This window comes from Lotus japonicus, chromosome 1, assembly GCF_012489685.1.
Source record: "Lotus japonicus ecotype B-129 chromosome 1, LjGifu_v1.2".
Lineage (NCBI taxonomy): Eukaryota > Viridiplantae > Streptophyta > Magnoliopsida > Fabales > Fabaceae > Lotus > Lotus japonicus.
The window spans coordinates 16772095-16844183 of NC_080041.1; the positions used below are offsets into that span (position 1 = coordinate 16772095).

The 72089-nt window shown below is 38.2% G+C and overlaps 5 protein-coding genes across 9 annotated transcripts; 4 read left to right on the forward strand and 1 right to left on the reverse strand.

Annotated features, from left to right (window-relative positions):
• Positions 1-2504: 2504 nt before the first annotated feature.
• On the forward strand, positions 2505-3244 carry LOC130733885 (uncharacterized). Its single transcript, XM_057586165.1, has 2 exons — positions 2505-2791; positions 2945-3244. The coding sequence occupies exons 1-2, from the start codon at positions 2615-2617 to the stop codon at positions 3062-3064; spliced, it is 297 nt and encodes a 98-aa protein (XP_057442148.1). The 5' UTR covers positions 2505-2614; the 3' UTR covers positions 3065-3244.
• Positions 3245-9271: 6027 nt separating this feature from the next.
• On the reverse strand, positions 9272-12045 carry LOC130733886 (CBL-interacting serine/threonine-protein kinase 10-like). Of its 4 annotated transcripts, none has more exons than XM_057586169.1 (2): positions 11914-12045; positions 9272-11205 (listed from the first exon to the last, which is right to left on the reverse strand). In XM_057586169.1, the coding sequence occupies exon 2, from the start codon at positions 10854-10856 to the stop codon at positions 9465-9467; it is 1392 nt and encodes a 463-aa protein (XP_057442152.1). In that variant the 5' UTR covers positions 10857-11205; positions 11914-12045; the 3' UTR covers positions 9272-9464. The 4 variants fall into 4 exon arrangements, with proteins under 4 accessions (XP_057442152.1, XP_057442149.1, XP_057442150.1 ...); XM_057586166.1 differs by lacking the exon at positions 11914-12045 and adding an exon at positions 11769-11907; XM_057586167.1 differs by lacking the exon at positions 11914-12045 and adding an exon at positions 11769-11890 and having other exon boundaries at positions 9272-11479.
• Positions 12046-23709: 11664 nt separating this feature from the next.
• LOC130731656 (uncharacterized) lies at positions 23710-24641 on the forward strand. Its single transcript, XM_057583920.1, has one exon. The coding sequence runs from the start codon at positions 23864-23866 to the stop codon at positions 24497-24499; it is 636 nt and encodes a 211-aa protein (XP_057439903.1). The 5' UTR covers positions 23710-23863; the 3' UTR covers positions 24500-24641.
• Positions 24642-28935: 4294 nt separating this feature from the next.
• Positions 28936-33027, forward strand: LOC130733887 (uncharacterized). 2 transcript variants are annotated; one of them, XM_057586171.1, is made up of 2 exons: positions 28936-31165; positions 31334-33027. In XM_057586171.1, exon 1 carries the CDS (start codon positions 30280-30282, stop codon positions 31114-31116), a length of 837 nt encoding a protein of 278 aa, XP_057442154.1. In that variant the 5' UTR covers positions 28936-30279; the 3' UTR covers positions 31117-31165; positions 31334-33027. The 2 variants fall into 2 exon arrangements, with proteins under 2 accessions (XP_057442154.1, XP_057442153.1); XM_057586170.1 differs by having other exon boundaries at positions 28936-29263; positions 29386-33027.
• LOC130728340 (exocyst complex component EXO70B1-like) lies at positions 31384-32355 on the forward strand. Its single transcript, XM_057579797.1, has one exon. It carries the CDS (start codon positions 31384-31386, stop codon positions 32353-32355), a length of 972 nt encoding a protein of 323 aa, XP_057435780.1.
• Positions 33028-72089: the final 39062 nt, after the last annotated feature.

Sequence of the window (72089 nt, forward strand, 5' to 3'; positions counted from 1 at the left end):
CTTAGTATGTGATCCATCCCAACATCAACCACGACAACAATCAAAACATCCACAAGAAAGCAGTATTGACAGAAACCAGTAAACGGCCGAAGCCTCTCAGAAAACGGAGACACACGTCTCATTAAGTTCACTCGGCCGAAGCCTCTAGAAAACATTTGGCACAAGCCTTAGAAACATTCAACATAAGCAAACATACAACATTGCAAAACATGCCAATATTTCAATCAATTGCCAATCAAATTAAACACCTTCATCTCAAACGCATGCAGTGCGATAAAAGCAGGCAAGACTCAAAGACACGCTAAAACTGAGTTACCCTTACCTTCGTGAGTAGAAGTTGTGCGTGGAAGTTGCGAACCTAGAACAAGAAAACACAATCATCAACACAAGCCTTACTAGGAGCAACACGATCTAATAATACTAATTCGAAATCGTAAAGAAAGCTTTTAACGCTTCAGAGTTCACATTTGGGCACGAATGGACAACGGAGACTTCGTTCGCTAAAACGAGCATAACTCGAGCTACAGAACTCGGAATGACAAGAAACCGAAGCCAAAATTTCGACAATCGAAAGAGCTACGCAATGGCTTAGGTCATACAGACCCAAAAATTATTTTTGGACACGGTACCCTAACAAACAGGTTTCGGCCACTTTAGAAAATAGGGTTTCCGAACTTTTTCTTCGATCTAATTTAATTCCTAGGTATTCTTAGGCGATATCTAGGCCAGAGAAACTCTCAGAAAAATTATCGGATCGAAAACTAGAACAGGGGTATTTTGGACAGTATTTTGGTCATTATTTTAGCTCGGAAATTCAAAATTGGAATTTTTAAAAACAAATTTGATAAGCTTGATCCTAACAACATTTATAACAACTAATCTGACTGACGTTAAGCTCAGTCGAGAGTTTTTGATCCAAAAAGAGAAGCTTTTACCCAAAAATGGGTATTTTCAGAAAATTGGACCTCTGCGACGATTCGGCGAGATTCAGCGAGAAGCAACTGGATATTCATGCTCTTGGGCACGTAGGGAATAAGTTTAGACAGAGAAATCAAGTTATTTGGATACTTTTACAAAAAGCTCAAAACTTTGAGCATATAAAGACATAGAGAAAAGCGACAGAATTTACGATCAAAGGTAAGGAATAACATCAGTACCTCGAGGTCTACGCGTAACAACGAACGGCACGACGATCGGGCAAGAAATGGAATTTTCCTCTCCTCCTCTCCTTCTCCCTCAAAGTCACGGCCAAATGGGTGCAGAGGGTAAAGAAATATCAAATTTTGGCTATTTATTAGGTTGGTCAAAAACGCGGCAAAACAAATATTTCCCGTTTCCGATTTTTCTTGTGCAATACTCCGTGAATGCTGAGTGGGTTTCCGAGGTCAAGTTTCCAGAACTTGAATCAAGGTTTTGGAATAAATGAAACGATCCAAAAAGCGGTATGAAATAATTCAACCCGAAAAACTACTTTTTGCAGCGAATAATTATTTCTAACAATAATCTAATCTAATTAAATAAGAAAAGAATGGTTATTCTAACAATAATCTAAATAAAGAAAGAAGAATTATTCCTTGAAAGAGTAATTATTCCTAATAATAATCTAATTATTTCTTACATATATAAATGTAAGAAAGAGATTAAGAGACATGATAGGTGATATGATGTGGAAAAAAAGAAAAATAAAGAAAAATGAAGTAAAAATAAGATGAAAGGAAAAATTAAGTGTGAATATATTAAAGTAAATTATTTTTTTCAATTGAAAATTAAAAATAATTCCACTTCTATCAAACGGAAGTTTAGTAATTTATAAATGAACATTGTTTTTTTTTCAAAAAAAAAAAACTAGCCAAACCCAAATATACAAATTAAATCTTAATATTTAAATTGTTTAACTCAATGATTGGTTCATGTCTCATTTTAACATTGAATATATGGAAAACACCTTTGGTTCAAGTGATCCAAATAATAGAAGTTCTTAAGGTATATACATTATTTGGTGGTACATGTATATCATATTCTTAGAATGTGTTTAATTTGTGTTAAACTCAAAGTGAATCCATATTTGAGCCAAAATGTATTAAAATTAAATTATGTTTCCACGATCAACATTAAAGTTAACATGACAAATTTTTAATTTTCTATTAATATACCAAAATACGTGAAATCACGTTAACATGAACTATAACGTCAAACATACTCAAACTTCATTTTATCTTGCATATCATTTTCATTTATTTTCTTTCCCTCACTACAATTTCTATGACATCATCTATCATATAATTCACTTATCTCTAATTTCTTCATGTTTTAAGTAGATGGAAGTAGAAATGATATGTAAACATAACTTTTTTTTATTCACCTATCTTGAAGAAAAGAATACGACAAAACTTGATATACACACAATAAGCCGCCACCAACTACAGGCTTTTCCCCATTGTCCAGGTCCACTCCCACTCCCAACATGTCATTAAATTAAATAACAACTACATTTCACCCACTTCACACTCCAATTATCCATTCATTACCTATAGTCAAACTCACATCACACCCTTGATTAAATTTCTCTGACACGAATCACCCCAAAACAGAAAGTGAAAGAGAGATCCAGGAAATGTGTCCCCTGAGGTTTATTCTCATATTCCTCTCTGCTACCCTCGCCGGTTTCTTTGTCCTCAGAAACCTCAGATCTCAACCTCACCCCACTGATCTAGACCAAAACGATGAAGACAACACCGAATCCTCAGATTCTGCTAACTCTTCCTCAATAACCGCAACTTCAAAATCCAAGGTTTTTTTTTTTTTTCTTCTTTCCTTTTTCACCCTTTTACAATTCTGTTTCTGGATCTTGATAAAATTGTAAACTTTTTCTCATTCTGTTTCTGGGTCTTGAAATAAATGTAAACTTTTTTTTTCATATGCGGTTTCTGGGTTGATTTATCAGGTTCGGGTTGCATTAGAATCTGGGTTCTGGACCTTGGTTGACATGGCTAGCGGTCGTTATCTTTGGAGGCAGTTGGTCCCTTCTTCTTCAAAGCGCTCCACACATGAACATGATGGTTGACTAGTATGTTCTGCTTTGTGATCTTTACAAGGCCCAGAGAGACTCATTGAATATGTTGTCTCTGATAGTAGTAATTTGGAAAGTGAATTCTAATTATTGTTCATAAAGGTTGATTAAATGGTGATCATAGAACATATATTTCATAACTGCTATAATACTATATACTATCTGCTTTTAAAATGTGGTATAGTATATTATTAGTACAGGGTATAGACCATAGATCAGTTTGCCTTCTACCTTCTGTGCTCTCAATTGCTATGTGTTTTATGTCAATTTTGGTGATTTGGTCTATGCAAATTCCTTTCATCATTTTGATCACTTCAAATTATTAAATACCTAGAATTATTTGTCCCTCGTAAATGGGATGATGATGTTATAATTTGAAGTATTTAACTAATGTGAAAGGATCAAATTTGTTGAAATTTTTTGCTGACCAAAATTGATACGACTTATATTATCAGGACTATAAACATATACTAACTAGCTTACAAATCTGTTAAGCCTTAACTAATCACACAATTAACCCCTTGAACATTGGGATTAACTACTTAACACCCCCCCTTTAATTCCAACTGTTCAACAGACAAACAGAAATCAAATTGCTGAAAAAGTAAACAAAAAAACAGCAAATTCAGTAGCAAAAACACATCAAATTCTGCAGCTCTTCAAATGCTGCAATACTTCCGGAACATCAAGCTGCAGACTCTGCAGTCTTCATCAAAAGCTAACAACATTCAGCATAGCTCTCATGTTCCTGAACCTCTCAGTTTTCAAACCCTTAGTCATAATATCTGCCACTTGCAAATCAGTTCCACAGTGCTTCAAGCTGATCTTTCCTTTTGTTACTTGATCACGTAGGAAATGGTATTTAGTCTCAATGTGTTTACTACGTCCATGGGAAACTGGATTCTTAGCCAAGTCAATAGCAGATTTATTATCCACTTGCAATTCCACAACTTCACCAATATCCACATTCAATTCACTCAACAGTGAGGATAGCCACAGTGCTTGACAGGCTGCACTACAAGCAGCTATGTACTCAGCTTCACAGGTTGAAAAAGCAACCACAGATTGCTTCCTTGAGCTCCAGGAAATAGGGGCACTGGACAAGAGAAAGACATACCCTGATGTACTTCTTCTATCCACCTTATCTCCACACCAATCTGAGTCTGAAAATGCTACAAGTTGTAGCTTAACCTTCCCTTCTTGATGTGGAAATAAAATGCCATAGGTCAATGTCCCTTTCAAGTATCTCAAAATCCTTTTTGCAGCAGCTAAGTGTGATTGCTTTGGCTGAGCCATGAATCTACTAACAAGCCCTACTCCATAAGAAATTTCTGGCCTGCTATGACAAATGAATCTTAGACAACCCACAAGCTGTCTAAACAAAGTAGCATCAACTGAAGCTTCATTCTCTGAAAACTCCAGTTTCAAGTTACCTTCAACTGGCACTGTGACTGGATTACAATCAATCATGTTGAACCTCTTTAGAATTTCAGAAACATACTTCTTTTGATGCATAACTACTCCTTTCTTGTTTTGAAGAAACTCAATACCAAGAAAATATGCTAATTCACCCAGATCAGACATCTCAAATTCTGATTTCAGATTCAGTTTCAACTTCTCTATCTCAGTTTCATTACTTCCAGTGATTACCAAATCATCAACATATAAACACAGTAGTAAGACATCAGAGTTACTAATTACCTTGATGTAAACACCATGCTCTACTGTGCACTTCCTGAAGCCAGTTTGAGTGAGGAAAGAATCAATCCTTTTGTTCCATGCCCTTGGAGCTTGCTTTAAGCCATAAAGGGCTTTCCTCAATCTCAAAGCCTTTCCATCGCTATCAGCAACCTCAAAACCAGGAGGTTGAGAAACATAGACCTCTTCTTCAAGAGGACCATTTAAAAACGCTGATTTCACATCTAACTGCCAAAGTTTCCATCCATGCCAACTAGCCAAAGACACAATTAATCTTACTGTTTCAAATCTGGCAACTGGAGCAAATACTTCACTGTAATCGAACCCTTCTCTTTGCATGAAACCCTTGGCAACTAGCCTTGCTTTATGCTTGGCTATACTTCCATCTGGTTTCAGTTTAATTCTAAAAACCCATTTTACAGCAATTGGAACTTTCCCTTGAGGCAGAGGTACTAGCTCCCATGTTTTGTTCCTTTCAATTGCTCCAAGTTCTTCTTTCATGGCTTCACACCAAGTGTTATCCTTTATTGCTTCATGGAAAGTCACAGGCTCAGCTTCAGCTGAAAGAGCCAAGTGAATCAATTCTCCATCATCAGTGATTGCACTATCTGGAAAAACATCATAATCATTGAGTCTTGAAGGCATGCTTCTATTCCTTGTTGACCTTCTTTCAGCTGCAACTGGAACTGAATTGTCAGCAGTTACATGCTCATTTACTTGCTGTGTTGTAGTGTTATCTGAATCAAGAAGCAGCTTGAGGACTGGCTCACTTTCTTTGTTGAAATTCTTCCAAGTGCTGGCCTCATCAAAGTAGACATCCCTGCTGTAGACTACTTGCTTGGTTTCAGGATTCAAGAGTTTGTAGGAACCTGTTGGATGATATCCAACAAAAACCAACTGCTCACTCTTGTCGTCAAGCTTTCTCCTCCGTTGATCAGGCACATGTCGGTAACAAACTGAACCAAACACTCTCAAGTGTTTCACTGAAGGTCTCCTTCCAGTCCATGCTTCTTCTGGTACTTTTCCTTCAAGCTTGAGTGTAGGACATCTATTCAGCACATAGGTGGCAGTAACAACAGCCTCTCCCCAGAAATTGTTTGGCAACCCCTTACTTTTTAGCATACTTCTCACCATATTCATTATGGTCCTGTTTCTTCTTTCCACAACACCATTGTGTTGAGGTGTATAGGGAGCCGTCACCTCATGAGCTATTCCATTCTCAGTACAAAATCTTTCAAATTCAGTGGAAGTAAATTCACCACCTCCATCAGTTCTAAGCAGTTTAAGCTGGTAATTTGGAAAGTGAATCATAATTATTGTTCATAAAGTTGGTTTAAATGGTGATCATAGAACATATATTTCATAACTGCTATAAAATACTATATATCTGCTTCTAAAATGTGGTATAGATAGAGTTTGCCTTCTACCTTCTGTGCTCTCAATTGCTATGTGTTTTATGTCAATTTTGGTCTATGCAAATTCCTTTCATCATTTTGATCACTTCAAATTATTAAATACATAGAATAATTAGTCCCTCGTAAATGGGATGATGATGTAATAATTTTAAGTTTTAACTAATGTGAAAGGATCAAATTTGTTGAAATTTTTTGCTGACCAAAATTGATACGACTTATATTATCAGGACTAAATATATTTAACCGGTTTTTTAATCTTATGTTGTGAATGCAATATGGGTTTTTTTGTCCATGGGAAACTTAATTGGTTTCTTCTTAATTCATGCGGAACAAGGTTTTTCTTGGTGATTCTCTGGTGGCTTAATCAAATTCAGGATCCACTTGGGGGAAGCGTTTTCTTAGTGTGATTTTAGCTTCTTTTATACCTTGCTGTCACTGGAGTTCTGGTGGTATTTTCTCATTGAGCCAAGTGAATGAGGTTAAGGCATGCGTTAACTTTGAATTAATTTCGGAAGAATATAATCCATATAGTAAATAATAGCTTCATCTGAAAAAAATTGTCATAAAAGTGAGGCGAGTTATTTATGTTGGTTGTTTATGAAAATCACTATTCCAAACTGATTAAGAAGAAATCACGAGTCATGACTTCAAAATATTATGTTTAGTGCAATTATGTTTGATCATTAACATAGTTACTCTAGTATCATGAGCAGGGAGTTTTTATTTGATGTCCTCTTCTATGTTTCATCGATACAAGTCATTTAAAAACTACTTATGTATGAAATCAAAAAAAAAAAACTACTTATGTAAGGTTAAAGAGAGATAGACGACAAAGGTTCTGGCAAAGAATGAGGGACGGTAGGATTGTACTTTTTATTGGGGGAACTGTGTTGGATAAGTTTGATTTTGAAAAATTCACAAGGGTTGTTAGAAGAGGTGGGTTTGATGGAAGGTGGTGGTTCTGCCATTAGTGTTGAACCATAATAGAGGAAGATCTAGATGGTGCATGTGAAGAATAAAGTCGCACCCTAGGTCCTTCATGTCACATCTTGAGAGCTTGGTCCAAGACATGTCGAAAGATGGTGGTGTTGCGATTAATAGCCTCTGATTCCCCGACCAACGGGTTGGTGGCACTTGCACCACAGAATGGGCTGGTGGAGGTATTCAGAGACTAATCAGGTTGAGGTTTCGCATGCCGGTCGTGGTGGTTGGAATCGATGAGATGATTATTGTGTTGGCATGGAAGGGAGGATCAAGGAATGAATTGAACGGGGAACATGGGCTTTGCGACGGTTGGTCGTGGTGGCTAAAGGAGAGCACATCGCTGGTTAAAGGAGAGCACATCGTCATTAATCAGAGACTCTCATGATAGAAGAAGGTTGGAGAAGAAGACATGAAGTGTGAGTGAGTGGGTGGGCTGTAAATTCAAGTAGTTAGATTAGCTTTAACTGGAAAAACCTATGATAGTTAGTGATATAAGATGGTGCACGGGTGGCCGATGGGCCACTTTCCCTATATATAATGAATTCTCTTTTTAATTAACATGACACAATTTTACTGATAGGATATTGATAGAGACGCCACATTGGGACTATATTAGAGCTCATAACTTGCTCTTAATATAGTCCAATTTTCCAACATTTACTCTCTTCATTTTTATTTTTATTTTCCAGATGGGATAGGGGATTTAGTTCAAACATGGAACACTGACATCTAGTAATTACTCCTCAAGGATTTGGTGTCACTCTTTTTGAACTAAAAAGTCTAGCGCAATTGGTAAATAGTTGCGCTCCTTAATCATCTAGTCGCATCTAGTCCAGGGTTCTACCGCTAGGTGGTACATATGAAAAATAATTTGTTGAAAGATGCCTAACAACTTAATAACATCTCGAAACCTCGAGGGGATTAATCTTTCCGATTATTTTCATTACCTTCATGAGTCAGGATAAGAGTCAGGATAAGGTTCTGAAGTAGAAGTTTCACCTTTGGGTATATAGGTGTAGCAATGAATCGCTTATAAAAAAAAAATGTCTGCAATCAAGCATTTCAGTCTTCCAAGATATCAAGGCACACTTTCTTTGAGAAATAGCAATTCTTGTTTTTGATAGAGGTACTTCAATTCCTTTTTGGAATTGTTTGAACAAATATTGCTCTGGATTCGTAATGTTTTCTTGATCATCATTTTAATGGCAATATCGCTCTCATACACAATAAGGAAAAATATTTAATAACAATATAAAGAATAATGAGCGAGCCGCCATGTCCTTTTTACAACTCATCACGAAAACATCAATTCACCAACAAATGCAATTATAATTAATTTTATATTGAAAAATGTAGTCCTTTTTTAATCTTAATTTATAAAGAAACCTTAACCAATTGTAGTCTTTTAAAAGTTTTCGTGATGAGTTCTACAAGTGTACTGGTTAAAAAGATATTAAATAATTTAATAGTTTTTAATAATATTGATAACTTACATTGTTTTATTTTCGATCAATACTTTATATATTTATCAGTTTATAAAAAGTGCATTATCATGACTATTTTTTTTTTGAAAGCACATTATCATGACTAGCTAACATTTTTTTTTTTAAAATAGACTAGTTAACATTTAATAAGGAGAAACGAACTGAAAGTCTAGAATTTATATTTCCTTGAAGGTTGATTGACTTACAAATGAAATATGCACCCCGGCCCCTTATTGATGAACCAGCACGAAGATACCAAGTATGTGAGTTCTACCGATTCCTAAATTTAGAAATACTTAATTGAGCAAATTCGTGTTAGCCGCACGTCGTGCCATATAGCACCACTCTTCTCGAAAATTGAGAGAAGTGAATATGCAGCCTAATATTAGATGTGACGTCCAAATTTTTTTTATTTTGATTTATAATAATTTTGAGGTTCTTATTAAAAAGGAAGAAATGACTATCAAAGTAGAATAGGAGGGAAACTACGAAAAACTGTTAGCCAGAGAAAATTAACAGAAATTAATCTACTTATTATATGGTTCTTTTTGGCCAGCATGCCTCTTGAGTCTTGACTACTCAGTCTTCATGTATTTAAAACATGGCAAGCAACTAGAAACTGTTGTTAACCATAAAACTATACATTAAAGTTCAACCTAACCATCTACATCCAGATTTGAGACACAAGATATGCTACCTCATTGCATTGGTGCACCTGAAAGATATGCCAGAAACAGCAACATTTTGAAAAATTGGCATACCATGAAATGTATTAACAAAAAGCATGAGATATCCAAAACTGAGAGTCTGCCATCACTGTGATTGATGTTGCTGCTCTTCATGTATCTGCTGCTGCAATGAATGTTGATATTGCTCTTGTTGATGATCACCTTGCCAAACCCAAACAATGTCTTTGAGAGCAGGCCTTACCTCCTCTTTCAATATCCTCTGATACTCCAATGTATCCCCATTTGATTTTTTCACTTCCACCAAATGGAAAGATGGAGTCACCTCAAAGATCTCAGCATCAATGGACAAAACCCCCTTCCTACCTTCATCAGAACCCTCTAATTTCAACAACCCAGAAGCCCTTTTGTTTATCTTCAGCTTCAGCCTCTTGGCCATTTCTTCAAGCCTTGAAATGATCACTGATGCAGGTTGTCTTGAAGTGAACCTTGCTTCCCTTTTCTGAATGCTGTCTTCAAAGAATCCACATAGATTAAAACCAGATGAAAGGGAAATGATATCAAAGGCATTTATACTCACAGGAACAATCGACTCTTGCCTCGTTTCTTCAACTGCTACACCATCCTCACTCTCATCCCTTTGATCAGAATGATTTGTTTCCACTGTCTTGTTTCCCCCTTCATGTTTTTTCTGTCTACAATTTGATTTTGGTCCCTTCTTAAACCAAGAACACTGCATTATCTTAGCTATAGAAATCCTAGTGTCAGGATTTGGATCCAACATCTTGCACAATAATCTCCTCACATCTTTTGGGAACCAATGAGGAAAAGTAAACTCTGCTTTGCTTATCTTCCTATACATCTCCATCAAATTTGGGTCATGGAAAGGTGCATAACCTGCAAGTAAAACAAACAGAACCACCCCACAAGACCAAATATCAGCTTTGGCGCCATCATAGCCTTTCCTTTTGATGATTTCAGGAGCAACATATGAAGGTGTTCCACAAGTTGTATGAAGCAAACGATCTTGTCTTTTGGTTTCAGCTAAAGCACTCAACCCAAAATCTGAGACTTTCAGGTTCTCATTCTCATCAAGCAAAATGTTCTCTGGCTTTATGTCTCTATGGTACACACCTCTACTGTGACAAAAATCCACTGCACTTATTAGCTGCTTGAAATATTTGTGTGCAACATCTTCTTTCAGCTTCCCCTTAGCTACTTTCTTGAAGAGTTCTCCACCTTTGGCATATTCCATAACAAAGTAAATCTTTGCCTTTGTGGCCATGACCTCAAAAAGCTCTATAATGTTGGGATGCTTAACAAGTCTCATGATAGAAACTTCCCTTTTGATATTATCAACTTGCCCTGTTCTGATAACTTTATCCTTGTCAACAACTTTAACAGCCACACTCTGGTTAGTGATGGTGCTTCTTCCATAGTAAACCTTTGCAAATGTGCCTTGGCCTAGTAATCTTCCTAATTCATATTTTTGCATCAAGATTTTTGATGGATTCTCCATAGGGTACCTCAGAGTAGGGTGCAATGAAACACCACTTGCTCAGGTAGTCAAAATTTCTATATCATTTACAATCATAAGGACTATCTAATAGCAGAAAGGTAATTCAACCTTCTTAGTACAGATCATGTATGAACACAACAGGTACAACAAAGAAAAACTTGTGTGCTAACTGTGAGTCAAGGAGTAGTGAATGAATGAGGAAGATATTTGTGGTCCAATTTTACCTAGCACCTAGCAGGCACTACTAACAAGGACAAAACCTTATGGATCTTTAGAGACAGATCAATCTTTAGGGGAACTTGAGAAGTATACTGAAAACTTATGAAGATGCCTTTCCTTGGAGTCTAGTCTGCAAAACAAACAAACAATAACACTCAGTTCAATAATTGTTTCACAGAAAAGTTTTGTTTTTATTTCATAATATATCTTCAGGATTGCTAGGTCATCATAAACAACCTATGTTAAGAGGGTAAGTAACTAAATAAAAATCAAAATGAAAGAGTAATCATAGTGCAGCAGAGAAATTCACGAGTTCATGATCATGACAGAACTCCCAGCAGTAACCAGGTTTGTCCTCAAAATACATGACCTTTAAAAATTCTGTATCAAAATTGACTGCAAGTCTGCAAACAACAACCATTCCAGATTTATTTTACTTATCTATATAAATTGGTTTCAAATAACACAAATAGAGATTGAAACTGATAGAATTATAAAAACTCAGCATCTCAGCTACACTTTCACTAAAGAAAAAATCAGAGTCAAAGTTTTTCAAGTTCAAAATCAAGTATGATAGCAAGATGATTTTATATGCTAAAATCATCAGAAAGTATTGTTCATGTTACATCAACTAACTGAAGCAGACAAATTGACAGAATAATAAACTAAAATAAATAAATAATGGGACCTAACCTTTAGAATTGAGATGGTGAACAGAAAAGACAGCGATTCTAGAAGCACCAACATAGAGTAAAAGATGAAGTAGAGATTTGATACAGGATTGTGAGAGATGAAATGATTGAAAATGAATATATTAATGATTTACTAGAACCATTACCTTAGTATTCATATATTTTGATAGGTCATTTTGCTATCAACCCAAAGGGGAGAAGAATAGAACCTAACACGTGTAAGCCCATTATGCTTTCATTCACGAGTAGGGTCGAATCCTGAAGGTCCCAAAGGTCCCAGCTCATGCTAATGATTTTGAACCGGCTTTGATTGTGTTGTACGTGGCTGGCTTTTTGTTTTTTAGCCACGGAATAAAAATGAAACCTCCACCGCAAACTAGTTGACACCGCATAGTGATGTATGTGTCGGGAAGGTGCGTCTTAAATGTGAGAAGTGTGACTCAATTGAGTGAGAGACACACCCCACTTTCGTAGGTTATAGGTGACACATACACACATTGCGTTTGGATGAGGAATTGTAGAAATTCAATGGATTTTACAAGGGAATCCAATTGATTCAATTAAATTCCCTTGATTTTCAAATTTCATTGTTTGGATAAAGTGATGAAATTCCCTCAATTGTAAAATTCTTTGTTTTGGTAATATAATTGAATTTCCTTCATTTTAATTTTTTTTATCTTAATATAATAATAATAATAATGATAATTTTTTAATCTTAATTAATAAACCTAAAATCGGTCATAAACCATAAAAACCGACCGAAAATCCTAAAATCGACTTTAAACCCAAAAGTCGGCCTAAAAACCTAAAATCGGCCATAATCCATAAACATCGGTTGAAAACCCTAAAATCGACTTTAAACCCGAAAGTCGGCCAAAAAAAGTAAAATCGGCTGAAAAACCTAAAATCAGCAATAACCCCTAAAAATCAGTTGAAAACCCTAAAATTGACATTAAACCCGAAAGTCGGCCGAAAACCAAAATTTGCCGAGAACCCTAAAATTGACGTTAAACCCGAAAGTCGGCCGAAAAACCTAAAATCTGCTATAAACCCAAATAATCGACCTTAAACCCGAAAATCGCTGAAAACCCAAAATCGGCCGAAACCCCTAAAATCGACGCCAAATCCTACACGAATGCTAAAATCAGTCGAAAACCTAAAATCAACTAAAACCCCTAAAATAGACCCTAAACTTACTAAGGGTCAATTTTAAGGTCTATGACCGATTTTTGGGTTTTCTACCGATTTTTGGGTTTAGGGTCGATTTTAGGGTTTTCAACCGATTTTAGGGTTTTCAACCGACTTCAGGTTTTTGGTCGATTTTCAGGACAATTATAGGTTTTTGGCCAATTTTAGGATCCGAGTCGGGTTTAGGGTTGATTTTAGGGTTTTCAGCCGACTTTAGGTATTCAATCGATTTTAAGTTTTACGACCGATTTTAGGGTTTAAGGTTGATTTTAGGGTTTAAGGTCGATTTTAGGGTTCATGTAGGGTTTATGGCCGATTTTAGGGTTTAATGTCGATTTTAGGTTTTTCGGCCGACTTTCGGGTTTAATGCAGATTTTAGGGTTTATGGCCAACTTTAGGGTTTTCGGCCGATTTTAGGTTTTCGGCTGACTTTGGGGTTTAAGGTCGATTTTAGGGGTTTCGGGCGCTTTTTAGGGTTTAGGGCTGATTTTAGGTGTTTTGGCCGATTTTAGTGTTTATGGCCGATTTTACGTTTTTCGGCCGATTTTACGATTTTCGGCCGATTTTAGGTTTTTGGCCGACTTTTGGGTTTAAGGTCGGTTTTAGGGTTTCGTCCGACTTTCGGGTTTACAGTCGATTATAGGGTTTTCGCGTGATTTTTAGGGTTTAGTGCCGATTTTAGGTGTTTTGGCCGATTTTAGTGCTTATGGCTGATTTTATGTTTTTCGGTCGATTTTAGGGTTTATGGCCGATTTTAGGGTTTTCGGCCGAATTTAGGTTTTTCGGCTGACTTTCGGGTTTAAGGTCGATTTAAGGGTTTCCGGCGATTTTTAGGATTTAGGGTCGAATTTAGGTGTTTCGGTCGATTTTACTGTTTAAGGTTGGTTTTAGGTGTTTTAGCTGATTTTAAGGTTCAAGTCGACTTTGGTGTCGATTTTACGCTTTTCGGTTGATTTTGGTGTTTTAAGTTGATATTAGAGTTTTGGACTTATTTTAGAAAGAGATGAGGATTTTTAAATTCCTTCAATTTTGGGATCATTTCAATTCCCTTGAATCCAGTAAGTTAAAATTTCTAGTTAAATTCTTTTGAATTTAGAATTCCTTATAAAAATATATCCAAACAAGATATTTCACAGCAAAGCATTTTAAATATCCTCTAAAATTACATTCCCCCAAAATTTACCCCATCCAAACACAACCTAAGGTTATGTTCGTTCTTCGGGCAAGGGAATACCAAACTTGATTATAGGGGTGTACATGGTTGAACTTGCCCAATTCAATCCGATCCAATGAAAAAAAATGTGGGTTGAATCAGACAAAGCATGTACTATCACAGAAATGAGGCTGATTAAAATTTATGTGGATGATGGTGGCGTGCACACATTACAGATGTCAGATATGTTCCTGATTTGAGAAAGAATTTAATTTCTCTAGGTGTACAGGCAAATGGCCACTTATGATGGAGATATGAACATTATATGAATGACAGCAAGGGTGTCTTGATAGTGATGAGGGAAAAGAGATCTGCAAGTAACATTTATAAAATTTTGGGGAGTACAGTTGTAGGTGATGTTGCATCAGTTGAGTTTGACAATGGTGCAACCAAACTCTGGCACACGCGTCTAGATCATCTCAGTGAGCGTGGGATGATGGAACTTTATAAGAGGAATCTACTGAAGGATGTTCGCAGTTGCAAGATGGACTTTTGTGAGTATTGTGTTCTTGGAAAACAGTGTCGTGTTCGTTTTAAGACCGGGAACCACAAAACAAAAGGAATCCTATACTATGTACACTCTGAAGTGTGGAGGCCTACCAGAAAGCCCTCCATGGGTGGTTTCAGGTACTTTTGTTACTTTTATTGATGATTTTTCTCGTAAGGTTTGAGTATATTTCTTGAAGCATAAAACTGAAGTCTTTACCAAGTTCAAGTAGTGGAAGGCAGAGGTAGAGAACCAAACTGTCTTCGGTATTGGTCTTATGCTTTGGGCTCTCTGTCTCCCCAACAATAATTAAGTGATATTGTCTAATAACGGGAGATAGTACCTTATTTAGGAATATTTATTCTCATAATGTGTAGGACTTCGTTAATATTGGGGAAAACTATCGACATATCATTTTATTTCGTAACAATTGTCTGCTAATTCGAGTATTCGAGGAATTAGGATGCTTGGAACGTCAATATCTAAGATAGCCCTTTGGTTGAAGGCATTGAGATGCTTGACATGCTTCCTATGGTTTTTTTTTTTGAAAAGCAAATGAATTATATTAAAGACCAAAAGCACCAGAGGTGCTACAGAAACATGTACAACAAGGTTCTATGGTGAAAGAAGCCTATAAAACTCTGACAATAAGCAATTTTCACCCGTAGCTCAAAACAAATTTATAGCACAGCTAAACCCACTTAGATGAATGAGATTACAGAAATAATTGACATAAATACCAGATTCTATACCCATCAAACTCCTGATATACAAATACAAGGCTCCCTATCCCAAGCATAATAAGAGAAGCTGCAGTTTTTTGATAGAGACTTGAGCCACACCCATGATCTTAGCTTTAGGAGATCAACCACAAAATCAATATTTACCTGAGCACCCTTAAACACCACTTCATTCCTGTGCAACCAAATACTCCACACTAGGGCTGAGCACCGGTCGGTTTTGGTCGGATTCGGGCCGTAAAAGCCAAATTCGGCCAAAACCGAAACAGAAATATCCTGGTCCGATTCCGTCCAATGGGAGCCTCGGATTTGTCGGTTTGCGGGTTGGTCGAGTATTCGGGTGAACGGATCGATTTTATCGGATCTGAGGGTACTGTCTACACCCAGAAAACTTTATCCGGAAAGAGAGAATACGGGCTTGGCCGCAGGCTCAACGATGGTAAAGACGGCGGAGCAAAGGAACCGAAAAGATGGCCACGCATCCAAAGCACCAAGGTGTTTGTTGTGCATGGTGTCTTAGATATACCAAGAAGAAAAAGAGATGGAAATACCCACTGTAAAAGGGGATTCTTGTTTGGCTTCACTACCGTATGGATCCACCTTGTCCTCAAAACTGAGGTGGAAAGCTGCGATTTTTGTTCGGAAAACTTAGAGCTTAGATGAGAAAGAAAGCTTGGTGTAAGTTTTGTTTCAGAGACTAGAACTAGAAAAGGGAGATAGATATTAGTGTTTCTTTGCCTTACTTAAATTTAAATTCATCATGGAAGTCACATGATGGCATTACCAGGCCTATAAGTCATAGCCTAGTATAGAACTCACGTGAATAGCCAGCTTTTAAAAAAAATACTATTATATAAGTGTAACAAGACAAGGCACTGAACGTGGAGGTTATAGGTCTAAAGTTTGAATTTTTAAACACATCGTGTGCACAAAAGACTAAACTTGTATATGCTTTCCCATATAAACGGTCGGGTTCGGGCTTCCATGGATTGAATTTTTCACAACCGAGCCCGACCATTGTTAGTCAAATGAAACCGAATTTGTTCACCCAGCAACCCGGAAATCCGTTCATACCCGCCCAAGAGCTTAATCTTCCAGTTGGGTAGTGCGGGTTCGGACGGATCGGATTATTTTCCCACCCCTACTCCACACTGCTGCTAGCCAAATAGCTCTCCATATTAGCCTTTGATTCTTGTTCCTTCCCCATTGCTCATGGTGCAAGAAGTGAGAAGTGCACTCTTGGGGGAGGGCAGTTATTAGCCCCAGCCAAGAATAACACCCCATCCAAATGAGATATGATACCGCACATTCAAAAAACAGATGGTCCGCATTTTCTGGACAACTTTTGCAAAAACAGCAAACACCAACTCCATTTTGAGTCAGGTACACTCCCCGCTTAACCAGATTTTCCACCGTTGGTAATCTCCGGTGAGCAATTCTCCATGCTAGAGCCATCACTTTTGATGGAGCCGGGCTCTTCCAAATGGATTTGAAATACGTGTTGCTATTATAATCATGCCTTATTAGTTGTGTCTCATAAGCAGACTTTACCGAATACACACCATCAGCTGCATTTTCCCACCTCCACTTATCCTTTGAATTTTTTGAGATCTGGACACTTGAAATTACCTGCAAAAAATCACAAAACAACTGCTCCTCTCTTTCAAACATCCTTCTTCTCCAACAAAATTTCCACTCCCACTTTCCAAGTAACCACTCACCCATCTCAACTATACAATTGTTCTTTTGTTCAGATAACTCATACAACCTTTTATATTTCTCCTTTAGGCTCACATCCCTAACCCACCTCTCCTCCCAAAAACTAATCTCACCCTCATCTCCCACCACTCTCTTCACATGCTTTTGGAGCCACTCACCCTCCTCCCCACAAATACTCACCTTCTGTAAGTCCCTCCACCAAATGGAATCTTTCCGAAAACACTTCTCGTCCCCCACCCGAACACCCTCACCATATTTTTCCCTCAACACCCTTCCCCACATGTTGTTGCTTCCTATGGTATACCCGTGATGCGGAAGAGCTCAAAAGCTTCCGAGGTATGTGTCCGAGGTGATTATTGTCGAGTCAGTCTTTCATTCATAGGTTTTACCTTCGATATTGACGCATTGTCCAACACAACAAGAAAATTGGTGACTGGCAGCGGCTAATTTATGATGGTTCTGACAAAACCGTTGTAATATATACTATTGTAGCGGTTTTGGTAGCTGCCCCAAGTGAATTGCACTTTGCGGCGGTTTGTGTTCACTTCATGGCAGTTTTATACTTTAACCCTTTAAAAAATATATGAAACCCTCTCAATCCTTTCTTCCTAAAATCTTCCGTCCCAAACCCTATTTTCTCTAACAATATTTCATTCACTATCAGACGATTTCTCTCATTGATTCCTTCAATTTAACTAACTTGACCACCCGTACTCATGTTCGAAGATCCAAGCCTCATCCTCGACTCGTTGTCTATTGAGTACGCCTTTGCTCTAAGGCCCTTTGCATATGTTCATATTCTTAAATTTGCATGCTAAATTATGAGTGTTGATCATAAGATCTTCATAAGCATTTCTTAGTTCAGAATCAGGGATTATCTCTTCGCAACCTTCATCATCTGATTTTTCTTCGAAACATGCAGATTTTGCCATGAGGCAAAGGTTGGCTTATTCAGCATCTTCACTTCATTATGAAGGGTCTTCATCAAGATCTTCCCTTGTAGACATTAATTCTTTCTTCTTTTTGTCAAGGCTTGTTGCACTCAAAGAACCTGGTCCTTACAAGAACTTTCCTCTTTGTTATGTTTCCTTGCAAAGGGTTTCCTGAACTTCCTTCCACTTTAGAACTTCTAAAACCCTTTGGATAACATTGTGAGCTCATCATATTCAGGATTATTATCCTCATCTTTGGAAGCTTTAGATTCTATTTCCAGGTTGTATCGTACTGAAGGCTTTTCTTTTTGTTCTTAGAGGATTCTTCCTTCACTGCGTTTGCTGATAATGAGGGCAAATGAGAAAATGCATTTTCCAATTAGATCTGTGAGACACTCTCTATATGCACTTAATTGAAAATAAATCACAATTTGTAATAATCATTATGTAATCATGACCATTTTGGGTGTCGTTACTCTCAAATACAAAGCTTCCCCTTTCTCTACGGGCGTCGAGAGAGAAACCCATAATTACGTGCAAACATCATTTTGGTAAATGTTTTGTTGATATATATATATATATATATATATATATATATATATATATATATATATGTTACGTGCAAACATCATTCTATTAGATACAAAGATTGAATTAAAATGATAATCTACATAAGTAAGTTGGCATGTGAAGGAGTGAGGATTAAGAAAGAGTTAGAAATGAAAAGCCCCAATAATAATCTACATTAGTAAGTTGTCATCTCAGTGAGTTAGTGGAATAAAAAAACTGAGAGAAATGAAAAGTCCTCAATAATGGTTAAATAAATAAATAGATGAATATATATAATCAACACACAATGAACATCAACACATAAATATTTATCTTTTAACGGAAGGTAAATGAAATGAACTCCTAGAAAATATTTCTTCCCCGTTTTCTGCTTGAATAATGTATTTGTGTTTTTCTTTTAAAGAAAGACCAATGAAATGAACTCGCATAAAATTATACTACATGCATATTCATGGAGATGTAACAAACTCAAAAAAAAAATAGTACCAATTATTAGAAAATAATGAGATTATAATATGAAATAGTGAGGCATACCCCAACTCTAAAAACTTAATAAAATCGCAATGTTTAATGCCATTAAATAACTAGTTAGAAAATAAAATTATAAATTAAGACAACAATGTAGGAAATAGTGACGCTTCTTTTATTTAATATCTTTCTTAAATTTATAAAAATTACTATAATTTATAAAAATCATAAAATTAAAAAGTATAATTAAAAACAAACCCATGCAATGCACAGGTTTAATTTCTAGTAAAAAGTAAGTGAAAAGCCAAATTAAGACCAAGATGAACATATAAATTCACATAAACCGTGGAATCATTAGCGTTGCACCATGAGAATCCCTACTAGAAAGGAATAAGAACCCACATGTAGAAATAAAGAAATTCAAACATGTCATTCCCAAGCCCAGGCTAGGGAAGATTTAATTTGACTCATGCCTCTCTAGCTAGGTACGTCTTTTTCTCGAATATAAAGGGAGTTCATGATTACGATGTTCACAAATGTTCCTTGCCCACCTATTACCATGTTTACCAACACAACGCTGAGATTAATTTCCAACCAAACACGCAGGGGCACATCAATATTGAGCCATATTGCATAAGTGAAAACTGTCCGAAGTGTTCGTTCCGGTACGAGATAAGGAACATAAAGAGGGACAAGATTTAACGTGGTTCGGCTTAAAGGCCTATAACTAGTACCAAAATTTTGAATGAAATGAAGCCTTATGACTTAAGGTCAAGCGTCATTAGGATTTCGAAGCCACAAGAGGGTCCCAAGGAGATCCCAACACTTAGGAAATGTTCCTATCACATCTCAAGCAACTAGTAGTCCTCTAGGAAGTTTTAGCACTTAGTGATTTTCACCGTGAGTGATGAGAGGTGGAGGTTCTCAAGGCATATTCGAGCACGTGGAATATTTTAGGGTTTGAAATCCATTTGAAGCTAGAAGGGTTCAGAACCCACCATCTAGAGAATCTTGAAGCTTTACACATCATGTTATTCCCCACGTCCTCAAATAGAGGCAGTAATTGAAACGTGAATGTGTGGAGATCAAGCCAAGATTTCGAAGACATGAGTTCCAGGAGCTTCAAGGCATGGTGCAGGAACAACTTAGATCTAAGAAGTTATTTCTTATGTGATCTAGTCCATATGATTAGGTAGTTATTTGTAATTCTAGTACTATAAATAGACAAATGTAAATCTAGAATATGGGTTTGAAACAGTAATACTAACACTCTAAACACCTGCATGTCGACCACACATGCAAGAGGCTAGTTGAGTTAGTGTGTAAGAGTTCCTTCCATAATTTTCCTTTTCTCTTTGCTATTTAATTCAATTTACTTTTCATTAACATTTTTACTGCTTTTCTTTCCATTTCATTTACGCTTTCTTTATAACTCTCATTTTCTTTTCACGCATCTTTTGTTTTCCCCCAAGCCCCTTTTCGAAACCAAGGTCTTGGTTCCTCGGAGAACCTTTATGCAACTAAGGTCTTGGTTCACCTGAACCTCGATCACTCAAGTTATCACTGGATATAACTTGCACGCTTTTACGAGTAACCTTTTTGAAACTAGAGTCGATCACCAAGTTGCCGACAAATAACTTGGTTGTTTTTATTCATCCCGAGTCAGAAACCTTTGCAAAAATATAAGTCTTCGGTTCACTTGAGGCTAAACTTCACAAGTTATCATCGGATCCCCAAGCCCCTTTTCGAAACTAAGGTCTTGGTTCCTCGGAGAACCTTTTCGCAACTAAGGTCTTGGTTCACCTGATCCTCGATCACTCAAGTTATCACTGGATAACTTGCACGCTTTTACGAGTAATCTTTTTGAAACTAGAGTCACCGAGTTGCCGGAAAATAACTTGGTTGTTTTTATTCATCCCGAGTCAGAAACCTTTGCAAAAATATAAGTCTTAGGTTCACTTGAGGCTAAACTTCACAAGTTATCATCGGATAACTCCATGGTTTTTTAAATTGTTTTGGACAAACCAAATCATTCAAAACCACACTTCAATAACTAGCCGCAATTGAGAACTAATAAGCCACCAAACAAAAAGTGTCCACACCCATACGACCTGATCCAAGTCCTAGATTGATCTTTGGATCCATTTGTTTGTGCAGGAAATACAAATGCAATTTTCATGCGTAAACACCTAGACGGAGGAAGATAAACTTTCATTCGTTCAATCTCATTACAAAACTTTCAACTCAACTTTCTCCCATTCTCTGCCTCACCCACATTCACTTAGAAGTTTACTAAATAATTGAACCAACTTAATCATTGTCCATGTTATTCCTATTAAAACAGTAATTAAAATATTAAATTTCAATCAAAAATTAAAAAATCTCAAACTGCCAACTCTTTGTACCATAATATCATTTCCTTCAAAATCCTTCAAAATTTAATAATCCACCAAATTTTTTATTTTGTAACTTCTAAAATTGTATCATATATCAATTCCATCATGATCCCCTAACTATTTGAAAAGAAAATGAAGACTTAATGATTTTATACATATGATAATTAAGAGAGATCAAAGTTGGTTAATTTTAAAAGTAGATAGAAACTTAATTAGCTAAAAAAGCTAAAGGACCAAAATCACACATAGTATATGAACTAAGGTAAATCCGTAAATGCAATTATCCTTCAAAAAAAAAGGTAAATGCAATTAAACCTAATAGAAGGTAGTTATTAATTATCTGTAAATAACTCATCACTGTTGTAAATAAACTTCACTATCACACCATTGAATGCATCAATTCATTTTACTCTCATTCTATTCCCAAAATCCAGATTTTTCAGTTCAACATCGGTTTCACTTACATCATCTCTTTCTGTCAATCGATCCATTAATTCTTGTTTGGTCTAATCTCAACTTTTGAGTGTGATTTAAGTTATAGTAATGCAAGCCGTTAACTAGTCCTTATTCATGTCTCAAATTGTGCTTGTTAGTTTATAATCTTGTGGTTTTTTCAACTCAAAAAGTTATCTTATTACCTTAAAATACAGAAAGTGGTACTCATGGTGATTGGGATAGGCTAACTGATATCATTTGTTGGGAAACTTCCATTTGGAGTGGCTAACATCTTTGTTGACTTTATTGTCTTAAGGCGGCAACTGAATAGAGTAGGAAGTTTCTTTGATCTTTAATTATTCATTCATGAGACACACACATATTAACTATTATATTTATTACGAAAATGAATTAATTAATAAGAAAACTTATTTGCCTGTAGGAAAGGGATGACAATACCTCCAAGTTCTAATAAATAAACTTACAAGTTTAAATAAACAAAAAGAGATCTGACAAGGCACGTGCCACAAGAGGGAGCAGCACGTGTCCAACCATCTCCATTATGATTAATTGCAGAGCTGGTGTCACCTATGCTTTGCCTCCATTATTTTTGTGGGTTTTGTTGACAATTAATCTTTTTGCTAATGAATTATCTATTCTGAGTTCATTAGCAAAATTTCCACTGGGAGGGTTTTCACTGGCATAGATGAGTTTCTCACTATTTAATAATACTGTCTTTTTTCTTTATAAAGAAGTTTCTTGTTTCGTTAAATTCAGATAGAGCTCACTCTCAATTATTTACATATTTTCATCTAAAGATTTAATAAGTAATAACCTACAAAAACATTTATATGTATGCATATATAACTATCTTTACAGCAGACAATATGATTTATAAATTAAAATGACTTCTTTCTTATTTCGGTCAGTTCAATAGCCATTGATTCAATAAGATCTAAGTTAGCTAAAAGATTTCACAATCATAATCATAAGGACGTATCATGTTGGTCGGTTAAGATGATGAAGACAAAAAATATCTCATCCAAAAAATAGCTGAGCGAACACAACCGATCCATAATTAGTAATGACATCACGAGGTTATGAGAAGATAACCATAATCTCGTATGTATTTCACTAAGACTTTACAAATGCTTTGATTCACGAGAATAATGATGATCATCATGTTCATAAATAGAGATTTGGTTGTTCGTTTACACAAGCATTAATCATTTTTCTTATTCATTGTTCTTTCTATGACTTTGAAGTTCTCTGTCCATGCTTTAATACTGATTTGAATGTGGGGATGCCTTTGCAAGTACTCCCCCACCGAGTCAAGTCAACACATCACCATTGTGCTAGAAGATCCTTCAGGCATGTGGAAATCATGGCATAATTTTTTGAACCCTAAAAAATATTTGATCATAATATGTTAATTTTCCAGTACCAATGTATTATGGTTTTGCCAGAGAGAGAGAGAGAGATAATCAACCAAAGTATCGAACCATGGCATAATTTTTTACAAAAAAGATAAAGAAATTGTTAGAGCTTTAATTTCATCGCAGTCTTGTATTCCACTTCATCCTCTGTTCATTTCTTAAATTTGTATTCGGTACATTGAACAAATAAATCTGATCATCATTCTAGGAGCTACAAATCTATCAGCCATTAATCATTAATAAAAGCCATTTATTTTCTTTATATATATAGTTGACTTCCTTTTATCTTATTACAGAGTCCACTGGAATGTGGAAACCATACTTAAATATACACAAGGCACCCACTACTACCAATTAATTCCAAATCTCATCTAAGGGATTCCCATTTGAGCTTAAAAAGTCTTAAACTACTCCTTCAGTACTGCACCAAAACCCTTTGAACATGTCTCTCAAATCAACTTTCCCATCTTCTACACATATATACAACATAAATACATAATCTAAATCTACCAATGTTACATAGCACAGAAAAAGTAAGCATGTCAAGGCCTTCAAATTTTCAACAAAAGAAGAAGCTTGATCATCATGAGAAGCTAACAAGGCAATTGTCCAATTTCTCATCATCAAATGAAGCTTACCATGGAGGCAAATCTGCATCTATTCCTTTCACATGGGAATCTCAACCAGGCACTCCTAAGGTCAGATTCCAAGATAATTATCTTCCTCCTCTCACCCCACCACCATCTTACTTCCAAAATGCTACCAAAAACCCCATAACCAAGTCCAAGAAGAACCCAAAAGCTAGTTTTTTGCAAACTATGTTCTCCAAGCGTTCAACAAGAAAAGGTTGTCCTCCTCAACCGCCTGGACCTTCATCTTTTCAGTCCTATTCTTCCTCTTCTTCGTCATCATCTTTGTCATCATCGTCACCTCGGCCAACATCGTATTCGGTGCCATCTTCTCCGATGGTACACTCAAGGACATCGTTTTCGGTGCCGTCTTCTCCAATGGTACACTGGAGGAAGGGTGAAGAAGAAGAAGATCTGTATGAAGTGAGTGATTCGAATATGAGCTCCGGCGGCAATGCCAGGTCAAGAGGGCGCTACTCATCCATGTTCAAGAAGGTACTTCTTGGAGATTTTCGGTGATGTGTAGAAGCTATATTGATTATATTTTTGCTCTTATGATTTTTGTTCACAAAAGAGCTTCTAGTTGGAAGAGAAAATTGTACATGCCAAACCGATTGTTAAAGTAATGAAATGCATCAAATGATCAAATCTTGTAATTTCATTGCAATAATTAAATTGATTCCTTCTCTTCATGTTCTCATCTCATTTTCGAAGTTAGATATATGTGTAGTTGCTTCTTCATTATGGTTCTCACACCTAAATAGAGTTATAAAAAAGTGATGATACATAGACATTTATTGTTTGTCCGACATCCTTTAGACATACTACTTTGTAACGATTTTTAACTCTCACAATACTTTGTCACTGGTACCACAAAATGGTATGTCTAAAGTTGGTTCAGGCCCGAAAATAAAGGGGGTGGTATCTATGGAGACGTTGGGTTCATGGATGGTGGCGCAGGCAGAGGAGCAGGCGAAGGCTTTTCTTAATTCGTTGATTCTTCTTGAGGCCCATGATTCTCCATGGCCTTGATGAGAGCTAGTAGTATTTGGATTCAAGGAAAAAACTAGGTGTTGTTTTTAAGGGGACCAACGATGGAGCAGTTTCAAGCTTAGCTAAGAATTTGTGTTCTATGCATCCCAAGCTATATGGATGAGTTACAAGATAGTGTTTGATGTCAATCTGATATCTTTGGAGGTCGTTTTTGGTCCGTTAGCCATAGTACATTTTATACATTTTAGGATCTCCGTTGGCGCTCCTTCTTGTTTCCAGTATTTGGGTCTTTTGGTTTTTTCTCGGGTGGTTGGTGGGTCCTTATTTTTGGAGGGTTTACCTCCCTTTTTCTTCCTTTTATTTAGGGTGTATGTGGTTTGCCATGTTCTGATGATATAATAATATTTTTTTGGGTTAAATGTGTTCTCCTTCCCTAAACTTTGAGCGAGTTTTGATTTCCGTCCCTCGCCGGAAAATCTTCCTAGCGCCATCCTCAAACTCAATTGTTTGTACGGAAACCGTCATTGCCGCCGGTTTAGCTCCGACAGCTGTGCACGTGGTCATGCCACATCATTTAATGAAATGACATGACATTTAAATAAAAAATTTATTTTTTTTTGTTTTTTAAATTTTAATTAAGCCCTTTGATTTAACCCTAATTAAACCCAGAAACATCTTCATCTCCTTCTTCATCATCTTACCCTAAAACCTAATACAATCCTAAAACTAATTAGGATGCCACCAATCTACAAGTTTGCAATCCAATTAACGTCATGCCACCACCGCCGCACCATTATTGACCATCCAGATCGAAGCACCACACAGCCTAGGCTTTGAGCACCAACAGGTCCAACACCACCCCCAACCTCCATTGAGCAACCTCATGACCAATCTCCATTGTCACCAGCTACCTTCGCTACCACCACAGATCGAACCAGAACTTCAGCCAAACTGCCACCATCATTTGAGTTTCTTGACCAGAATCTCGGTGGCAGGGCGCCGCCGCGGAATAACCTGCGAGCAGATCCAACCACACGTCGCTCCCTCTGCCGCACGAATCACTGGCAACAACGTCGTCGTCGCCCTCCGAAACGGTCACTGCTACTTCACCCTCCTTCAATTCCTCTTAAACACCCCTCTCCAGATCTTTTTGACAATCAACCATGTTTCAAAAAAACAATCGAACCAACGGAGGAAGAAGAAGCGTATTTGAGCTTGAGGGGCTTGAGCTTGGCCTCAACATCATCCACCGACAGTGGCGAAACCCAGATCTGGAAAACCCATCTCGATTTAATGGGTTTGAAGCTGAAAGATCCAATAGTAATACTCTCCGATCCCAACACCATCCGTTGATTTTCTCCTCCTCTGAATTCATCCCTTCCAGATCTATCTTTCTCTTTAGCTTTTTCGATTTACAGAATGAGATTTTGGGGAAGAAATAGAGATGGGTCTATTTCTGAGATAGGGCGTGGAAAGTTGATGGAGGTTGCCGATTAGCAGAAGAGGGTGTGAGCATGGTAGAAGGTTCTTGATTAATTTTCTGGAAGATAAGAACTTGGCTGGGATGGAGAAAGGAAGAAGCAAAAGGAAGCAGAAGCATAGTGGATGATTGAGATTCAGATTCAGAACTTGACTTGGGTTTTTTTAATTGCTTTGAGTTTTTAATTAACATTGAGATTCTGGTTTTTTAATTTTGGTACTGAAATGTTTTGATTGAGGCTTTTGATGAAGATGATGAACTATGAAAAAGAAGATGAAAATGTTTTGATTTTTTGGTTTAATGATGGAGAAGATGATGAAGAAGGAGATGAAGATGTTTTTGAGTTTTTTAGGGTTAAATCAGAGGGCTTAATTAAAATTTGAAAAACAAATTTATTTATTTATTTAAATGCCATGTCATTTCATTAAATGACGTGGCATGGCCATGTGCACGGCTGCCGGAGCTATACCGGCGGCAAGGACGGTTTCCGTACAAAGAATTGAGTTTGAGGATGGCGCTAGAAAGATTTTCCAGCGAGGGACAGAAATCAAAACTCGCTCAAAGTTCAGGGACGGAAAACACATTTAACCCTATTTTTTTTTTAATAAATTACACTCCACTACCTCAGGTTTTATAATAAAATACTAAACTCCAAAGTTTCATAAATCTGACACTCCGCTCCATTTTAAAATTTGGTTTTGATAATATAGTACTGTAAATGTAGCTTCTAGTTTCTAAATGTGAATATACTACTTTCTTTTTGTATATAATATAGTAGTTTGAAACACCTGTCACTCATTCCCAATTTCTCACCATCTTCTTGAGCTGATCACCAAGACACCCTGTCACCCACTGCCTCACTCACTCTCTGTCTCACCCACTCTTCACAGTTCACTCACTCACTTTGTCAAGTGTCACCCACCGCTCAAAAGAGAAGCTGGTCCAAAGAAAAAATTATTATTTTTCCCTGGAGCCTGGGCATGGGCCCAAGCTCGCTGGGAGGTAAATCCGCCTCTGCATCATCCCAATTTAATCTTTTGAAAAAACTTTTCCATATGTATTCATGACCGCTAACTTCTCTTATAATTAACTAATAAGCGGTTTTTTATTATAATAAATACAATGTTATGACATATAATAATAATGAATTTTTAAATTAGCATTTTAATGATTAATAAAGAGATGACAATACAAGTTTTTTTTTAAACAATGTGCATATATTAAGAAGAAGAAGACATAGTGGTCAATACATCATGATGAACCAACAGAAACATCTCGTCCGGGATCTCCTCAATTCAGATGTTAAAACCGACAGATAAAGATAGTTTTACTAGAGTAACTATTGGCAACAACATTGCCACTACCACGCACTAATGAAAAAACAACAACATCAAAACCAAAAACTAATCTACGACAATCGCTAATAATAGAGTTAAGGTAGGATGCTCCCCTAGATGTTCGCATTTACCTCTCAAAAAGCTGGGGATAGTCGGTCTCAAAACAACCTCAAAGAAAACTCAACTCCGTGGCCAAAATGAAAACCAATACATCCGGAAAGAGCCTCCAACAGGCAAGAGGTCGCTCACGCCTATGAGAAAGCTACTCGAGAAGGCTATGCTATGACGTTTTTTCAAACACATTCACATAACTTTATTTCCAACGATAAAAAGACTGAGATCTTTGGGCCTACACAACAAAAATATTTTTGCACATGTATGCAATCCTCACATGTTTCTAAATTTTATGGTGGGCTTGTAAAATTATTGTCCACCAGTGCATTACTAAAATTGACCGGTTGATGAAATATTTTTTGAACTTTTTTCTACAGTTGAGATCTGCAAGGTGTCCAAATCCTCCACGCTCTTGTTCTTCACAAATTTGCAAGGTCTCTATCTCAAATCTTCAGAATAAGAGCATCTCCAATAGGAGTTGCTTAATGAAGTTGAAGCACTTAAGTAACGTTGCTTATTTTAGAGTATCATTGGAATATAACATAACATATTACTTTTTGTTGCTTAAATTTTACCAAAGTTACTTAAATAAGCAACAATTGCTTATTCTCCTTCTATTTGTTTTTTGATTAAAAAATTATATTTTCTCTTTCATTAATGACCTTGAAATAATATAAATATATATGAGATATATGAGAGCCTAACCAAAAGTAGAATAAGAAACCGTGTGAAGCGAAATCTGCATAAGTTTCTTATGAGTTGCTTAATCGTATGTGTATGTTTCAGCACACCAAAATAGTGTTAAGCAACTCAACTAGCAACTCATGGTTGAAGATGCTGTTAAGTGAAACTGAGATCGAAAAGGTTGTCCGTGTTAATAAATCATCACTCTTTATCTTTTGTGCTTTAGAAAGTTTATGAACCAACAAACAAAACATGCAAAATGAGAGTCTACAACTCAAGGATCAGACACCTCTAGAGACTAGAATGGTAAAACTTACACTCTCAAATTCTTTTACACTTTTGGGAGAATCCAAAACTTTCAAAATGAGTGTATGCTGCAACTCAGGATCAAACACCTCTAGGATTCTAATCCCTAGAGATGGGAAGTGCTCATCTCTGATCTCTTAGCAAGCCGGAAACATTACAATCACACAGTGGATTAGCTATAAGTTCACTATCCAATTCATTACAAGCATCTCCCTTATACCCCAAAGGACCGCAGCAGCAACAAGCTGGAAATTGCATCTCTCTTCATCTTCAGGGGTGCCAGAAAGTCCTCTTCCGGCGGCGGAGACAGCGGAGGAACGCAATTGCCGTGCTACACACTCACCTGTTCTTCCTTCAATCATCTGTTTGGTGAGTGGAATTTTCTCAAGATATTTTTTTACAGCGTTATCAGCATCATCCTCTCCCTGATTATTTTTCTTTGTTCTTCCATGAACGCCGCCGCACCGGAAAATGAGCATGTTTTGGAGCAGGTGAAGCAATATCTTGAAGTTGAATTTGAAACTGTGAATTCATCAGTTGCTTTGGCCATAGGCAGACATCATTCAATGACAGACAGAGTCATGGATGATCTTGCAGCTCACTGAGGTTGAAGGCGGAGCCTCTAAAAAGATACATAGATGTTGCTGATGGAGCGAGGATACGCCGCCGATTAACCGGATAATTGAGTTGAGCTATTAGAGAAAAAATGGTTGAGATTGAAAAGTCCAAAATCTACAGAGATCCTGCTTTGTGCTATGTTTTCATGATGCATAATCAGAGGCACATTGATACAAGCCAAGTGAGTGTGCCCATCCATTACTGCATTTCATATATTTACCTTTTGATGCGCTCAACCAACTTTTAGCTAGTGAAACTAGTCTTAGGCTTAGCACACAATCCTAGAGGACGATAACATTTTATTACTTGATGAAGTTCAGTGCACTTGCTGATTTTCCCCATCAAGTTCTTGGCGCGTTGTAATGTGTTAATATATGTTGTGTAGAGAATTGATTCAGGACATAATAATAATAATAATAATAAAAATCTCTAGCAGGTGATAGGATAATATAATAGAAAAGATGGTGGGCAAACACACAATAAGTAGACACCCAGAATGAGAAAGAAATAATGAATGTGATATACGATGTAATGTGATAAAAAATGATAGAGAGAGAGAGAGAAAATTGGAGTGTATGAGGAGTGACTTTATTCTTGGTGGTCTACATACATATCATAGTTGTAATATAATAGTGTTTTGGCTCTTTTCCTGAAAGTTTCTCTTTAAAATAAGAGGAAGCTTCTCAATTGAATCAAATAGTCAAAAATGGTTGCTGTTCTTAAATCTGTGTCTTGTGAAAGCCATTCTTACTCAATTGAGAGACAACATGAATGATCAAATGCTCATCAAAATTCTGAGATGGCTAATGAAGCCAAAAATATGGAGATTTGTGGGTTTTGCTTCAGCAGTTGTTGGACTGCTTTGTTATGCTCTCAGCTCTTCCTTCAAACATCTATTTGGCGAGTGGACTTTTCTGAAGATATTTCTGTACAGTGTTTTCAGTCTCATAATCTCCCTAATGATCCTGTATGCAAAGATATGGCGACACTCAAGAAGTCTCCGCTTTAAAGTTCATATGGGGTTTTTGGTTCTGGCCATCACCTCTATCTATTCCTCTTTCTCGGACAGAGTGATGAACGGGAAACCAGATGTATATAGCCTGATTTCATCAGCTGCCTTTGCTATCATGTCACTCAGTTTATCAAGGCAAGTCCAGTGCGGATTTGAAGTTGATTTTCTGTATTTCTTCCTGGGATGTCTGATAGTGCAGCTCATGAAGATTAAGTTGCAGTTAGCTATTGTTGGAGTGAGTTTTAGCTACTGTCTTGTTATTCTTCGTTCTTCTTTTCCTTCAATAGAAAATGAGGATACTGGATCTCAAGATGAACATCATGTGGTCATTGAAGTGGATTCCCTACAACTGAGAAGTACTAATATTGCTGGTATGATGCAACAACTTGAGACTTGTGTGAAGGCGCTTCAACAGGAAAATTCGAATGTCATGAAGATGCTTTCAGAGCGTGCGAAGGAGTGTCTTGAAGGTAAATTTGAAGCTGAGTTGGTAACTGATGATAACTACCTGTTGGATGCGCTGCCATCCGGTAGGATGAACGAGCTTTACGGAATTGTAAAGTTGATGATGGATGCTGCCTGCTGGTTATGAGAAGGAATGCTCCCAGGTGTACATCAGCTGGCGGAGAGAGTTCTTGCAGGTATGCCTAATTCATAAATTGTTTGCGTTAGGGGAGACTGACATGGACAATGAACCTAAAACTAAGGCATTTTTAAGTATGATGATTGGTAGATGGGTTAATGCTTCTGTGGTACTTTCAACATATTATTTCCCGGTGAGCAGCGTCTGTGTGATTGTGTGTTTGCAGAGTTCTCATCTTTTGCTGATCATTGTTTTAAAGAGGCTTGCCATGGAGTTATGGTTCAGCTTCTGAATTTTGCCAATGCAGTTGTTGATGGGAGTCCTTCAGCTTGGCGTTTGTTCACAATACTAGACATGTTTAAGGCATTGGATGGTTTAATTCTGAAATTCCAGTCATTATTCCCTGCTTCCTTCATGAATGAAGCAATTGCAGTAAAAAACAAATTGGGAGAAGCTAGCAGAGACCTCTTCATGGAATTGGATAAACTAATTTTTCGTATCCCAGAGGTAGCTGCTGCTGCTGATGGCCGGCTTCATCCGATGACAACTTGGGTGATGAGAAACCTCTCTAATGCTTGGAGGTCATGGAGGACACAAGAGAAAATTTTCCATCAATACCCTAAAGGTACTAATGGAGCGGGAACTTCTTCATTTACAGCACAGATGGAGCGAATAATTAAGCTATTAGACAGAAAATTGGTAGAGAAGTCCAAAATCTACAAAGACCCTGCTCTGAGCTGTATTTTCATGATGAATAATTGGAGGCATATCGAACGAATGGGTGAAGAATGGAAAATGGTAGTCATTTCCGGCAAAGATTGGTTCCCAAGAAGCAGAGAACTAGTTCATCAAAACCTTGAACTCTATCTAAGAAGCTCATGGGATAAGGTGTTTGACTTGTTGAAGCTGAACAACAATGAGTTGATGGTGTCCGATGTTGAAGCAGAATTAATGAAAGAAAAGCTCGATTTGTTCAACTTCTGCTTAGAGCAGATGTCCAGAGTTCAGTCCACTTGGCGTGTTTATGATAATAAGCTAAGGGAAGAGATAAGAACATCTCTGGAAAATGTCTTGCTGCCAGCCTATGGAATCTTCATAGGGAGGTTCCAAGATGTACTTGGTAAGCATGCTCATAAGTATATTGAGTATGGAATGTTTGACATTCAAGAACGACTCAACAATCTCTTTAATGGAGGCAAAATGAATCAGAGTTTTGATGAACCCTCTGTTTTCTTGGAAGCAAAATGAACCGTTTGTTCTCTTCTACTAAGAATCTCAAAGGTATGTCTCCTTTATGTTTTAGATTGGCTTGGTTTAAGTCCAAGCAGGGCCGGTCCCGACATTTCGGAGACCCTGAGCAAATAATAAAATGGACCCCTAATAAGTTTTTTTAAGAACATTATCTATTTAAATTGTAAATAGCATTAACAAATTCAAAAATATATTACACTTATTTAAGAAATTTAGCAGATAATTCGTCGCTACTTTTGTGACGAAAGTTTCCGTCAAACATCATACAAAATGTAGCAAGTCAGATTCGAACCTGGGCAGCAAGGGAGGAGAGGTTATAACTAGCCTTAATGTTGCCAACAGTACTGACATTTCTTACTTTAATAATTTAGCGTTTTTTTTATTATAAACGTTTAATGAAATTTTTTATTTTGGGGCCCTTCTTTTTGGAGGCCCTGGGCTGTGGGCCTGCTTGCACAGGCCCAGGGCCGGCCCTGAGTCCAAGTCACACCGGGGAGTGGGGTTTTTGTATCACTAGGATTATACCCGTTTGTCCGTGCGATGCACAGATAATTTTTCACGAATTCCACTGTTAACTACAATTATTCAGAATTTGATGTATATTGAATAATACAATTATGTATTTTTTAAGAATACAATATTAATTAGTCAAACACTTATATATCGTTATTATCTTATGTTTATTTTTCTTATATGCATTATATGAGTTTCAAATGTTAATTGTGTTTGACCCCTATCGACTTGTAATTTGGCGCAATCTTTACTATAAAAAATGAAAAGTTGGCTGAAATATAATAACATATTAGACTATGAGAGAGATATTTAAAACTAAAAGAAAATACTTATATACATATCCAAAAGTAATGATTTATTCATATCTCACTTTCAAAAGATACCCGTTTGTGCGTGCGATGCACGAGAAATATGTTCAACAATTTGCTCAGACTAATTATGTGATAAATACATGAGTTATATAATCATTGATGTTATATCAAATAAATTAACGGTCAGTTTTATTTATCACTGATAGATGACATTCTACCCTTATTTTATGAGTAACATTTATCAAAGATATTTCACATAATAATTTTTACCGATTTTGAATTTGGCAAATTCAATAAATTAACTAACCAATGCTTTGCAGTTTGGCCACATGGTCTTTGTCTCATTTGATTGTTCACAGTTTTTAATAATAAATTCAGGGAACAATTTATTATCCACATATATGATTTTTTTCTAAATCCGCTAAAAAAATTAGGAACATCCCTTGTTATTTTCATATAGATAGTGTTGAGAATCAACCCTCTTAATATGTACTGAAATATCTCTTATATAAGATATTTTCTCGTCTTTAGCTCTAATAAAATAAACAGATAAATAAAAAAATTATTTTACAATGCATTTGAAAGAACTATAAACATATTATAGCTTAAACTTAAAAAACAATAGTGTAACAGAATAGGAGAAAGGAATAATAAATAAGATATACATATATATGATTTTATGAGTAACTTTTATACAATGAATTCCGACCGCTCTCATACATGTTCCTGATCTAAAGCAATCCATAGTTGTATCTGTGCTAGTTCAGCATGATACCAACAACCAAGTATTTTTTAACAATAATAGCTAGGTTGGGAAGGAGTAGCTTCAGGGGAGGACATACTAATTTGGAAAGTAGACAAACTAAAATCCACAAGCCTTTCTCAAAGCTCTCTTTCACCGGTTAAAATAATTTCTATCCATATAGTAAATTGGTTTTCAATGGCAGGGCATAGCCTTTCCAAGTTTTGAATCATTCTACTTGACTGTTCCATTCATTTGTTCAGCATTAAGCTTTGCTAACACCACACACTTAAGAATTATATTGTGCAATTTATGGATAGTTCCATTGTAATTTTCTTGGCCAATATTCAGGAGCTTTAAATAGTGTCCCAATTTATTCATAAAATCATTTGGATGGTGAACCATGTGATTAATGGTATCATATATTGTATATGGAATCATGAAAGTACCTCTCTTTGTAAGGCCTCATCAAGTTCCAGTTTATTATCAAATGTTATATCTTTAGCATACAACTGGGATAAACAATCCCTTATCATGAAAATCATGAAAAATAAGAAAATGATCACCAACAACAAAGATTGAGCTTTATTCTATAATTGTCACAATTCCAGAAACAATATTAACATTTCTTGTTTATACAAGACATGCATTTCCAGTTTCCAATGAATCTAAATGATAGGATGTGGAAGGGAACTTCCCTTATGGGAACTCCTAGAGGTAACTTTGTTTTTTTTCTTTTCCTATTTGAATTTCTTCTTCCAAAAAGAAACTTCTACAACAAATGAACTACATAAGTCCTCCTTAGTTATGACAGGAAAGTAAAGTCATGGACAGACCTTCCATGCTATTGCAGTAAAGATCTACTGACAGACTGAGTAGGGTGACCAGTTGAGACCAAATCTACAGTTTGGTTCTTCATAGCATCCAAGATTTCTTGATGGGTCTTCTTCAATTCAGCCACAAGCCTCTTGAAAGTCTCTCTGATGTCTGTCAAAGTCAATTATGGCAAAGTTCTCTCATCGGCAAAATCAACCCTCAGTGTGAGGAACCTATGGCAAGCTCTCTACATCAATATTGACGGACCACTAATAACCATAATGTGAAGCGATGACATTCTTCCATCCTTCTGCAAAGGAATAAGATAGTCTGGTTGTTTTCTACGATATAAGATGCAGCATGTACTTATTAGCAACTCATTCTTGTTTATCTCTAGAATGATAATACTCCTAGTTGTGGAAGATTCAAATAAAATTAATTTTGCACTTAATAAAGCAATGACAGAATTATAACTACCTTCCATTCAATTTCAAGATGCATCCCACAGTATTTGTGTTAATAGAGCCAATCAATTCTTAATTATGAGCAGAATATGGATCTTACGCTAAGATGTGTGCACCAAAACTTTCCAAAGATGATACATAGAACTGGTACAAAGCATGTAATGTAGATTCATAGGATCTCGTTCATAATTAATAGGAAGTGTATCTATTGTAACCACATTCATTACCCAAACTTTCAAATCCTTCAAAGTTGCAGCAAACCTAAAATTCAAAAGACAGGCAAAGATGTCAAGTACAGGAGGCAAAAATAAGAGGTTAATATAATGTAGAGCAACATTAGAAACAATTTTACTCACCCTCCATGGATCGATCTCATATCCATAACATCCCACATATTGGACTATTGAATTCCCATCCCATTTAGATAAGACTTGGAAACTACATGCTTCCAGTATTCAAAATCAACAGTAATAAAAACTCAAAGGAAGTGATTAAAATCAAGTTTAGTTACTCCAACCAAGATCAATTGAATACCTACATCAATAATCAGTTATGAGTTAATATTAGCTTATCTCTAGAAAATGATATAAACACATGGGATCAATCATCCTTCTACGAAATAAGTTAACTAAATTACCATGAAATGAATTAGTTTTACCTATTGTCTACAACGAACCCAGATAAACAGATTGAAGCAAATTCCCACTTGAAACTGGTTCAGCTTAGAGAATTGCTCAGTAATGAACATAAAGGCAAGGGCTTAATGAATTGTGCAGTTTGCAATTAAATAACACCATGACTAAAACTAAAAGAAAACTGAGGCTAATGACAGAAGTGAACATAAGTAGACTTGGAATAATAATCCTTTTAAGTGGGAGAAAGAGGTGAATTGGAGAGTACTCAAATTCATCCACTCAAGTTCATTGCCGCATTATATGTACTTTAGCTAATTCTATAGTGGATCATGTTTAGAACTTCTCCACCCATGAACCATGTTTTTACAACTAAAATTCAGTACATGTTATTAGGAATATGCTCCTTATGGTCTAATGTTTTTTGCAGGAAAGCTGTTTTAACTCACATAAAAATGCACATTGAGGTATAGAGGTCGAAATTTTTTTTGGAAATTTAATGTTAGAAATTTGAGCATGAGTGATATATGTGTTTTGGTAAATAACTTAAGTAAGTGTTTATTGCCTAAGCTCTTTTCACATAAGATCTTATTCATAAGATAATCTAAGAAACTTATTGGAATAGGCCTAAAATAGCTTATAAGTGGATGTATGTCAATTCATAAGCTAATCTAAGCAGCTTCTGAAAATAAGTTCGAAACAACCAGTGTTTTCTTTTAGTAGGCAAGCTAAAAATCAGTCCTTATGAACCCTGACTAAAAAAACAATTAATATATGAGTGTAAAAATATAAGATCATAGTAATTTTCATAATCTGAACTCTGAAGCACTCAATGAAAACCAGAACAGTGTAAAAATAATTATCAATAGAAGTGTGAGCCTTATGACAGAGAGTAAACGCTAAAAAATGTATATAAAAACATGGACACACAGAAGAAAAAAGTAGAAGTTTGATCCTTATGATAGAGAGTAAAAGAAAAATTCTAATTAGTCTTGCAATTATCAATCAATAATTTTGACATTAGATAAATTGTACACACACGTGCAAAACCAGAAACCACCACCATTCATTTAGATGATGAATAAAAAATAAGAAGAAGAGATGAAAGCATGAATCAAGCCAATGTAGTTGATACCAAAAACATGTCGCTACTGCTGCAGCCAACTGTCATTTTGAAACCAGGTTTTATTAAGTCTACAAAGTAATCAAGTTATTGATTCTAAATGACAGATTGATTAAAGGATTAAAATCACTTTAAAGTAATCCATAATTGATCAAAGGATTCTAAATCCAATTATTCTCTTCCAAGGTTAATTTTAGCACTTTTGATTGAAAGCCTACAAAGTAATCCAGCTTATAAAGCCTACAAATTATCATTGGATCTAAATGAAAATCATGCTAAATAAATTTCCAGAGAAAATACTTAGGTGAGTCATAAAATTAGGAGACAGTCAATATTTTATTTTGAAGGATCAAATGACTGATTCATTCTTGAACCCAAAGCTTACATTACCCACCCTTGTCTTTTAAGCAACAACTAATACCAATTGAAAACACACTTTGGAAGAGAACCATGACAGGTGTCTCTATGAACTTTTACCATTATAATTGTTTGAAGCTATATTTCTGAACTCTAATTCTTAATTGTATTCACAATATAAGGATGAGAAGCAATAACACAGCAAGAGTTTCGTATATATATATATACCAATATGTACTACCAGAAGTTTGAGAAGATAGAAAAATAGGGGAATTAAAGAACTCTTACATGTTCCAGGAAGCAACTACATAATTTTAGTATCATTGATTGCTGCACATTTGCTTCAATCTTCTCACCCTACAAAATAACTAAAACAGTATAGATTCATTGGATGAACACAGATAAAAAATATGATATTTAATATTCCTGCATATTTGGATTTTGAGAGGTTTGAATGAGGATTGTGTGAAATGTAGTGGAGTGAATTGTGGTGCAGCAAAGGTTGTGTAAATGGTGCTGGAGTGAGGGTTGTGTGAGAATTTATAGACAAACGGATCTGATCAAAAAATTCAAAGAAGAAGAGATTGTGCATTCCACATATAACCCTAGACCTAAAAACCTAATCCCAACTTTAAATCAGAGTGGAAATGACAGATGCATATCAGAATGGAAATGACAAATGCATGAATAACTGATGAACCCAACCTAACCACGGGTAATAGTTGCAAATCAAGTACCAAATCACCCAATCTAATAAAAAATATCAGATTAAAAATTCAAATAAAGGACAAATTTAGGAGAAACGAAAGAGATGTGCTCAGCTACAATCAATGGAGAACTGTTACGAAACTTACCCACGTATTGGTTGAAGGATTGACGTGAAAGCCAGCACCGGAGAAGCCATGAGAAGAAGCCGCAGATCGTGGAAAGCATATCTTCTGGTCAAGGTGACGTGATTGCCAGCTAGGGTTGAAGGGAGATTGGAGGCGAAAGAGAAACGAAAGATGATGAATTGTACGGCAGAGTGGGTAGAAAGGAGAGGAAACACGCGATTGCCAGCTAGGGTTGATGAGAGATTGGAGAGAAACAGTGCTGAAGCGGAAACGACGTCGTTTTCAACTTTCAGAGTGAAAAAAAATAAAAAAAGGTCAGAGAGCATGACAGGTGTCGCTACTCCATTGGAGGTCTTTTAGCTACAGTGAAAAGGAGGTTCACAAATAAGAAGTAGTAGATTTGTGGAAAGTAAACAAATTTGTGAATAGCTATTTGTAAATATTGAGTGTGGTTTTATTCATTCAACATTCCTTTCTAGTTATTATCACTATTATCATCTGGTATTCTGGTTCCCAATTCCCAATTTGTGAATAGCTATTTGTTTGGAATTGACCACATGGACATACCAGCACCGTGCACTGTAGTGCTTATCCTTTACAAGCAGAAATTTTGAGTCATAACAATTTGGTTGAAATAGAAAATACAGATTTTAAAATTTGCGGAAGTTACAACAAAGGCAGTAAAAAAGAGTTTAAAAATTTGTTTTATTATAAATTCATAATCACAAGGACAAACTGAGTAGGAAAATCATTGTTGCAATTGGTGTAATTAACATTTCTAGTCTAGGAGTTAATGTAATAAAAATTAGATTAGAGAACACTAATTGACCATATCTTTTGGGCTGATTGACCAGACCAATTTATGTGTTGTAGTTGTAGATATCTACATAAAGTACCTTCCTTCCAGAAAGCATGCCATGTCCTTGTTGTTTCTATAATTGGGTCTGAGCTCTGATTTTCCACACACTTTCAATGTCATGAGCAGGGATAAATAATTGTCCGGAGGAAGAAGACCAAAACAACTAATCCATGCAAACAAAGAATGTTACGGGAAATTGAATTGTTCATCCTTCTCCATCTCCACCTTATAGAGAGAGATTTTGACACATTTATTAAAAAATATATTAATATTCTCATTTTTATTAAAATTATTATCAAATGTATGTCTAAGGAAATGAACTTGATCAAACTTCTTAATATGGAGTACTCTTTATCTTTTATTAATTTTGACTCTTCAACTTTCATATCGCCATTATAAAGTATAATAAATTAACAATGTAATTGGTAAAAAAATTATTAATACTCGCGCTTGAATTGAAATTGTAAAAACAATATAAATGAACAAATGAAGAATATATAGAATTTCTCGAAATGAAAAATTCAGTACTCCAATTTAATGATATTTAATGATCACCCAAAGTTTATTGATTATAATATTACCGTTGTTCCTTTTTATATGTGACGTTAAGATTTTAGCACATGTATTAAAAAATACACAATTTATTTTATTTATATCTATCAGTCATTTTTATCTAATTTTATATGATTAAGCAAAGTAGTAATCACCAATAAATTAGTAGAAAAAAATTAACTTTCTTATATTACCCTTAAAAACATGCCAATTCAATTAATATCTCTTTCTTATATTTTAGTTGTTTTCAAATTTTCATTATCTCTTGTATATGTTTTTTGACACATCGGAAAAATAAATTGCACCCTCTAGTGATTAATCCATGGACCTCCCCCACTCAATTCATATGTCCCCTAGCTCTTACCACTTAAATATAGTGTATATTTAGAAAAAATATTTTTTTTTTGGTCAATGATTACTGATTGTATTAAGAAGAGGGCCAAGCCCAAAAGGCCTAAGCCAGAAACAAAGCACAGCGAAACACTGTAAGAGCCCACGCGGGGAAGCAGATACAAGTTTGTTAGTTCAGAATACAAAAAGGGGGGAACCCCAACAAAATCAAAGCATGTGATACATAGGGGAACAAACAAAAGCATTAAAGTAGCTGTTGGTGCACATGACTGATAACTTTAAGGCAAACTTGATTCCAACCCAAAAGCCATCTTGGAAAGCTCCTCTTCAACCACCCACTGACCCTGCATAAAAGCATAGGTGAGAGAGACTGAGAGGAATCCAAACTGAGGAGAAGACCATCCTAGAAGCCATGCACAAGCAAGGGAAGAGAGATACAAAAGAGCAGGGGGCCAAACTGGTCTTGAGAGCCTAGATGAGGTTGGTTCGCTGTTCAAGAGCACTTCCTCCGGAGCTGGTGGTTGAGGAAGAAAAGCCAGCCAGTGGATTTGCACTCTAAGAGGTAGCATGCATGCCATTAATCTCAGCAACTGCTATGGCATCCTTGGTCAAAGCTCGTCTCAAAGCTTGAGGAGGATTAAACATCCAGTCATGGTTAAGAAGTTGTTGGAGGCAAAGTTTTGCAATCTCATGAGCAACACAATTTCTCTCCCTATTAGTCCAGGTAAAAGTGCAAAGTTGAAAAAGGTTTCTTAGTCTGAAAATGTCACACTAGATTGTGCTAATATCTCCTTGCATAATTCCATAACTGCAGGCTTCAACAAGGTTGAGGTTGTCTGATTCAATCACCACCCTCGAAAAGCCCAGATTATGAGCCAAGAGGAGACCATCTCTAATTTCCAAGGCTTCAGCAACGAGAGGGGAAAATGATCTAATGAGTTTGTGGTTGCCTGCAAAAAGAGAAGCAAAGCAGTCCCTGATGATAATGCCTATTGAAGAGAATTGTAGACCTTGTGTCCAAGCAGCATCAACATTAACCTTTAGTACATCCTGGGCAGGTGGACACCACGAAGTCCCTCTAATTTGCCTTTCTTTCCCTGGAGAGATCTCCTTCTCTATAGTTGGTTTGAGCAAGTCCGTAGTGCTAGCTAGTAGTGCTGCTTGTTGCAGGGCAGAGACAAGGCATGGATCTTTCAGTTGAAAGATAGTCTTGTTTCTGCCCTTCCAAATGGTCCAGAGAGTGGTGAGGTCACGGTCAAAATTAGAGGAGAAGGTTAGTAAGATAGAAATTTGTCTAGGAACCAAGCATCAAAGGTAGCAAGCCCACGAGGGTTAATAGACCACTGAAGGAGGGAACCATACCAGACTGGACAAGTCCATGGACAGAGCAAAAACATGTGTACAACTGTTTCTGGTCCAAGGTGGCAGATAGGGCACATATTAGTGTTTGCTAGTTTCCTCTTGTGGAGGTTGCTCTTCACTGCCAAAGAATTCTGGCAGGCTCTCCAAAGAAAATGTTTGATTTTCTGGGGTACAACCCCAGATTTCATTGTGAGTTTGATGGGAACTGCCACTCTGTAAAATTGGGGTGGGCCTGTTTGCTAGTGCAACTTGGTATCCAGAACTAACTGTGTAGTCTCCTCTAGATGTGTGAGGCTAGAAAAACACATCAGAGGTCTCAAATAGGCTCGTAGGAGTGACCATGATCTTTTGGACCAAAAGCGGAGATAAAAGAGCATTGAGTTTATGCAGGTCCCATTCCCTTCCAAGAGGATATAACAGAGGGAAAAACTTAGGTATAGTACCATGAGTCCTGTTTGTACTGTTTTCCAATGAAAATATAACACCTGGATTACCTTACTCTCTCACTAACTCCTCCGTTAAATCTCAGTTAACTTTATCCCCTCTTTTAACTTCTCTCTGCTTCTTCTTCCCTACTTCTTTTTCCTGTATATCAAGTTTTTCATAAAAAAAGTAGAGCCTGCTCCATCTCTCCCTCCCTCCCCTCTACGATGGGGTTTCCTCTATTTTTGCAAAGAAAAAAAGCACTGGAATGAAGGGCAGTGATGGCTATGTTGGAATCTCGACGGCGAGTCGCTCTTCAATCTTCATCCATGGAGAGAAGTGGGTTTTTTTTTTTCCTTTGATAAACTGTGACAATAACGATCAATTTAACATGGAAATCTGATCTGAAAAACCGTGAGTTTGCAGATCTGAAGCATAAAACCGAGACCAAAACAACATCCCACACATGATTAATTTTAATTGCCAGATCGGTGTGTAAAATTTTGGCTTTCCAATTGAATAAAATGAAGGGTACATGAGAGAGAGAGTTGAAAAGGTTCTAGCTTTCCAATTGTCTCTGTGAAATTCATTTTTGAGAGACATGGATGAAGATGGGATTTTTTGGGGTTTTGCAAAAGAATAATTCAGGGGAGCACATTTTTATGATGGTGTCATGCCTTTTGCATGCTTTTGATGAGGGAGTTGCAGCTGGTGTGAATGGCACTGAAGCATGATTAGAAAGCACAAGGGGTGCGGAGGATTCAATTTCAGTTTGGGGAAAATAGAAAGACAGTAGGGTTTTCTCTGCTTTTATGAGACATGATATGGATGTGACTATGTGAGAGAGTAACGTTTTTTTTATCGTAAGAGAGAGAAACGTTTATGTTAACGGAGAGAGCTAGTGAGAGGGAAAAAATAACTTGTGTGTCATTTTTTTATTGGCCAACAGTAATAATTGGACCTATGGCACTGTACTTAAGTTTCACCCTATAACAGATTGCTAACTGAGAGTTCTGGTGCTGAATTGGGCTTGTCTAATCTTTCCCCCGAGGCAATCCAGGTAGAATTCCATACATCAATGGAAGCACCATTCCCGACAGCCCACATTCCATTAGCCTTGAGGAAATCCCTTCCTTTAAGCAAGCTTTTCCACATCCAGGAAGGTCTATGTCCGAATGGTGCATCAAGAAAATTGTGGTTGGGGAAATAGATTGATTTGAGGATCCTAACCCAAAGAGCTTCAGGATTGGTCATCACTCTCCAGGCCTGTTTTGCTAAATTTGCTATATTCTGGCAATTGAAATCCCGGAAACCCATGCCACCCTTATCCTTCCTCTGTATCATGTTATCCCAAGACTTTCAGTGAATCCCTCTTTCTCTTCCTTGACCCCTCCACTAGAAATTAGCACCCATAGAATTAAGAGAAAAGCAAAAAGTCTTTGGAAATATCACAATAGCCATAGCATAGCAAGGAATGACTTGGAGTAAAGATTTAATTAAGACTTCCTTTCCTGCTTGGTTAAGGAGCGTGCTCTTCCAGCCATCCATCTTCTCTTTGATGGTATCCTTGATCCAACCCAGCGAATTTGTTTTGTTACGGCCCCAAATTGCCGGGAGGCCAAGATATTGGCCTGGGCTATCCCATGGGGGAATGTTGAGGATGTTATAGAATTCTTGTTTTGTGTGGGCACTAGCAAAGCTGCTGAAAATAATACCTGATTTCGATAAATTAATTCTCTGGCCAGAAGCAAGAGAGTAGGAGTTTAGAATCTGCATAAGGGTGAGGGCTTCCTGCTGAGTAGTCTTGGCAAAAAGGAGGGAGTCGTCAGGAAAGAATAAGTGTGAAAGATAAGAGGCATGGTTGCCTAGTTTGATACCTTGCAGAGTCTCATTGGCAAGAGCTTGGTTCAACATAAAAGATAGGACAGCAGAGGCAAGGACAAAGAGGTAGGGGCAAAGTGGGTCCCCCTATCGGATACCCCTCTGTGGAATAATCTTGTGACTTAGGATCCCATTAATCTTAAGTTTGTAGGTAGCACCTCTAACAAGAGACATAACCCACGAAACCCAAGTCCTTTCAAAACTATAGGCAATCAAGATTCTTTCTAAGAAATTCCATTCCAAGCGGTCATAAGCTTTGCTCATATCTAGTTCCCAAAGGACCATGGAAGGCTTCCTGAGCAATCAAAATGTTGTCTTGGATCATCCTACCACCCACAAAGGCGCTCTGATTTGGTGAGACAATGTCCTTTAAACTGTCCTTCAAACGAGTAACAATGATTCGGGAAATTACTTTGAAAATATAATTGCAACAACTGATGGGCCGATATTGAGAAACATATTCAGTGGTGGGGGTTTTGGGATTCAAAGCCACAACAGTTTCATTAATTTCTGGAGCAATAATCCCATCAGTGAAAAAATCCTGGATAGCCTTGCAAACCACATCCTTGATGATACTCCAATGAGTTTTGAAAAACATTCCATTCAACCCATCTAGGCCTGGTTCTTTGAGCCCACCTAGAGAGTTAACCGCTTTTATAATCTCTAGCACTATAACCTGGTCATTGAGTTTAATATTAAGCTCCTCAGAGACGTGAGTAGGAAAATGTTCTAAGCAGTTGTCAATGTGTTGGGTTCCTTGGGCAGTGAATAATTCCGAATAATAATCAGTGAAAGCTTCTATGATGGCGGTCTGCCCTTCTATCCATTCACCTTGTTGGTTTTTTAATCTCTCTAATTTGTTCCTGCTCCTTCTTTGCACAGTGGAAGCATGGAAGAAGCGAGAATTGCAGTCCCCGTATTGTTCCCATTTAATCTTGGATCTTTGTCCCCAATAGTACTCTTCTTGTTGCCAAAGTTGAGCGATTTGAGTTTTTGTGTTCTACACCTCTTCCCAAATGATTTGGTGTTGGCCCCTCTTCTGAATTTGTTGTATCCGTTGTTTCAGCCTTTCTATCTCTATGCTAGCCACCTTGAAAGTTTTTTTGTGCCAGACCCAGAGGCTGGTTTTGGTACCCTTGAGGCGATTAAGGAGGTCCTTCCAACTGTCAGTATCATGGGTGGGATTGTGCCACCCTTCCTCAACAATATCCTTACATTGTATATGATCATCCCAGAAAAGTTCATATTTGAAATGAGTGATACTTCGTGTACAGGGATTGGGCTCCAGGAGGATGAAAGCATGATCAGAACTTATGGAGTGATAAGCAGTGGCCTTAGCGTTTGGAAATAAGGCCGCCCAGGGCCAATTAGAGAGGGCTCTGTCAATTTTTTCTCTGGTCACAAAGCCATTCCTGGGATTGCTTTCCCAGGTGAAATTATTGCCTTTGAATTCCATGTCCATTAGTTATGAGTTGTGCAAGAATTCTCTGAACCTTTGGATTCCTGAATGGGAATGGGGTCTGAGGCCCTCTTTTTCATGGGAAAACAGGATTTCGTTGAAATCACCAATTAGATTCCAAGGGGTATCAAGTCTAGGGTGGAGGTGGGAGATGCGAGGCCACAAGGTTTTTCTACCTTGGGGAGTTGGGCTACCATAAATGAAGGTGGTGATCCAGTTCTTCATATTAGGAAGGAAGCTGATAGAAGCATGTACATAATTAGGGGAGCTGTCAAGAATCTGAATGGATAAGTCCTCATTCCAGGACAGGGCTAGGCCACCTACTGTGCCAATCAGGTCTACACAGAACATATTACGATATCCCAGTTTGTATTTAATAGTCAAAATCCTCTCCCTTCTGGCCCGAGACTCCATCAGGAAGAGGATGGCTGGCCTGTACTTAGAGACAAGGGCTCTAAGCTCTCTCATTGTCGCAGCGACACCCACTCCCCGAAAATTCCAGCTCATTGTATTCATGGAGAGGGGTGGGGAAAGGGTAGGCCCGCCTCCTCAGCCATAGAATAGTAATGGTTGTGATCAGGCGTAGATTCAAGGGAGGAAGTCTCTCCTTGCTGGGATCCTTTAGCTTTCTTGTGGAAAGGTTGATTGGTGTCTGGGTCCTCCTCATCCAGTTGTGTGGATTATTCATTTCTTCCTCTTTTCAGTGAGAGTGATTGGTGCATCCCCACTATTAATTAAGTTTCTTGCTCTAGACTAATAGGATTATTGTTGTTGGTTTCTTCATCCTCTTTGTCATTGGGGAACTCCACAAAGTAGGTTGGCTGGGGTCTCACACATAGTTCTCGCGATGACGAGATTAAGATGGGGGTGGTAATGGTAACTACTACCTCTGGTTCAGTAGAATAGCTCATGGTAGGTAGATTGGTGTAGGGTTCTGGGTGGCCTAGGTTAATTGTGGGTAAGTTGAGTGGAAGTACTTGGTGGTCTATATGGGTAGTTAGTCTTAGAGGGGGGTCAGGATTATAGATCATGGCAGAGGGTCTGCGGGATGGAGGTGGATTTCTTTCATCCATCCCCAGGGATCACATTATTTCTCTGTTTTTCATGCGGTAGCCATATTCGCCCAAGTCTTCATTGTTGCGTTTGCACCTTTCTATAGCTCTCTGGTAATCCTCTTCTAAGAGTTGTTGGCCATGCCAGTCTGAGTCCTCCTCTTCTTCACTTGTTGTTGGGCTATCTCTGTTTGTTGGGGTGGGATTAATGGGTTCTGAGGCCGCTACTCTGGAAGACTCTGAGTGTCGGTTTAGTTCAGACATAGTGAAACCATGTAGGGCTGCTGTGAGGTTAGTGGGTTCAGGAGTCTCCTCCTCAGGTTCCGGATCAAAGTATTCTGGTGAGGGCATCCTTATGAACCTGGGTCTTATACGTATCTCTTGCGGAGTTGTATCCACCCTGTGTAAGCCTGAAATTTCAGGTTCGTCCCTAGCAGCAGGGGATTGTGTTGTGGATGTTGGACGGTCCACTGTAATAGTGAAGGTTCTTGGTTTAGGTCCCAGCTTGCTTTTCCAGTATCGTAGCTCTTGCGACTCTACTCGTGTTGTGCTAGTAAGGCTCGATGTGCTTGGCGAATCCATATTTTCATTCCTCGGTGGGTTGCCCGCTGCCAGGCTAGCTAGAGATCTGGCTGTTATAGCACTGTAAGACCCGAGATTTTAAGCTTAGGATCAGTGGAAGAGATTTCCATTTACGATTAGGGTTGAAGTATTGTGAAGGGAAACCTGAACAAGAGTTTAGTAAATGAAATAGATTTGTGAAGGAGAAAGTTCAGGAAAAGTCAAAGGATTTTATCGAAGTCGATAAAAGTTATAGCACGAACGTTTTACGCTTAAACCTAGGTCAGAAACCCTAGTATATAGCTAATTTTCACTTTTAGGCACGATGGCAGTTAATTCCAAAAATCTTCAGAGAAATGTTAGAACTTCTCTTTTTTTTCCATATATCACAATTGTTTCGAGGCAAAACTCTAGGATCTACGAACGTCCGATTCCAATCATCGGAAGTTTGCCGAAACCGAATCCCTGGTATTTCAAAACCCTAGAATTTCTCGACGATGAAGACTTTATCTATTCAGAGCTTCAAATGAATATTCTACACGCGTACACCCATTTCTCTTGATGATTTCAATCTTTCTTCAGAAGGAAGTTTTCCATTCCGACATCCGATGCAAAAAGCAACTTATCGGGTAAAATAGTTTTATACCGACTATGCTTTAGTTGCCAAAAATACAAAGAGACCTCATTTTAGTTTTGGAATTCTTTCGCCAAAACATATCTATTAATTCACGGAGAATGACGCCGGAAAAATCAGATTCGCGAAACTTTCATTTTCCCGCGAATTTCCAACCTTTATATATAGCAAAGAAAGGAAGAAAAACTCAAATTTTCCTCCATTGTCTCTCCTCAAACCCGCGGCCAAGAACAAGGAAGAAGGAAGAAGAATTTTGTTCATCGCTTGCTTGATCGTTGATCCGTTAGTTGCTACTTCAAGGCTTCGAGGTATAGTCGCTAATCCTTACCTCCGATCGCTTTTTCCATAGCTTTTCTGTAGAGTTTTCTGAGCTGATAGTTTATGGGTTTTTGCAAAACTATCCTGATTATTTCATTTCTGATTCTAAACCTCTTCCTTATGCGCCCAAGATCACTTCTGCCGGGTTGGATTTTCCGTTATGTCGCCGGAATTCCGCCGGAATCAATTTGAGCCTAAAATACCCATTTTTGGAACTTTTGGAGTAAAGCTTCAACCTTTAGGCTGAAAACTATCGCCTTAGCTTAGTGCTAGTAGGATTAGTTGTCATAAACGTCGTTGGTGACGTCCCTGCAAAATTTTATTTTTGGGATTTCAGTTTTGAAAATCCTAAGTTAAAAATCATGACCAAAATACCCCTGCGACAGTTTTTGATCCGATAATTTTTCCGAGTTCAGAATACCCTTAGTTACGGCTTATGAAAGCATAGGAACCAAGTTTGATCGAAGAAAAATCGAGCCCCACAATTACCAAAAGTGGCCGAGCCCTATAGGGGAGGAAGAGGAAAATTTCCTTTTCCGAAAACTTGTCTTTCGCGCTAGATTATCGTACCTTAGAGTATAGATTACTTCGAGTAACTTTAGTAAGTATCGATAGCTTAGTTTTCGATAGATTCTTATAGTATTCTGTGATTTTATTGTAAAGGTGCTTTTGAGGATTTCCCCGAGGACCAACACTTTGAGAGCGAGGAAGCACTAGTTGATCATTCCGGAGAACTTTCAAGTGAGGGCTTCTCACTGAATCTCTAGTTAATGCTTAGGGTCGATGCTTCGACATTGTTTACTGTTTATGCACTGGAATTGTGTGTGATTGGAAAATGTTTTCTGAGGCGTCGGCTGACAATGTAGATGATTCATCTACTGAATGTTTTTGAGATTGTCTTACATGCTATGTGCTATGTGGGTAATCTAGGATGTGTGGTGCATGCTTTATATGCTAAGTGCTAAGTGTTTATGATGCGATTTATTGATATATGACATGTTGTTGATTGTGATAATTTAAATATGCTCTGTACTGGAATCTGAGTTTCTGAATGGTGAGAATAGCGGGCAGGTCATGCCGATTTTATTTTGAGAGTTTTGAGAAAGTTTGATAGGACGAACGAGGTTCGGGTCTTAATTTTGTTTAGTGGATCGAGACCTCCTCTGGAAGCGACTTGGGATTGGGAGATCCTGAAAATGTATAAGACTTGCGATAAGACAAAATGGAATCTATTTTATAAAGAAAATTCATAAGACCTTAAATAACCTCAAAATCTTTAAGTAATGATAACAACCTCGAAGGAAGGCATTGGAAGTCAAATCATAGTTTTGGAAAAACGAGGAGTGTCGTCGGATCCAAGTGTTGAGTTTGTTGTTGTGCTGTTGGAGCAGCGTTTGTTGTTGTGCTGTTGGAGCAGCGTTTATTGTTGTGCTGTTGGAGCAGCGTTTGTTTTTGTGCTGTTGGAGCAGCGTTTGTTGTGGTGCTGTTGGAGCAGCTATGTGTCGTTATGAAGTGTGTCTTTTGGTCGCAGAATCGACTTTACCTTAGGGTAAGCTTTTAGAGACTTTAACTTCCCTAGAACACGTGGCGACGTGTCGAGTGAGGACGGAGACGTTGTTTGACTAATCATTTTGCATACATGCAACATTAATGGGGTATTAACACAGGACGTACTCTGGACCTCGTCGGTTTCCAAAATGGTCATAAGACCCGGAATGCCGTGAAAGAGCGTTTATAGACGTCTCTTGTAGCAGACCGAAATGGCAGACCTACGGGTTTACTGCTGATCTGGCTACCTTTGTGTGGTGTAAGAGGCACGCGGGCCGAAATGGTTCCACCGTGGCTGGTGTTAGGGCTGATCCGTTTGATGTCCATCCCTTTCCGGAATGCATGTGGTTAACTGGGTTAACCTGCATATCATTTCATGCAACATGCATACTGACTTAGTGATGAGTGTGTTTGATACTTGTTAATTCTATTTGAGGCATGTTAACTGTGATTTATCGTCGTTTATATTCATCATGAGATATGCAACCCTAGGATGTTATCCCTAGCTAAAAGCCTAAGTGGCTATCCTATTATCTGTATCTATCCTTGCTATTATTTACTTAATTCTTTGGAGTTGACCCTCGCGTCTTCTGTGTGTGCTTTGGCGAACAAACGCCCTTTGTCAGATGTCTTTGGCGGACTAGTTCACGACGGTTCACCCTTCGGGGGAAACTAGAGTTGGGATGCTGGAACAGGAGCGCATCGCGATAGCGAGCGGAGGACGGAGGATGTACCTAGACTTAGTCGTTCTGGATTCAGATTCGGACGACGACCACGCTAGCATGTAGGATTGATTGTTAGTGTGAGCTCCTCGAGATGGGATTAGTGTAGGAGTAGAGTCTTAGCTCTGAACATCATTTGTTTCATTCGGGACAGGGTAGTTTCCCACCTATAGCTTTTTGTGTGGTTTCGTTACGGGAATCACAGAGAGTTGGTTGGACTTAGGAGGTCTTGTTTTAGGCCATCTGGGCTGACTTATTCTCAGTTTTGAGGGATGGTGTTGCGGACACTTCACCTTTTTATTTGGTTTGTACATATTGCCTACGGGCGTTACAGTTTTCTTTCCGTCACTGGAGGTTACTCGTGACGAGGTTGTTACTTACAGCGGGGGCTGTTTATATATTGTATATTAGTTCTATTGCTTTTCGCTTTTGGGTTTTATTTAATTCAGTCTTGTCTTAGTTATTATAAAAAAAAAATATATTTCACGTTTTTCCGCATTAAGTTTACTTTTGGTTACTAAAGTGACGCCACCGAAATCGGGGTGTTACACTGTGGTATCAGAGCACGGTCGAGTCTTTCGGGAGTTGTTGGGGAATAGGTCTTCTGTGCTAGGTTGTGTGACTCTGCAAAGAGTGAAAAATTGATTGTCTGCAAGCGATTTTTCGCTTAAAAATTGATTGAAGTTATTGCTTAATCATATTGTATTGTTATGGAAATGCTATCTTATGATGAGTACTAACTGTTTGTCTAACTTAACAGAACATGGTGAACACTAACCAGTTAGCGGAGATGATGGCCACTATGGCCCAAGCGGTGACGGCACAAGCGAACGATAATGCTATGAGGCGTGCTGCTGAGGAGGCACGTGAACAGCATCAGCGCCAGAGGGAAATAACTCTGGACCAGAACAAAGGCCTCAATGACTTCAGGAGGCAAAACCCACCCAAGTTCTCTGGTGGTACTGATCCAGACAAAGCAGATCTCTGGATTCAGGAGGTTGAAAAGATATTCGGCGTCCTACAGACTGTTGAGGGTGCCAAGGTGGGCATGGCGACTTATCTGTTGCTCGGTGATGCTGAGTACTGGTGGAAGGGCCACAAGGGAATCATGAAAGCTAACCATGAAGAGATCAACTGGAATTCTTTCCGGGCCGCATTCTTGGAAAAGTACTTTCCAACAAGTGCTCGGGATGAGCGGGAGTCACAATTTCTAACCCTCCGTCAGGGAGGTATGTCGGTGCCGGAATTTGCTTCGAAGCTGGAATCCTTGGCGAAGCATTTCCAATTCTTCCACGACCATGTGAACGAACGCTATATGTGCAAGCGTTTCGTCAATGGACTGAGGCCGGATATTGAGGACTCAGTGAGGCCACTGGGAATCATGCGATTCCAGTCGTTGGTGGAGAAGGCCACGGAAGTAGAGCTAATGAAGAACCGGAGAATGATCCGGGCTGGAACTGGAGGGCCGATGAGATCGGGCTCTCAAAATTTTCAGAGCAGAGAGAAATTTCAGAGCAGGGGGCCATATCAGCGTCTTGCTGGAAGAGGATTTACTTCAGGATCTTACAGACCCGTGACGGGTGCTGCTGGAGGTTCTGGAGATCAGACTTTGAAGAAGGAGACGACCTGTTTCAGATGTGGGGAGCCGGGGCACTATGCCAATGCTTGTCCCGACACGAGGCCCAAATGCTACAATTGTAACAAAATGGGGCACACTGCCGATCAGTGCAGAGCACCCAAGACGGAGCCAACCGTGAACACTGCTCGTGGAAAGCGTCCTGCGGCTAAAGCAAGAGTTTACACCATGGACGGTGAGAGAGCTGAGGGGTTTGTCAGAGGAGAGCGCAAGAACGATGGTAACTTTCTAACCATTCTTTCTCTTTCTAGTATGATATGTTCCATTTTTCTTGTAGAGTGTGCAAACACACCTATCTTACGTTTATGGTTTACGCTTTGACCTTATAGTTACTACGCCTATTATGACTTTACTTTACTGTTACTCGTATTTTAGCTATAGAAGTTATACGAGGTTTAGAATGACACGCTAAGCCTAGAAAGTAGTTCTGCACCAATGCGTTTAACAAGAAGTTAGAAGCTGAAGATTGAATCTTAGAGAGATTCCTTATGGGTAGTATACGTGTTATGTTGAGGGTGTGTAGTTCCGTAGCGGAATCATTTAAGAATTTAACATCAGGATATTGTGACTACTGGATGATAGGAACTCATTGACTGTTCCAGTGGGTTTTTCTAAATTTCACCTTCGATAGATTAGGCTTGATCAACTTAATATTGAGGGGGTGATATTCGGAATCAGAGCTGGATATGGACTTTGATAGAAGGATGTGTAAGATGAATTTGAATTGATCGAGGATTAGTCGGATTTGGGAGGAAAGTTCGTGTTAAGTAATTGATTTTCTTTGGGAAGGAGTTGTCGTTGTAAGAGATGAATGTTCTTTTAGGAAATGTTGGAGAGCTACAGAGCATCAGAGATCCAAACTTGGAAAAGGTTTAGGTTTTAAGTCTATTAATTCTTGTCATAAGTGTATAGGACTTGAAGTTTGTCATAATTTGATTGGGAGATTAAGAAGTTTATCGACAAGATGGTGATCAAGTTATAAGAAGGAAAGTGTTAGTATTAAGATGAATACTTGAAGTTATCATAGTTGGACAAGCTACTCAGAGTCTAATGGTGAATGGAACTTTGTTATGGATTTCGGTGATGTATGCTAGAGTTAGCAAGTGAATTTTGATAAGTTGAAGGAGAATCCTATGATTAAGATTGACTTGGGGAGTTGGAAATCGTGTGTGAGTAAGGGATGTAGTGGTGATAGCAGTTACGATAGTAGTTAAACCTCAGAAGGTTGGAGGATCGGATGACGAAATGACTAGTTAAGTCCCTTGAGGTATAGTTATGATTTGATCTTCTAGAGGATAAATCTCGATTGATGCGAAGCGTTAGGGATTTCAGTAAGTGTAAACTGGTTTGAGTGAGGAAGGTTTTGAGGACAAAGACGACAATAATGGGTTGTTGGATATCAAGAGGATGATTAGCTTATGAGGGGTTGATGAATTTATGATTAAGGAGAATGAGTCTTGTCATGCACAAGGTAGTAAGACTCAAGTTGAGCATTCAATCCGGAACATAGAGATGTACCGAGTTCCTAATCAGTATTTTGGACGAACAAGGGCAGAGGAGCAAGTGGTTAATTTTGTGCGATTGCACGAATGCCAACAAATATTATTTCCAACGGAGAACCGATTCAAGTGGTCGAACCGGACAACAGAGAGTTAGAGGAAAAGATCAAGGAATAATATCCAGAACTATTACTGACCCTTAAGTTTCGAGGACGAAACTTCCTTTTTGGAGGGTAGTAATGTAAGACCCGAGATTTTAAGCTTAGGATCAGTGGAAGAGATTTCCATTTACGATTAGGGTTGAAGTATTGTGAAGGGAAACCTGAACAAGAGTTTAGTAAATGAAATAGATTTGTGAAGGAGAAAGTTCAGGAAAAGTCAAAGGATTTTATCGAAGTCGATAAAAGTTATAGCACGAACGTTTTACGCTTAAACCTAGGTCAGAAACCCTAGTATATAGCTAATTTTCACTTTTAGGCACGATGGCAGTTAATTCCAAAAATCTTCAGAGAAATGTTAGAACTTCTCTTTTTTTTTCCATATATCACAATTGTTTCGAGGCAAAACTCTAGGATCTACGAACGTCCGATTCCAATCATCGGAAGTTTGCCGAAACCGAATCCCTGGTATTTCAAAACCCTAGAATTTCTCGACGATGAAGACTTTATCTATTCAGAGCTTCAAATGAATATTCTACACGCGTACACCCATTTCTCTTGATGATTTCAATCTTTCTTCAGAAGGAAGTTTTCCATTCCGACATCCGATGCAAAAAGCAACTTATCGGGTAAAATAGTTTTATACCGACTATGCTTTAGTTGCCAAAAATACAAAGAGACCTCATTTTAGTTTTGGAATTCTTTCGCCAAAACATATCTATTAATTCACGGAGAATGACGCCGGAAAAATCAGATTCGCGAAACTTTCATTTTCCCGCGAATTTCCAACCTTTATATATAGCAAAGAAAGGAAGAAAAACTCAAATTTTCCTCCATTGTCTCTCCTCAAACCCGCGGCCAAGAACAAGGAAGAAGGAAGAAGAATTTTGTTCATCGCTTGCTTGATCGTTGATCCGTTAGTTGCTACTTCAAGGCTTCGAGGTATAGTCGCTAATCCTTACCTCCGATCGCTTTTTCCATAGCTTTTCTGTAGAGTTTTCTGAGCTGATAGTTTATGGGTTTTTGCAAAACTATCCTGATTATTTCATTTCTGATTCTAAACCTCTTCCTTATGCGCCCAAGATCACTTCTGCCGGGTTGGATTTTCCGTTATGTCGCCGGAATTCCGCCGGAATCAATTTGAGCCTAAAATACCCATTTTTGGAACTTTTGGAGTAAAGCTTCAACCTTTAGGCTGAAAACTATCGCCTTAGCTTAGTGCTAGTAGGATTAGTTGTCATAAACGTCGTTGGTGACGTCCCTGCAAAATTTTATTTTTGGGATTTCAGTTTTGAAAATCCTAAGTTAAAAATCATGACCAAAATACCCCTGCGACAGTTTTTGATCCGATAATTTTTCCGAGTTCAGAATACCCTTAGTTACGGCTTATGAAAGCATAGGAACCAAGTTTGATCGAAGAAAAATCGAGCCCCACAATTACCAAAAGTGGCCGAGCCCTATAGGGGAGGAAGAGGAAAATTTCCTTTTCCGAAAACTTGTCTTTCGCGCTAGATTATCGTACCTTAGAGTATAGATTACTTCGAGTAACTTTAGTAAGTATCGATAGCTTAGTTTTCGATAGATTCTTATAGTATTCTGTGATTTTATTGTAAAGGTGCTTTTGAGGATTTCCCCGAGGACCAACACTTTGAGAGCGAGGAAGCACTAGTTGATCATTCCGGAGAACTTTCAAGTGAGGGCTTCTCACTGAATCTCTAGTTAATGCTTAGGGTCGATGCTTCGACATTGTTTACTGTTTATGCACTGGAATTGTGTGTGATTGGAAAATGTTTTCTGAGGCGTCGGCTGACAATGTAGATGATTCATCTACTGAATGTTTTTGAGATTGTCTTACATGCTATGTGCTATGTGGGTAATCTAGGATGTGTGGTGCATGCTTTATATGCTAAGTGCTAAGTGTTTATGATGCGATTTATTGATATATGACATGTTGTTGATTGTGATAATTTAAATATGCTCTGTACTGGAATCTGAGTTTCTGAATGGTGAGAATAGCGGGCAGGTCATGCCGATTTTATTTTGAGAGTTTTGAGAAAGTTTGATAGGACGAACGAGGTTCGGGTCTTAATTTTGTTTAGTGGATCGAGACCTCCTCTGGAAGCGACTTGGGATTGGGAGATCCTGAAAATGTATAAGACTTGCGATAAGACAAAATGGAATCTATTTTATAAAGAAAATTCATAAGACCTTAAATAACCTCAAAATCTTTAAGTAATGATAACAACCTCGAAGGAAGGCATTGGAAGTCAAATCATAGTTTTGGAAAAACGAGGAGTGTCGTCGGATCCAAGTGTTGAGTTTGTTGTTGTGCTGTTGGAGCAGCGTTTGTTGTTGTGCTGTTGGAGCAGCGTTTATTGTTGTGCTGTTGGAGCAGCGTTTGTTTTTGTGCTGTTGGAGCAGCGTTTGTTGTGGTGCTGTTGGAGCAGCTATGTGTCGTTATGAAGTGTGTCTTTTGGTCGCAGAATCGACTTTACCTTAGGGTAAGCTTTTAGAGACTTTAACTTCCCTAGAACACGTGGCGACGTGTCGAGTGAGGACGGAGACGTTGTTTGACTAATCATTTTGCATACATGCAACATTAATGGGGTATTAACACAGGACGTACTCTGGACCTCGTCGGTTTCCAAAATGGTCATAAGACCCGGAATGCCGTGAAAGAGCGTTTATAGACGTCTCTTGTAGCAGACCGAAATGGCAGACCTACGGGTTTACTGCTGATCTGGCTACCTTTGTGTGGTGTAAGAGGCACGCGGGCCGAAATGGTTCCACCGTGGCTGGTGTTAGGGCTGATCCGTTTGATGTCCATCCCTTTCCGGAATGCATGTGGTTAACTGGGTTAACCTGCATATCATTTCATGCAACATGCATACTGACTTAGTGATGAGTGTGTTTGATACTTGTTAATTCTATTTGAGGCATGTTAACTGTGATTTATCGTCGTTTATATTCATCATGAGATATGCAACCCTAGGATGTTATCCCTAGCTAAAAGCCTAAGTGGCTATCCTATTATCTGTATCTATCCTTGCTATTATTTACTTAATTCTTTGGAGTTGACCCTCGCGTCTTCTGTGTGTGCTTTGGCGAACAAACGCCCTTTGTCAGATGTCTTTGGCGGACTAGTTCACGACGGTTCACCCTTCGGGGGAAACTAGAGTTGGGATGCTGGAACAGGAGCGCATCGCGATAGCGAGCGGAGGACGGAGGATGTACCTAGACTTAGTCGTTCTGGATTCAGATTCGGACGACGACCACGCTAGCATGTAGGATTGAGTGTTAGTGTGAGCTCCTCGAGATGGGATTAGTGTAGGAGTAGAGTCTTAGCTCTGAACATCATTTGTTTCATTCGGGACAGGGTAGTTTCCCACCTATAGCTTTTTGTGTGGTTTCGTTACGGGAATCACAGAGAGTTGGTTGGACTTAGGAGGTCTTGTTTTAGGCCATCTGGGCTGACTTATTCTCAGTTTTGAGGGATGGTGTTGCGGACACTTCACCTTTTTATTTGGTTTGTACATATTGCCTACGGGCGTTACAGTTTTCTTTCCGTCACTGGAGGTTACTCGTGACGAGGTTGTTACTTACAGCGGGGGCTGTTTATATATTGTATATTAGTTCTATTGCTTTTCGCTTTTGGATTTTATTTAATTCAGTCTTGTCTTAGTTATTATCAAAAAAAAAAAATTTCACGTTTTTCCGCATTAAGTTTACTTTTGGTTACTAAAGTGACGCCACCGAAATCGGGGTGTTACAAGCACTAAGAGCTTGTGTGTATCTTGGTGCTCCTGGGATCAAGAGGGAGGTGGCTTTAGATTTACTGCAAGCGGCTTGTTCATGACCTAGGATCCCACATTTATAGCATAAGCCTTGTAACTTCTCATACTTTAGGTAGATCCAGGCTCTTGGGAGTTGGTTTCTGGGAACCCAGTACCCTGTAGGGAAGGGATTGAGCGTATTCAAGAGAACTCGCTCTGTAGAAAGGTCTGAAGAAGTAACCATCAACTTTATGGTCTTCTATCTCAATAAGCTTTCCAACCTTTGAGGCAATCTTGGCTACATTCGTGGTGCTCATGTATTCCATGGGAAGACCATGAAACTGGACCCAAAACGGAACCCGGTGGAAGCTCACTTCATGGATAGCCATTTGGGGGGCCCAATGTTGTAAACCAAGGAGGTTACCCATGATGTTCCACGGGCTATTGCTGAGGACTTTATCTACAACTGCTTCATCTTGTAGAGTAAAAATGAAGGTATTGGGGCTAAGTTCACCAATATGGGCAAGTGCAGGGCTTCACTTTCTTCTCCCATAACACCGCTCGGTGTTTATATAGCACCGCCAGGTGTTTATTTAGCACCGCCGGGTGTTTATGTAAAGTTTAGCTTTTAAAATTTAAATGAGTTTCCAACAATGTTAATCTGAATCAATTTCTCTATCATTAATATATGAAGCATTAATAATACAAATATGAATTTCCTTTATAAAAATTTAGTTTTCCCTATTTTTCTACACATAGAAGTAATTTTTAGGATTGTTTCGACTTTTATAAAAAAATCTTTTTTTTAAATTGAAAAAGCTAATTTAGACAACGCTAAGGAAACCGAAAAACTAAAACAAATTGACTTTCTGCTCCCATAACACCGCTCGGTGTTTATATACCACCGCTTGGTGTTTATTTAGCACCGCAGGGTGTTTATGTAAAGTTTAGTTTTTAAAATTTAAATGAGTTTCTAACAGTGTTAATCTGAATCAATTTCTCTATCATTAATATATGAAGCATTAATAATACAAATATGAATTTCCTTTATAAAAATTTAGTTCTGGTAAAAAATTATCATCATCCCTATTGCAATTACCCTAATTCTACTGATCCCAAAATCCCACTAAATTCTCAATCTTTCTTTTCCTGCTTTTCCTCTGGGCATCTAAATTCACTTCAGAAACCCAAGCCCAAACATATCCCGCTTTTCCTCTATCGACGCAGCTTCAATGATTTCATGAATCAGTGTGGTGAAGGATTTCACGAATCGGTGTGGTGAAGGTGAAGGTGGACACGAATCGGTGGGTATGAGAATGTCTATGCGTGGTGGAGCCATATATCTGTGAGGGAAATTAGGGTTGGGTGCGGTCTTGTGGTGGCTACGCTGGGTCGTGGGAACATAGAAACAAAGACATACAAATAACAAATGATACACATGATATTGACGTTACATAGTGCAGGGGAGGAGCAAGAGAACAAGTTAAATATATACACTATTGACAACGCAACATTCTCTTAACAAATACAGTGAGTGATCAATTTTCCAATTCAAGTTTTGCATTCTCCAGTGTTGTCTTAGCTGGAACTTGCTTTGCTTGTCTTTCTTCACTTTGTTTGTCAGCTACTTATACTTGTTCAGCTCTATCCCTCAAAGTTATGTCAACTTTCAACACACTTCTTCTTAAGGAGCAATGTCTCCACCTCACAAGATTCTAATTGGTTTTTCTTCATAAGGAGCATATGGCCTCAAGATGAGAGATCTCTTCACAAAGAGATTTTCTATGTTGGTTCGATACTTCAAGCAAAACCTTAGTCTCAGCAAGGTCATCCTTGATGAAATCCAATATCATTTTCTCCTCCTCAAAGAGTTTTTGGTGTTCCTCCAGAGTAAGTGAATTTTCGACAGACTTGTCCATTTCTACTCTGGATGATGTGAGATTGATGAAATCGCACACATGCTGAGAAAATTGTTCACAGTCAACTTCTAAACGATTTAACAATGTGACAGTACTCTCTGCTACCTCTCTCATAGAGTCCAGCTCACGAGGATCCATATTCTGTAGATCACTCAGAAGTTGTTGCTGCATAAAAAGCGCAACTTCTCTTTGCCTCTTTGACATTGCCATTGGGTTGTTTCCACTGCCTGGTGGTGAATTAGGACTAACTACATCTCTGGATACCTTAGTAAGACTAGTAGTTGAAAGTTGGATAGCAAGGTCATTGCATTCACCAAGACCATTAGGAATAGAACTTGCTTGTTTAGGAATAAGTATAGGATTAAATGACGGGAAAACACATGTAATGATGGAAGGACAGAAGTAATATGAATAATGCAGAGCCATAGAGGGAAAGTACACACATGAAACTAAGAAATCTTACAATAGAAAAATGGTTGTGGTGTGGTGTGGGAAGTTTCAAGCCCTGTGTGGGATGGACAGAGACAATGTGGCCTAACCAACCCATTAGACAACCATCTGCCATCAGATCAAAAGAATTTCAAACATATATTCTGAAATTCAGGTTCCCTCTGATACGATCGTCCTGCACGATGCTGGGACAAGAGGTTCGACAACCACTTAATAGTAACACAAAACTCAACAACATAAACAATAACACACAGTAATTGTTAACCCAGTTCAGTGAAAACTTTCACCTACGTCTGGAGGGTTTGCACCCAAAGAAAGGAAATCCACTATCTCAAGATTCAGGAATTACAGATACTCATGAACAACTCAGTTCATAGTTCACTTCCTAATCTACCCAGTGTATTTCTACTTAGAATCTCAACCTAAGTATGAGAGCCCCTCTCACTTTCTCTCAATCACTGCCACAGTGATTGGTGAACACAATGAACAAGTAGAGTTTGAACGCAATCAAACACACAGAATCTCTCTTTGCTTTATAGAATCAGTGAGCAAAGACAGATTCACAATTAACAAAGGACAAAGCACAATAACAAATCCTAAAACACTCGATCTCTCTCTATCTGCTTCGACCATCTTCAAGTTTTAGGTCTTCATCCTTTTATAGACTTCAGCAGCGATAGCATGGGCTTTAGGGTTGGCACGGGCTGAAGAAACAGATTGCAGTAACAGCAATTCAAAACGCAATCTTGATAGATTCGGTTTCTTATTGCACAAGATAAAGATAGAAACCAATCTTTTAACAAAGATTGTTTCAACAAATAACAACCCAACAATTAAACCCTTCTAGAATAGCTACTTGCTCCTCAAGTAACTCAAAAACATATCTTCAGTAAATCTTCAGAGGGCCCACAACAGAAACACAAGCTGAGGACTGATGCCCTAGCTTCACGAGGTCAGATGCCACGGCATCTGCTTCGACAATCGGTTGTTTTGACAAAATGCATGGCAACATGTTCCAACAATCTCCCCCTTTGTCAAATTTTGTCTAAAACAACTCACAATCAGAGAGGATAAAAACTAGAGAAACAATTCTCCCCCATAGTCAGAGCTCCCCCTCAAACTGATGCATCTACACAACCAACTACCATACTTCAGAAGGCATAGTCGGAACATACCACTTAGCAGCACAAACACACAACCAGAGGTACAATCAGCCTTAGCACATGATGACACCACAATAGATCGGCTTGAACATCATCGTATCAGAAATACTATCATCAGAAGCTGGCAGCACATGATCAGAAGTACTACCATCAGAAATACTGCTTATCAGAGGCAACGTCAGAAGTACTGCTTATCAGAAGCAACGTTTCAGAAACAAACATGGCCATTGTCTTGAACTTGTCTTCAAATTGAACTGACCAAAGCTAACACTATCAGAACACACATAGCAGAAACAGAAGCAACTTCATAGTCGAACTTCACAGTTGAAACATAGGTCTTCACAAACTTCTGAAAACTCAAACATCTGACTTCTGAAAACTCAAACATCTGAGCAAACAAACTTCTGAAATCACAGACTTCTGAACTACTCCCCCCTTTTTAGCACAAATTTGCAAAGGGTGCATCAAAAAAAAAAAACAAAAGAAAATACCAAAAGAACAAAGCAAACTAGGCTTCAGAACCGGACTCCTCCCCAGACTCGCCTGCACTTTCTTCAGATCCTTCCTCCTCTTCATTACCCTCTTTCTGAGCAGCTGTAGCAGCAGCACTTTGCTCACCATCTTGACGTTCTTCTTCTTGTAGCTTGAGTAGCAACGCATCAACCTTGAGCTTCCTGGCAGTGCTCACCCTGATTGTCTACCGCAAAGCCTTGGAGACTTCCAGTAATTCAGCAATTATGGCCTTAGTGCCAGATGCAGTCACAGGAGGAGCAGATGTTTTGCTGGTTGGTAAGGCAATGTCGAGGACATGTGGCTCCATAAACAAACGTTGATCCAAAGTGATTGGAACTCCACAAGACATAGCCACATCATCTGCCCTGAGAATCTGAGGATGTTGCTTTAGAATTATCTCAGTAAGAAGTGAAGGAAATGAAACAGGCAGCTTCACACCACAAGTATCAGCATAATTCAAAGTCTGCTCAAACACAAAAGTTCCAAAATCAAAAGCAATAGACTTGCCAATCCTGTAAATCAATCTGGAAAGCGTTGCAGAAACACCAGAGGTATGCTGAGTAGGAACCCAATTCACAGCACCAATCCTATTAAGAATAGCATACTTCACACTCAGATTTCCAGTAGACAACAACTTCTTGCTGGGCCACTTCTTCACATAACCGGCAGTAAGCTCCTTGGCAACATCATCCATGGACACTTCTTCATCAACAAATTCAATAGCACTTCTTCCAAGTGCTTGATTGACCACAGCAGGTGAGAACATCACACATTCAGCCCGCACATAGACTCTCCTGAATTCTGCACTATCAGGAAGTCCCACATCAACAGAGAGATTCACCAAGAACTCTCTCACAAGCTTCTCATAGCACCGACCAACATTCTGAATAGTCTTCATCAGACCTGCTTTCTCAATAAGTGCAATAACATCTCTGCATTCAAGAACATCAGAGCCAACTTCCCTTTCCTTGGCCATTCTCCTCTTGCAGACAAACTTCCACTTCTGAACATTCTCTTCTGAGTGGAAAGTCACTCTATCAATAGGAACAGCAGGAACATTCTGAGGAATACGCTTACCAGAAAACTTCTTTTTCTCAGAAGATCGAATGTCCTGGACACCGACTTCAACATCTGACTCAGAGTCTTCAACTCCAACTGAAATCTTCCTCTTCTTCTTCTCAATAGGAGTCTTGTCTTCCTTTTGCTTTCCCTTACTCTTCACACTGGCTTGTCGGGACTTGTAGGTTATAGGTGAAGACTTGGATTTCTTTGATGAAGTAGGAGTGACTTCAGGAGAAGAAACCCTTCTTTTCTTCTTCATCCTCGCAGCAACACTATCAGCAAAGTTCTCAGTCAGAGGAACATCATCAGAAGCATCATCAGAGATGTCCTGAACAGAGGCTGGATCAGCATCCTTCGAAGAGGATGAAACAGAGATATTAGGCTGGGTAGCATCGCCTGAATTTTCATGAGAAGTGGAATCCTTTCCAGGAGTTTCTTGAGCAGAACTTTCCTTAGACCCAGTTGCCTCAACATCAGCCACAACATCAGGGGGCGATTTCACAGGAGAATCTTCATCATTGATTTCCTCTTCGTCAGGAACATCCTCAAGGATAGGAACATGTGGGGCTTTGCTGTTCTTGACCTGCGATTTGTAGACCTTACACGTTGGGTTTCTTGATCGCATCTTCTTGGAGGCTTTCTTGGACACAGAAGATGGTTGAGAAAGATCACTCTTCAAACCCATGCACTTGACTCCTTTAGCAGTTCTTTCAATCTTGGCCTTGACCGATTCCTTCTTTCCTGAACTTTGAGACATGATGAATCGAGAGCAAATACAAACAGAGTATAGAACAATGGAACAGATTTGCAAATGAGAGATGATAAGACTTGAAGAAGATAGATGCACAAACGGTTGAGAGAACACAATTTGCCCGTTGGAAGTAGTTATAGGATAAGTGAACCATGAAGTAACTTTCTCTCTGCTGATGTCACAACGGCAGTTAATGATGACCAAGAATAAACTAGCCGTTAACACACTGGGGCACGCTAATTGCTATGCATCAGAAAGACAAATCCCTAGACTTCCTCTTAATTTTTCAAAAGTGATTGCATCAAGGGGTTTTGTGAAAATATCAGCCAATTGCTTGTCAGTTGTAACATGATTCAAATTAACAATTTTATCCTCCACCAAGTCTCTAATAAAATGATGTCTAATGTCAATATGCTTGGTCCTGCTATGCTGTATGGGATTCTTAGAAATATTAATTGCACTGAGATTGTCGCAGTACAATGTCATGACATCCTGTTCAACATCATACTCCTTCAGCATTTTCTTCATCCACATGAGTTGTGTACAACTACTTCCTGCTGCAATATATTCTGCTTCAGCTGTAGACAATGAGACACAATTCTGCTTCTTGCTAAACCATGAAATCAGATTATTCCCTAGGAAGAAACATCCACCAGATGTGCTCTTTCGATCATCTGCACTACCTGCCCAATCTGCATCACAGAATCCAACTAAAGAGTAATTTGTATCATGAGTATAGAGAATACCATAGTCACTTGTGCCATTGATGTACTTGATAATTCTCTTGACTTGTAGCAGATGACTGGCTTTAGGAGCTGCTTGATATCTAGCACAAATTCCGATGGCAAATGTGATGTCTGGTCTGCTAGCAGTGAGATACAACAAGCTTCCAATCATGCTTCTATAGAGACTTTGATCAACATCTTCCCCCTGCTCATCCTTGGAAAGTTTGATGTGTGTAGCAGCAGGAGTTCTCTTGTGACCAGCCTTTTCAAGGCCAAACTTCTTGACTAACCCTTTAGCATACTTACTCTGTGATATGAACATAGAATCCTCCATTTGTTTGACTTGTAGTCCTAGAAAATAATTCAATTCACCAACTAGGCTCATCTCAAATTCAGATTTCATTTGTCGGACGAAATGCTCCACCATTGAGTTCGACATTCCTCCAAAGACAATGTCATCCACATAAATCTGTGCTATCATGAGCTTACCTTTGTCATTCTTCACAAACAGAGTTTTATCAATTCCACCCTTGCTGTAACCATTGCTTACAAGAAATTCAGTTAACCTTTCATACCAAGCCCTAGGTGCTTGCTTCAAACCATACAAGGCCTTCCTCAACTTGTACACATGATTTGGATGATGCGAATCTGTAAATCCTTTAGGTTGTTCAACATAGACTTCTTCATTCAAATAGCCATTCAGAAAAGCACTCTTCACATCCATTTGATATAGTCTGAACTTCAAGAGACAAGCTACACCTAACAAGAGTCTTATAGATTCCAGTCTAGCTACTGGAGCAAAGGTTTCATCAAAATCAACTCCTTCTATCTGAGTATATCCTTGAGCAACTAGCCTTGCTTTATTCCTTGTGACTGTTCCAGTTTCATCTGATTTGTTCTTGAAGATCCACTTAGTACCAATGATGTTTACTTCTTCAGGTCTAGGAACTAACTCCCACACTTCATTTCTTCTGAACTGCTCTAGCTCCTCTTGCATAGCATTTATCCAGTATTCATCAGTGAGAGCTTCATTGACATTCTTGGGTTCTATCTTAGAGATGAAACAACTGTGAGCAATTATACTTCTGGATCTGGTAGTCACCCCTTCTTGAAGATTACCAATAATGTTTTCTTGAGGATGATTCTTCTGAATCCTGATTGATGGAGCTTTGTTTGATGAGATATCTTTGTCTTCCTTTTCATCAGCACTTGTTTCTGACTCATTGTCGAGGGCGGTTGCTGGAGCATCGGCTGGAACATCAGCACCATCATCATCTTCATTCAAAACTGCTTCTTCCTTCTTGCTTGGTTCATCATCCACATTCACATTCATAGATTCCATCATGGTCCTTGTGCGAGAGTTAAAAAATCTATAAGCTTTGCTGTTCATAGAATATCCCATGAAAATTCCTTCACTTCTAGGATCAAGCTTCCTCTTAGGATCACGATCTGCAAGGATATAACATTTACTTCCAAATATGTGAAAGTATTTTACAGACGGTTTTCTACCTTTCCATAGCTCATACTGTGTGAAGGATGTCCCTGCCCTGATGGTGACTCTATTATGTATGTAACAGGCAGTACTCATAGCTTCAGCCCAGAACTGGTGTGGAATCTTCTTAGCATGTAACATTACTCTAGCTGATTCCTGGAGAGTTCTATTTTTCCTTTCAACTATTCCACTCTGCTGTGGAGTGATGGGGGCAGAAAATTCATGGCTAATACCTTCTGTTCCACAGAACTCCAAGAATTTTGAATTCTCTAACTCCCTTCCATGATCACTTCTGATTCTAACAATCATACAGTCCTTCTCATTCTGAAGTCTCATACATAGATTCTTGAATATTTCAAAAGTCTCTGATTTTTCTCTCATAAATTCAACCCATGTATACCTTGAAAAATCATCTACACAGACAAACACATACCTTTTTCCTCCCAAGCTTTCAACCTGCATGGGACCCATGAGATCCATGTGAAGCAATTCCAGAACCTTTGTCGTGGTCTGATGCTGGAGCATCCTGTGTGGCACCTTGGTTTGCTTACCAATCTGACATTCTCCACATAGCTTTCCTTCTCCCAAGCTCAACTTAGGTAATCCCCTTATTGCTTCATCAGCAAGAATCTTTTGCATGCTCCTGTAGTTGAGATGTCCTAGTCTTTGATGCCATACATTCACCTCATCTTCTTTAGTTAACAAACATCTAGAAACATGAGCTTTTTCTTCTGATGTCCACATATAACAGTTGTCTTTTGATCTGACTCCTCTCATCACAACTCTCTCATCATCAGTGGTCACAACACATTCTATCTTATTAAACTTCACATCATATCCTTGATCACACAGTTGACTTATGTTGATTAAGTTGGCTGTTAACCCATTTACAAGTAACACATTGTTCAAGTTAGGAGATTCTGTGCTAACAAGTTTTCCTACTCCCTTGATCTTTCCTTTAGCTCCATCTCCAAAAGTAACATAGTTGGTGGAGTGACTTCTGATGTCTTGCAAGAAGCTCTTGTTTCCTGTCATGTGCTTTGAGCAGCCACTATCAAAATACCAATCTTCCTTTGATGATGCTCTGAAAGACGTGTAGGCTACCTGACATCTGACTTCACCCTTGGGCTTCCACTGCTTCCTCATCAGAACAGGCTTTTTATCGTGCATCTGAGGATAACCATATAACCTGTAACAATAGGGCTTTATATGACCATTCTTACCACAGTAGTGACACTTCCAAGGTACAGTTTTGTCAAGCTTAAGCTGGGGTTTCACATGCAGAGGTACATGTCGAGGCAATGAATCTGACAACTGATAATTTCTGGGCTTCTTGAATTCAGTTTGTTTTGCAGCAGACACAAATTTCTTTGAACCTTTCTGATTTTCTTTGTTTGATGTTCTATAGTCAAAGCCAATTCCCTTCAAACTCCCTCCTTGCTTGCTAGTTTCTTTCAGAATTTCATCAAGCATATCAGAACCACTGTTCAACATTCTAACAGATTTGTGAGTAGCTTCAAGCTTTCTTGTCAGAGTTGCCACTTCCTCTTGAAGTCCTGCATTAATCAACACTAGATTAGCCTTTTCAATAACGTCAGCATTATTAAACTTACTTTGCCATTCCTCCAGATCTTCCTTCAGCTTTGTGCTGAGCTCTTTCAGCCTTTCATTCTGAGAGACAAGTTGTTCTATCTCACTTTGCTTTTCTCTCACAAGTTTACATGCTTCTTCCCACTTGATGTGTAGCAGCTTGTAAGTCTCAGCCAGTTCCTCATCTGTAATGTCCTCATCACTTGTATCAAACTCATAGACGGTTCCAGAGAAAGCATTGACTTTGTTTGCAGATATCTCCTCCTCATCTTCAGTGTCTTCATCTGACCAAGTTACCATCATGCCTTTCTTCTGCTTCTTTAGATAGGTGGCGCATTCAGACCTGATGTGGCCATATCCTTCACTTTCATGACACTGCACTCCTTTATTCTGACCAGATCTTGCATCTTCTTTGGTCTTCCTCTGTGAATTAGAAAATTTGGGTTTGTTATCGAACTTCATGTCCTGGACATTAGGCCTGGTTCTTTTGTCAACCTTTCTCAATGCTCTGTTGAATTTTCTTGCTAGCATGGCCAGAGCCTCAGACAGATTTTCACCATCACAGTCTTCATCATCACCTTCATCAGTGTTTGACACAAAAGCAATACTCTTATTCTTCTTCTCAGATTTTCCACTCAGTTTCAACTCAAATGTCTGCAAAGAGCCAATAAGTTCATCAACCTTCATGTTCTCAATGTCTTGAGCCTCCTCAATTGCAGTGACTTTCATAGCAAACTTCTGAGGAAGAGATCTCAAGATCTTCCTTACAAGCTTCTCATCTGACATAGGTTCTCCCAAAGCAAATGAAGCATTAGACAAGTCACGGACACGCATGTGGAATTCTGAAATAGTCTCTTCTTCAGTCATCATCAAATTTTCAAATTGAGTAGTAAGCATCTGAAGCCTTGACATCCTTACTCGAGTAGTTCCTTCATGTGCAGTTTTCAGAATTTCCCAAGCATCCTTTGCCACAGTACACGTATTGATCAGCCTAAACATATTCTTGTCAACTCCATTAAAGATAGCATTTAGAGCCTTTGAATTTCCTAGAGCAGCTTCATCTTCAACACTGGTTCATTCTTCTTCAGGTTTTTCCACAACAATAGTAGAGGTGCCTTCAACCTCAGCCTTAGTGGGGTGCTTCCAACCCTTGACAATAGCTTTCCAAGTCTTGTTGTCAATTGATTTGAGAAAGGCTGTCATGCGAACCTTCCAGTAGTCGTAGTTAGTACCATCCAGAATGGGTGGCCTATTGACTGATCCTCCCTCCTTGTTATCCATGAGAACTTGAATAAAACTCCCTGGAGCTCACCCAACCAGAACAGGGTGCCTGCTCTGATACCAATTGAAATTCAGGTTCCCTCTGATACGATCGTCCTGCACGATGCTGGGATAAGAGGCTCGACAACCACTTAACAGTAACACAAAACTCAACAACAGAAACAATAACACACAGTAATTGTTAACCCAGTTCAGTGAAAACTTTCACCTACGTCTGGAGGGTTTGCACCCAAAGAAAGGAAATCCACTATCTCAAGATTCAGGAATTACAGATACTCATGAACAACTCAGTTCATAGTTCACTTCCTAATCTACCCAGTGTATTTCTACTTAGAATCTCAACCTAAGTATGAGAGCCCCTCTCACTTTCTCTCAATCACTGCCACAGTGATTGGTGAACACAATGAACAAGTAGAGTTTGAACGCAATCAAACACACAGAATCTCTCTTTGCTTTATAGAATCAGTGAGCAAAGACAGATTCACAATTAACAAAGGACAAAGCACAATAACAAATCCTAAAACACTCGATCTCTCTCTATCAGCTTCGACCATCTTCAAGTTTTAGGTCTTCATCCTTTTATAGACTTCAGCAGCGGTAGCATGGGCTTTAGGGTTGGCACGGGCTGAAGAAACAGATTGCAGTAACAGCAATTCAAAACGCAATCTTGATAGATTCGGTTTCTTGTTGCACAAGATAAAGATAGAAACCAATCTTTTAACAAAGATTGTTTCAACAAATAACAACCCAACAATTAAACCCTTCTAGAATAGCTACTTGCTCCTCAAGTAACTCAAAAACATATCTTCAGTAAATCTTCAGAGGGCCCACAACAAAAACACAAGCTGAGGACTGATGCCCTAGCTTCACGAGGTCAGATGCCACGGCATCTGCTTCGACAATCGGTTGTTTTGACAAAATGCATGGCAACATGTTCCAACATATTCTCTGTAATAAAAAATTTATGAGAAGCTTCTATCATTAAAGACAACACCATGAACATAAATATTGTCATCTAATTGGTGAAATTCTCCTTCTTCAACTAAATTCCTCCATCAAACAGTCACCAAATTCCTTTAAAGCAACACTTGGTGCTGCAGGATGAAATTCCACAATGTCATTGTCACATTGCTCCTTATTGGCACTTGTTTGCATGTTTTCCTCCACATAATAGAATCTACCAGTATCCTCGTCACCTACATAAATCATTCTAGTTCCATCAAACTCAATAAACATACGCAATTGTTATGCAGATAATCAATTGAAGGTTAGATGAAAGTTGGGTATGTTGAAAGCATGCAAAGTCACAACATGAAGAAATAAAGTTGTCAAAAGGAATGCAATTTGGTTCAAAGAGAAGTTGGCAAGATGTTTAACAACTCTGATGTTCATTGTCATTTAAGGGCCACCAATAGTTTCAACATTTACAATACTCATCTCACTGAATAAAAACACCAACACCAACGACAATAGACAATTGTGTTGTCTTTAACGATAGAAACAATGTGTTCTTTAATTTCTCATTTTCATGCTTCTGCTTTGGGGTAAGGTTAAGAAGCACAGTATAATCAACCAGACCAGGAAGTAGTCTCTGCGTAATTGTTTATAACACCGCCGGGTGTTAGAGATGAGGTGAGGTGAAGTGAGGCGTGAGGAATAGCAACGGGCCCCACGGGTGTAGGTTTCACTATACCCAGACCCGGACCCGAAATAGTAAACCTTAACCCGAACCCAAACCCAAATCCGCTTCGGGTGAAAATACAACACACGCACCCGATTGAGGATTTAATTATTTATGTGTGTCTATCTCTAAATTCACCACTCTTTTTACTTCTTTCTTCTGATTTCTTATGTATGTTATTTAATTCCCGAGTTTCCTTTGTTTATGCATTTTCGCTTCCAGAAGATTAGAAAATATTATTATAAATGGTCTCATTATCAATAATATCCAACCTCACTTTGAGGGATAAGGATTTTGTCGTTGTTGTTGTATGGATTTTCACTTCCACTTATTATTCTGATTGTTTATATTGTTAATATTATTATGTTCTTAGTGGTGTGAGAGTCGTGACAATTTTTGGAAGAGGAAGATTTCAAATTGTTTAATGTCTCTTTGATGATGAATTATCGCCCCTCAAAAGTCACAATTCTTTTTCTGCTTCTGCCTTTTATATAGTCATCATCATAATTAAAGCTTGTGAGGTCTTAGTCCCTTGATTTTTGTTTATTTATTTTAGTTTTAATGTTATTGTTTTGATAGTAGCTTTCAATAATATCTAATGTAAAATACTTCATTTTTTTTTGTGAAAGTAAATACTTCATTTATTATTGATAGAGAAATTTAAAATTTTGCTTTAAAAAATTATTTGAAAGTAAAAGATTTCGTGTTTGCCAAACCCAGAAAAATGAATTAAACTTTCCGACATTGAAACGTTTCCACTCGCTTTCTACTTTTAAAATAAAAATAAAACACTATTTCAAAGCTTCCACTCCTCACTCGTTTCCGTTGCTCTCTCACTCTCTCCTCAGTCCTCACCGTCACGACGTTTTGCCACTCTCTCCTCACCTTCACAACGTTTTGCCACTCTCTCACTCATTTCCGGTGCTCTCTCACTCTGTCTCTCTTGCTTCTTTGGTCACCGCAGCCTCCTTCGTCGTCACCTTCACATCGTTTTGCAGCCATCACACCTTTTGAGGTACTCATCAAACTTGCTTGAACTGATATTCATATTGCATGAGTTTTCCTTTTCTATTTCTATTTCCATTGCATTTTGACCCAAATTTCTATTGTAATTTTCACACCTATAAACTGTTTGATGGAATGCTTCACTGAATTTTCATCTTTCTCTTCATGTCTCTCTTGAATATAAGAGTTCATTTTTGCTCTTGTGTTGGGTCAAAATGAAATGTTGATAGGATTCACTGGATTATTATTTGAAGCAATTGACGATGGCTTGTTAGATTTACAATAGGATTTATAAATAAGTCATGTGTTCATATGAAATATATGCTTTACCCTAATCCAATAGACCAAAGCATTTGGTTTAATATTATATGCACCGTTATGTATTTATAACTTTTTATAGAACCTTTTGGGGAGGGGGGGCAAGGCTCTTCCAACGTGGCTCCGCCACTGGCCCTGAGTAAGTAATTCTGCTAGTCATGGGTAAATGTTGCTGCTTTTGTTGTTGTTGTTCTCTTAATTTCTGATTGAAAATTTGATTGTTCAATCCAAAAAATGCCATTGAAATTCTGATTTGAATTGATTGAGAACCCTAAATTGATTGGTGATATAGGGTTCTCAACATCTTATTTACCCATCTAATTACAACTTTTAATAATGTGTATTTTTATTAAGATTTTGATTGTTTTGTATTTGACAGGTTTGTTGTTTATTGAGAGAGCTAGTTATGAGTAAATATTCCGATATGCACATGAATAAACTGTGTGAATGGTCTATGCATGAGAGAGTGGCCAAAAAAATTGAAATTACCTGTTTTTCTCAGTTTCTTAAGGTTTAAGAGTGCTTTTCCAAAGGTAACTTCCATTTACCATTGGGTCCCCTAGAAGCCCTCTTGGAGGTTTATGATAAAGAAAAACGTTGCTCTCGACTTGGAAAAAAGGTTAAGGATTTTCTTTTAGATATGGGATTAGAAGATATCTACTTCATCATTGGACTTCCCATAGATGGGATCCAGGTGAGCTCCTATCTCAGATTTTTTTTGCATTTTGCAATTTTTTATTATATGAATATGAGCCTGAAGACATTAATACAATTTGATATTGATATGATTGTGGCAAGTGTCTGGATATGTTACTTATCAGGCTCTGGACTTAGTCATGAAGCATTTAAATTTGAAGGATTATCAAGCAAGAGATTTGCTCAGAAAAGATACAGGCAAGGGTGCAATAAGTGTAAATAAATTGCCTTTATACTTTAAGGAATTGCCCAGTGATGCTTCTGATTCTGATGTGGAGGCCCATGCAAAGGCTTTCATTATGTACCTGTTAGGAACAACACTTTTGTGAGCTACTTCTACTTGTTCAGCTCTATGCCTCAAAGACTTTCAACACACTTCTTCTTAGGGAGCAATGTCTCCACCTCACAAGATTCTAATTGGTTTTTCTTCGTAAGGAGCATATGACCTCAAGATGAGAGATCTCTTCACAAAGAGATTTTCTATGTTGGTTCGATACTTCAAGCGA

Coding starts and splice junctions, on each gene's coding strand:
- LOC130733885 (XM_057586165.1), top strand. CDS start 2,615: ATGTGTCCCCTGAGGTTTATTCTCATATTCCTCTCTGCTACCCTCGCC. Junction 2,792..2,944: donor CCGCAACTTCAAAATCCAAG/GTTTTTTTTTTT, acceptor TTGATTTATCAG/GTTCGGGTTGCATTAGAATC.
- LOC130733886 (XM_057586169.1), bottom strand. CDS start 10,856: ATGGAGAATCCATCAAAAATCTTGATGCAAAAATATGAATTAGGAAGA.
- LOC130731656 (XM_057583920.1), top strand. CDS start 23,864: ATGTTACATAGCACAGAAAAAGTAAGCATGTCAAGGCCTTCAAATTTT.
- LOC130733887 (XM_057586171.1), top strand. CDS start 30,280: ATGAATGATCAAATGCTCATCAAAATTCTGAGATGGCTAATGAAGCCA.
- LOC130728340 (XM_057579797.1), top strand. CDS start 31,384: ATGGTTCAGCTTCTGAATTTTGCCAATGCAGTTGTTGATGGGAGTCCT.